Source organism: Pinus tabuliformis, chromosome 7 (genome assembly GCF_031772625.1).
Source record: "Pinus tabuliformis cultivar Carrire ecotype Pingquan chromosome 7, CPIR1, whole genome shotgun sequence".
NCBI lineage: Eukaryota > Viridiplantae > Streptophyta > Pinopsida > Pinales > Pinaceae > Pinus > Pinus tabuliformis.
In genome coordinates, this window is record NC_142293.1 from 271,626,522 (window position 1) to 271,698,610 (window position 72,089).

Sequence of the window (72,089 nt, forward strand, 5' to 3'; positions counted from 1 at the left end):
CTAAGTGGCCATCTCGATTACAAAAGTTACAATGTCTATCAGTCTTCTTCCATTTGTTTTTATTGGTCTTATCATTTTGCTGAAATGATCTTTCATTTTGAGGCTGAGTTGGTTTAGGACCATTCTTTTGAGGATATGACTTCTTAGGATTCTTTGAATTTGGTTGCTGCTGGGCGGCTAACGCTTTCGTGGAAGAGTTTCCAAGATTAAGAAGACCAATGTGTAAGAGTTTTTCTTGTTCTCTTATTAAGGAATCACAAAAGGAGTCAAAGGAAGGGGCCTTGTAGTCTTTTCCTTGACAAATGAAAGCTTCCCTTGTAGAATGGAAAGTGGAAACAAATACGGAGTAGGTTGGTCCCAACTTAGTAAGGATGGAATAAATAAGGTTACCATCTTCTTTCTTAACTTTAACACCTTCCAAGAGATATCTAAGGGTCTTGAATTTGGACAAGAAATCTTCAATGCAAGAAAAATTATTAGGATCCAAAGTAAGCAACTCATTTTCAAGTTGATGGGCTCTAATTTCATTTTTAATCCCAAAAACTTTAGCGAGTTTTTCTAATGCTTCATGAGGAGTCTCAAGTTCTGCAATGTGGAATCTAAGATCAGGAGAAATAGACATCCCTATCAAACCACGTGCTTGATCTTGTCTATTTTCCCATTTTGCAGCCTTGTCTTCATCTTCTGGTTTCTTCTCTTGGTCTGTGGCTATTTTGAAGAGACCTTTACTTCTAAGTAAATCTTCCATGTAGGCTACCCATTGGAAGTAGTTAGTGCTGTCAAGAATGACTTGGCATGGACTTTCCATTTTTTTTAAAAACTGAAGCTGAAGATGCTGAAAGTAAGTGTTCCAATGGATAGATCTCGAAAAAATAGGCGGTTTTAAAAAAAACGGCTCTGAAAAAGGCTTCCGGATGAAGAAGTTATGGCTTTTTGAAAAAAAATTGTTGACGTTGCCGGCTAAGTGCGCGAATGTGCGGGAATGAAAAGATCCGCCCCCACAAAATGGAGACTTGAACCCAAGACCTCTACTCTCTTAAAATAGCTTTGAACCAATTGATCTATACAAAAAATTTGAGAGAGAGAGAGAGAGAGAGAGAGAGGGGGGGGGGCCTTGGTTTGCGTGCTTGCCTTGAGAAAGCTCTTTTTCCCTACAAAACACAAAACCCAACACGAATATGCAAAGAAAAATATTCAAAGAAAAACGAACCTTGCGGCTCGAAGTTAGCTTTAGCCAAAAAACTAAAAAAAAATCTCAAAGTTAGCTTTAGCCAAAAAACTAAATATTTTTCTCAATGTTTCTGATTTTCCGAGATCACACTAAGGTGCAGGGAAAAGAGCATACGCATGAGAAAAATCCTTCCTTTCTGTTTCTAATTTGCCCAGATCGCACAGAGTCGCAGGGCAAAGAGCATACGCAGAAATGAAAGGTATAGATCCGGTTAAAAAAAAAGGGCTAAATAAACCGAAACCGAAATAAGCAGAGAGAAAATAACAGTAAACTGCAAAAAACACTGTATACCTCCCGATCTGAAAAATGACGCAGCTAAGGCTACCGGAAACCTTTTCGCGTGAAACGAAAGGGGTTCCTCATTGGAACAGATGCTCCGAATGCAACAGAGCAGTCCTCTCGGCCTGAAAGCAGTCAGAAACAGCAGATCTAGGAAACGACAGCCGCATGCAGTTCTACCGGCTTCAGATTTGGATCACCAACGGACGCGGCCCTCAAATAGCTCCGATACCATGTAAAAATTTACAGGGTAAGTTCCTCAGAAAGAATACCAAAAGGGCACCGCTCACAACCAGATCACAGATCAATACACCAGTATTTTTGACGTGGTTAAAACCCTCAAAGAGGGAAACAGTCCACGGCCTGTCCCAACGTGGGTACTACAGGCAATTTATTAATCAAAGAATGAAAATTTACATAAGCTTCTCTCATGCACGGATTACCCGAACAATGACCCTCCATGCGCTTTAAATAGAACTCATGGACCAATCGGGTGTCAAGCCACGGATCAAGTGTCGGTAATACCGAGGAGAGAATGAACCGTCGGATCACTACATATCGTGACCGTCGGATTGTAAGTTACAAAATGTACAACGGTAAAGAAACACACTTTACCTAACTCTATACCTAACTCTATACTAGACCAAGTTGAACTTAACTATTTCCTATGTGTCGGAATATCCTAACACAATGGAAAAGGTATTGATGTGCGGTTCTTATTGCTTCCAGGACAAAAGCACTATCCCCAGGTGGAGCCAGATGTTGTAGCTTATATTGTGATTTAAGCCTTATTTATAAATTTTATCACAATGTGTGGCCTAAAATCATTAAGGGGGGTTCAACCTCAATGAAGCCCTTTATATTTTCTATTTCGCAAACTCTAAAAGTAATGAGGTATTTATTCGTTATAATATATCAAAATCGCAAAAGGAACAAGTATAAAAGAATTGGCCCATGTGATAAAGTTAAATCGCAACATAAATGGATCCATAACCGAGATATATATATATATATATATATATATATATATATATATATATATATATATATATATATATATATATATATGAAATAAAGAAATATATTAGATTTACAAAGGAAACAAGTGTTAAAGAGTTAACACCAGACCCGAAATACTATAAGTTGTGTTTTACAAAGTTTGGCAGGTCTACAGTTATATATATGTATATAGATCCACTGATTGTGATTTATTATGGTGGAACCGAAAGGTATATACATCGTGGTTTTAAGTCCCGTCGGATCCGCCATATCAAAAAGTCCTTCATATACATTATGATTACGCATTTTTATATATTTCTATTATAAAGGGATTATAATAGAAATAAGCGCTGATTGCAATATGGGTAAGCCAGACCCGATATAATATATATTGCGTTTTATAATTCCGTCGGGTCCACAAAGCCTTTATGCACATAGAGGTTGGTTCTGTCGATTGCGATTGCAATGGTTGGACCTAAAAGCATATATATTATGTTTTATAATTGTAGCGAGTCCGTCATATCAGTAACATATATATATATATATATATATATATATATATATATCTATATATATATATGGAAAGCATCGATTGTGATATGCGATGATATTCTGAATCCGATGGAGTTATTAAATCAGGTTAATTCCTTTTTAGTTCTGGTGCTTTGAGTTAACTAAAGAAAAGGCAGATTTTAAGCTAAAAGGTAGAATTTCGGGCGGAGCAAAAGCGGTAGATGGTTTTTATTAGAGCTCACACATTTCCACTCAGCATTCAACACGTAGCAGTTAAGTGGAGAGAGGAAACCGCCCATTTCGGGCAGGTATTCTCTAAGCTTATGTCTCTCCCGAAACCTTTACAGACCGTCTAATCTGAAAAGCAAAGATCTACGGTGGGGATGAATCAGCAGGAAAGTATACCTCGGAAATTGTGCAGAGCTTGTATTGGAAGCAGAAAAAACATGTTTTATCATATATTTTCATTATAAAAGGTTTACGATAGAAAAGCACAAATATAAAAGATTTACGCATAATTCCAAATTTTCATAGTTATGCGGCCTAAGGGTGCATAAGTTAAGTTTTACAGGGGTTATTGGGCCGATTTCGATTGTGATGAAATTCAACGGAGCATTGTACTGGCGAATTTTACAGGTTTATAAAGTAGAATTAACTCTTTTGAGTTCCGAATTAATCAGAAGTTCGCGTTAATCTCGTTGTGTAAAGCGGAAAATCAGTATTAGAGCTAAAGCTAAAGAGGAAGACAATCCGATATGTTTCTTTGTATTTTCTCCAATCAGAGTGCTCATGTAAGCCCAGGATTATACAAACTAAATGCGCTTCATTACGGCTAAAATGAATTAAGCATCATTAGGGCATTTACAGAGGAATTTGGTAGCAGATCAATAAAGCAAGCCAGCAGTTATCATCCCATTTTGAATCCAGTTATGTTCTTGTTATTTCATGTTCTTTTAGGTGTCTTTTACCCTCTGTAAAATTATGTAATAGTTTTTACTTCGTATATTTAGAAAAGAAGTTAGATAATTTGGGCAGTTTCAGAAATCAACAACTATTCCACAATGTATAAAAAGAGGAAATTTTACTAAGGGTGGGAATTTTGGAGAACCCAGAGACTAGGCCACTGTATTCCTGATATCATCATTGATTAATGAAAGAATTAGAGGTTTCCATGAGTTGTTGCATATAATTTTGTAAGCTTCTCTGTCATGCGTCATGCTATTTTTTCTTCTTTTCAAGTGTAGTAATGAAGTTGTAGGTCTTTATTGCTTATGTAGATAAAGTTAAAATTCCTTAAAAGAGCACTCCTATACTTGAAGTCCTCATTTCCTTTTTAAGTTATAGATAATAGTTTTTGTGAAAGACCAGCATATTGTCTATGATTCAATTCTCATTATCATAGTTCCTCTAAGTTATAGATAGTAGTTTCTGTGAAAGATCAACATATTATCTTTAAGTTCTCCTTTAAACTTTCTTCATTCATCATTTATATCTAGCAACAAATGGCATTCTAAGATGTTCTGGTCATACATGTATTAAGAGTTAAAGACAAAGTTTTCCAGGTGCTTCATTTGAGAACACAACAAACAATAAGTGACAGTAAATAATATTTATTAATGTCTTAACCACAATTTCCCCACAACCAGGAAATTGGTTTCTTAAGGAACAACAGGACATATGCTTCCCAATCAAGCATTACTTAGTGTGATTTGCATTGCTCTAGGTTTGTTCATAATTCATTAATATCTCATCCCAGCTTCAATCAATGGATGATGATTTTGTCACCATTACCAAGCACACAAGAAAATTATCTTTATTGAAGCTTTGGAGCATGGCATTGATCTTCTGCGCACAGGATGTCATGAATGTACCAGTTCCTAGGTGGTTTAATGTGACCAGGTTTGATTTCTCATGGCTATATGTGTCTTATATGTGAGGATGCATCTGAATTAGTGATGTTCGAGGTTTTGGGATGCCATATATATTGTTTGGATCCAAGACATTGTTACCGGGGTAATGTTTATTCGGCTCTGTATACGGTTAATGTGGTCGGAATTGTTTCACATCCTATTGTTATTTTCCATTTCCATCTTTATCCTATATTGTATATATGTTGCTCACTTTTCACCCATACCTAGGTGCTCACATGCATTCTGGATTTGAATCTTTCATGTGCTATTTTTTGTCTAAATCATTTGAGGGGTATTCTTGTCTGTTTACTTCTTGTTTGCATCTACTTTATCGAAAGTGCTCTAAATTTTTTTATATCTCTCAGCGATGGAAACAATTTGGTTTCGATTTGGGTGATACATGGCTAACATGCATGGGCTGTTACTATCTTTGTTTTTGTGTCAAAGATTAGCTCTTTTTTTCCCTATGTAGATGGTTTGGGCTCTCTGGATATTTTTTCCATTGCAGCCTCTAATACTCGGCTTCGGTACCCCTGTGTTTTACGGCATCAATTTCTGGTATCTTCTCGTTTTTATTGTATTGCTGGGATGGTAAGTGGCCATATATCCTTTCTTAGATCTTGAAGCATGCCATAATTTACATGTTGTGATTCGGATCTGCCTGATCTGGATTTAAACTGGAACGCAACAAATTACAGAGATAACCATATACACAAAGATGCAGCGGAAATAATACTTCATTTCATTAATGGAAAATACTGAAATATGCTTACAACCAGAAATGGAAATAAAACAGCTAGGGCGATGGTAGCTTATCTCTGAGAAGAGATGTGGTGGCTACATGCCTCTGAACTGTTTCGAATTGTGTTTACAATGAGGCTCGAAGGCCTATTTATTATTGAGAAACAATGGAAAACCCTTCACATTCCAAAACCTAACCCTAGAAGATGAAACGCCAAATTGTGGGCCCCGTTTTGGGGTGAGTTGGACAACCAACTTCCCGGGGTCGCGAATTGGTCGTATTATCTCTGTTTGACGCGCATGATAGCCCGTTGGAAAGATCTCTCCGAGGACTACGACGGAAAAGGCGATTTTTATCAGAAAAATCGTCAGCAGTGGATTTCCCAAAAAATGTCGTTTAGGACCTCAAAACAGCTCCGGAAGTTTAGGACCCAAAAAACTGCTAAAAATAGTAAACTGTGCTATAATTAAGGAAACTGAAAAACTGAAAGAGACAGTTGTGGGGGTCCAAATGGGATAGGTGGGTGGCCACCAACATCCACCTGGATCACTGCCTTTCATGTTATGCAAGGATCCTCGACAATCCCCCCATTCTGACTTATCCTTTTATCTGTTTTGGGGAATGCTTTGTTAGCGTCTCCTTAAGTGGCATTATTCCGTGATCATGTCAATTCCTTGAAGCTTGTGTTATATGTCAGCACTGTACTTGGGAGGGTCACCTGTATAATTCCTCTTTATTGTGTTCATCTACTAACTCTCTCTATCTCATGTCATTTGTATTTAATTCCACACATTTGGCAACATGTCGTGGCTTTTTGGGTTGGGGGGGGGGTCATATTTTTCGGGGCTTATTGGGCTGCGCGGTATGGATATCCTGGAATTGGACACGTCGGCCCGGCAGGAATTTATTAAGGCCACCATGGAGATTGAGTCTCACCAATAGAATGGTTATGGGGGTGGGCGCTGATGTGGCACTCAATCACTTGATGACTGGCACAATATTCTTGGGGATGTATTTGTGCCAGATGGTGACCATGCGTCCCGAGATCCATGGGTTGGCACACATGCAAGGCATGAACGACGATCTGGGCATCACATTCGATCTATTAGAACAAGGTCCCCGCCACCGGACCTGTTTTGACATTATGAAGTTAAATGATCGAATTACCAGTCCATAGAAATTTGCACTTGTTGGGCATTGGCATTTCTTAGAAAGGTGTGATTCCAGCATGAGAAAGTGGGTAGCGTAGAAGTGGAAGTTTATCCTAGGGTACATGTCGATGGTTTTGAGGTTGCTTCGGGGCCGGTATAGCTTCCACTTCCTTAGCCAAGAAGACATGCAGAATATTAAGGCTATCCCGTGGATTGATGGGTGCAACTTTCTGGAACTCCACTCTTGGTTTATTGGATTCAGTTCCCTTAAAAACACCCCACTGAATAAGTTAATCTGGGTGAAGTTGCACAGCTTGCCTATTGAGCTATGGAGAAAGCAAGCTTTGGAGGATATTGGCAATGATATTGGAAAATTTGTGTATGTGGATCCCCAGTGCCTGGGGGGGCCTGATAAACATGTTGCATGGATTCTTATTGAGAAATAATATAGAGGAAGCTTCCTAGATCATATTGGGCTTCACTAGGGGAGACTTACCTTTTTTAGAGGTTGGATTATTGGGGAGTTCCATTTCATTGATACCTTTTCCATCACGCTGGGTATGTCTTGTAAAATTGTCCATGGTACATGGGTGGCAGCTCCAATGGATAGAATTGTATGGGGGTGCTGAAAAAGCCACATCAAGGTGCTGCATTTTACCAGGGCAAATGACCTTGATGATATTCAGGTACACATCATGGTTCCCATCCTCCACGTTTTTTTGTTCATGAATCCTCACAAAATGGAACTTCTCCTGTCACCATCCCGTCATCCCCTTTTTCCTTTGAGAAATCAGAATTACCTGGATCTAGTTGTCCCAGTCAGACTTTTTGACCTCCATCCCCAGGATTCGCTCCTCCTTGTCATGACATTCCTAAACTGTTTCAGTCACATGACGTCCTATCTTCATCATATGTTACCTATATTTTGTCTCCTCCGTGTATCCCTAAATCACAAGGTCAATGCATAAGTAGTAGCCCTCCTAACACCCCACTGGTCTCTCCCACCAACTCCGTGGGTAGTGATTTGGACTATCTTCTTTAAAGGAAAACCCTTGACTTGCGGTCCCTTACCATTCATAAGCCGTCGGACATATCTTCTCCTCATATCAGTCCCACCTCTACTAGAAATATCACTCTCAGACGTAAGAACAATCGTGGAAGTTGAAATTTTAGGAGTTGTGCGAGACAGAATATTTCTAGTTCTCCTATAAACAGATTCCTAGTTGACGTGCCTACTGTTGATGTACCTACCTCTCGGTCCCTTGGAGCACAGATGCCCACTCATGGTGAGCCATGAATTCCATTTTATCGCTTAATATTCAAGGATTGGAACCCCCTCTAAGTTCCTGACTCTTAAACATCTTTTTCTCTCTGTACATCCTTGTAGCATTTTACTTCAAGAAACTATGCATTCGGTTTCACACATTATTGACTACTTCCATAAAATGTTCCCGGAATGGTATATTGCAGCCATGGCTGTAGCTGGTCTATCTGGTGGTCTTGTGGTTCTATGGGATCCTCATTGGGTTCAAGAAAAGACTTTCTCATGTTCGGTCGGAATCTTAATTGAAGGTTATTTTCGTGGGCATAGGGACCAAATCCACATCTTGAACTTATATGGTCCGTATAGGAAGAGGATGGTATTCTGGGATGAACTGTTTGCATCTGGAATTATGGATCTTGCTTCACTTATTATCGCGGGGGATTTCAATTGCACTGTTGGTTTGGACAAATTATGGGGGATGTCTAGAAAAATTGACCCAATGGCAGGTTTGATCCGTGAGGCTATTATTGAGCATAATTTTATTGATATATGTCCATCGAAGTTAGTTCCCACTTGGGATAATGGTAGAAAAGGTGCAGCATATATTGCGAAAAGGCTGGATCAGTTTATTCTTCATGAGATATCGCTGGAGCATCTGGGAAATGTACATACGGAAGTTATCAACAAGTATCTCTCTGATCATAGGCCCATTGCACTGCATTGGCAAGTGGAGGTTTAGGCATGAGATGCCTTTTAAATTTAACCGAACATAGCTAGAAGACCTGGATTTTAATTCTTTTGTTCATATGACATGGACTCGGGCACATATATTGGGGACTTCCCCTATGCAACATATTTTGGTAAAGTTGGGCATCCTTCGAAGGGAAGTAAAAGCATGGCAAAAAAATAAGGCTAAGGAATAGCAGAAGGATCTGAGGGATATCCAACAGGAATTGGACTCGTTATTTCCCTGGATGTTTTCGCATGTTCTTCTAGTGGGTATCAGGACCCGTATACATGAATTAGAACATAAGAAAAAGGGAATTTTATCTGCTATGGAAGCCACATGGCGCCTGAAGAGCAGGGAAATATGGATAAAATAAGGCGACAGAAACACAAAATTCTTCCATCGAATGCAAATCATAGGTGCAATATCAATTCCATTTGGGAATTATATGATGTGGATGGTGCGTGCTTCCAGTCTCAAGAGGAGATAAGTGGAGCCATTGTAGCTCACTTCCAAAATGCATATGAATGAAAAGCGGAGGTTGATGTGAATGCTATGTTATGGGATGTTGATTTGTATCCTACTATGTTCGACGCCGGTGATAACGAAAATCTTTTCAAGGCGGTCACTGAAGAAGAGCTACTGGAGGTGTTAAAATATTTGAAGAGAGATAAGAGCCTAGGCCTGGATGGGTGGTCGACTGAAATTTTTACTCACTTTTTCAATATATTTAAAAGTGATCTTTTGTAGATGGTAGAGGAGTCGAGGATCACGGGGAAAATCCATCTGCGCATAAATTCTACATATATAGCTCTCATTCCTAAGCGTCGCCCATCATCGACTTTCAATGACTACAGGCCCATTTCGCTATGTAATCTTATTTATAAGATCATTTCCAAAACCATAGTTGGCCGAATGCAAAACATATTGTCAAAATTTATATCACCTGGGCAATATGGGTTTTTACAAGACTGACAAATTCATGATGTTGTTTCCATTACTCAGGAATGTATGCATTCGATACATACAAAGCACACAAATGTTGTCGTTATGAAGGTGGATCTTCAGAAGGCATATGACTGTTTAGATTGGGACTATCTATGTCTGGTCCTACACAAAATTGGGTTGCAACCCAGATGCGTAAATTGGGTCATGGCATGTGTTTTGAATATAAATTATGCAGTGATTATAAATAGATACCCTACTTGTTTTTTCAGGGCTAGACAGGGACTGCGACAGGGTTGTTGCCTCTCTCCTCTCCTGTTCATCCTGGCTATGGACGGCTTGAGTTTACGGATCAAAAAGCAGTGGAAGATGACCAATTTCTGGCACTGGCAATGGGAACAATATCAAATTTTCACATGATTTTTTTGTTGATGATGTGCTCATCATGGGTATGCTGAATCGTCTCTCATGGCTGAATATTTTTCATATATTTAAAAAAAATGCAAATGCTACTGGCTTGTATATGAATTTGCACAAATCTATTGTATATCATGATTTGGGAGATATGGAAGTCATTGATTATATTAAAAATCTGTTCGGTATTGAGGTGGAATCGATGCAGAATGGTATGCAGTATCTCAGTTATCACATTAAACCAAACTACTATAGAAACATAGATTGGCAATGGTTGGTCGACCAATTTTTCAAATGAGTTTCTGGATGGGAATTCTGTTGCTTGTCTTTGGGTGGACACGTGATTCTCACACAGGTTGTTCTTACCCAACTGGGGGTATATTGGGCACACTTATTTCACATTCCTAAGGCCATCATTAATAGCATAAATCATATTATTGCCAATTTTATATGGGTTGGTTGCAATGGACAGAATAAATTCCACTTGACCAAATTGTCTCATATTGCTTGCCCAAAAAGAATGGGGGGCTGGGGTATTATGAATCTTAAATCATTTGGGGCCTCACTGCTGATGAAATCCTTATGGCAAGCTATCTTTGGGTCTGGTATATGGAGCAAGGTGATCAGACAAAAATATATGAAAGATCAGGATTTCCTATATTAGTTCCGCAAGCACAGTATTCGCATTTCAAGTGGATCAGCCATATGGCGCAGTTTGCAAAAGGTCACAAAATATTTTATTCAACATCTGGTGTGGAATATGGGTTCTGGTCACTCTATCATCATTGGGGTGGATCAGATTCATGGAGCCAGTGGGGATTGTTGTGTATCAATATCCTTACTTGATTTTTTATATAGAAAAGGCATATATTTTTGGAGCCAACTAATTAATTCATGGCGGGAAAGATCCCCCATATGGAAAACACCACAAGAACTGGGGATGGTTGGTAATCTGGTTATGGAATGGATGCAAATTAGCGTTGGCTCAAAAGAACTCGGTATATGCTGGGAGGAACAATGTGATAGACTGGTGTGGTCGGGAAGAATGAAGTCAGGAAATGTTATGGTGGTTGATGTATGTATTAATATGTGTGGTAGAGGTGGCAGTTGTATGGAGGATCTGATTTATATGCTCCCTAGAAAAATCACATTCCTATCAAAATCATCTTGTTCTCATGGTTAGTATACCATAACAAGAACCTCACATGGGAGAACCTGCAAAAGCGACAATGGCATGGGCCAAGTATATGTGTGATTTGCAAACAAGAGGGGGAAAACAATGATCATCTGTTCCTCAAGTGTCATCACGTGATCCAGGTATGGGAGAAATTAGTAATGCATTATAGTTTTCCTTATAATCAGTTTTTTGACATTGTAGATTGTATGGGGTGGTGGAGTAAATAGAAACCTGCTTGGAGGATAATTTCGCTCCTTTTCCTCTGGACTATATGGAAATGGAGAAATAAATTCATATTTGAGAACTTGGCCAAGGATTTCAAACTGATATATGAAAATATCATATCATTATACTCATTGTTTCCTGTACAAGAAATTGTTCCCAAAAAAAATCATCAAAGGAGCAACTGCCCTCTCATGGTGTTCTCGATTGCTTTTTCTGATGGTGCGGCACAAAATAATGTTTGTGGCCGTGGATTCTGGATAGCGATGTCAAATGAACTACAATACAGAGCCCACTGGAATGCTAGTATGGGATAAAATAACAACGCTGAGGCAATGGCTCTATGGGGTATCTTATGGCTCATAAATTTTCTCAATATCCCCGAGATCCATAGATATGGGGATTCAAATATTATCTTGGATCATGTAAATGGTAAGTTATAGATCAAACAATCAGCTCTTCTTGGCTAGTTAAGGAGAATTGAAAGTCTTTGGTCTCAGCTCGGGAGACCTCCAATCAAGCACACCGGCAGAGAACACAACTAGCTTGTGGATGTGCTCTCGAAGAAAGGACTGCAAGGAAATGTGGGAGATGTGCAGATGGATATAATTATGGAGGACAATGTTATGGGCATCATGGAGTTCACGTTTCCAGGATAGTTTTTGCAAATAGTCTATGACCTTTTTTTGTATAACAGTGTTTCTTTTTTGGTATGACAACAGGTAAAAATTGAATCAGAGAGCGATATGTTTCTTTATATGATTCACTATGAATATGGGTTGATGGTTTCATCATTTTTTTTTATATAGAATTAACTGTTTTTACTATTCTCTTATATATTTGCTATATTCCATATGCAACTCTTATTTGGTTTCTCTCATTGTATGTACCTGACTGTATATGGTCATTTTATTGAGGTTGACTGACCAAGCAACTTAGATGCTCTGTTTTTGTATTTTATGATGTACCAACAAAGCAATATTGCTATGATGTACATAATTCATTTGATTAATATAAATATAACTTTTTTTTCATCCCAAAAGGAAAAAAGAAAAAAGAAAAATATTTATGACCCCGTATTTATGATGCAATAGACTTTAAAATATTGGTTGCACATGTCGTTGAGTCCTTACCAAACAATGACGTTATTGGTTCTATGTTGACTTCCACCTCTCGTCCCAACGGTTAGATAGTTCAGTGAAATAGTTGTAGAAATACATATACCTAACTTACACGACATGCAAGTTTAAGTCCCTTACAGGCCAACTTCCAAGTTACTTCGTATGGCCGCCCCGTGGTACAAGCCTACCAATAGTCAATTCGATAACGTAATTCCGGAGAACGCGCATTCGTTGTGGTAAGATTCCTTGCACGCGTATTGACGTTCCTATAAGATCATGCAACTCCTAATGATAGCAGACGAAGCCCAAAGAAGAGAGCGTATCCTTCCAAACATTCTTCATCACCACATTATTTGAGAATCAGAGGCAGATTGCAGGGGCTTTCTCTAACGTTGTGCAACTATGAGCTCAAATTACAGTCAGAAAAACCAGATGACTCCTCCTCCTCCTCAAGGTTTTTGCCATCTCTTATACACCCTTTGTCTCACTGGTTTTATCGATTTCTTGGACTCCACTTATTTGATATCATAGAAATGTTTTGTTTATTTGACATGGATGGAAGTTCAGTCAATAAAATGGCTGTTTTAATTTTGGAAATGTTATGAAATATGTGATATTAGGCCTGGATTTAGATGGGTATCAGATAATTTAATAGATCTATGTGAATTGCTTTCTCGATTCATTAATTTTTCAAAAGTGTTGTGATATGGAGAAGTACTGACAGGGAATTGATTTTGTGTTATTGTCAACAGGGTATCCACCAGAAGGGCATCCTCAGGCATACCCCCCTCCTCCTCCTGGGTATCCTCAACATGTTTGCCCTCCCCCTCAGAATTATGCTGCTGCTCAGACACAGCAGAGAGGAGATGGCTTCTGGGAAGGATGGTGAGTTAACAATTTCTAAATTGAATGAATATGGATGGAATTTTGGACTTGAATTATGTATGGTTTAGAAGGTTTGTATGATTAGAAGAATTCCATATTCATTAAGCCCGGAGCTCATTATATAGTCTAGTATGATGTATAATATCGGTTCATAAAAAAATTACATGTAAAAAAATAGATTTTTTTGAATTCATGATAAAAGACATTAGTATGATGTATAATATCGGCTCATAAAAAAATTACAGGTAAAAAAATAGATTTTTTTGAATTCATGATAAAAGACACCTGGAAAAATTAGATCCCTTAAATCCTTATTTAAAATAAATGTATACTAATATTACATATCTAAAAGCTGGGTACTCTTATTTTTATTTTACAAATTCTGATAAAGGGGCTTTCCTCGTGGTTTTATATTTTGCAGTTGCGCTACCCTCTGCTGCTGCTGTATGTTGGACGCCTGCTTTTGAGATGGTTGAAGATTATTAAGTCTCCCTACCTATTACATTACAGTATCACCATGATTAGATATAAATATTAAAACTGGATGAATGTGACGATGTGCCATATCATTTTATTATTTGATGCTTATAATTTATTGGGTTCACCTGCCTCTCACAAGAATATTCGTTGCAATAATTTGTTGGATTCTATGATTTTTGCCTATGGGCTCAGCTGCATTTACAAATTATAATTATTATTTCTGCATGTTATGCAGACATTTTTAATAGAAACTTTGTTCTGAAAATGGTTGTGGAATTTATGGAGAACCAAGGCTCATGTATTTATGGAAAATTTAGTTAAGTTTCTTCAGTTTCATGTACAGATTCATGAAATTTAGATATATGTAAGATTTATGAACAGCTAATGACATGAGTTATTTTGTCCGAATCATAAACCGTTCTAAACCTCAAAACAAGCATCCGAGACTCAAGTTAATTAGTGGTTAAACCACTCATGCACTAAACTAAACCACAGGAAAATGACTAATTGTATCTCTATTAATTAATAGAAAATTTTAAAGATTTTTGAATATTTTTGAAAAAAATTCTCTAATTTAATTAAAAATTGATTTATTTTTTTACATATATTATAAAATGTTAACCAAAAAATTACTAATTTTAATAATAAATTACATATTTTTATTAAATATTTATGAATTTAAAAAAAAAACAATAAAAATATTAAATCTTTAAAAAATACATACTGTTATAAATAATTTATAACCGATTTTAAATCTACTTGATCAAATAACTAATGAGCAATTTAGATTTTTTACTTATAAAATAAATAATAACTAAATTTAAAATCTGGCATCTTGTAGCATTATTTGCGTCCAAGTGGATGCGTGTAGCATTATTTGCTTTATTCTTGGTTTTTGTATTGCCCGACATATAACGTGCTTAAATTTGTGTTTCTAAAAATCCACTTTCTCGTGACTGATTGGGTTTTAATTATTGGGATTTTAAAAGAAGTGATGGAAGGAGGTAGATATTGGTTAGGAAAACAACATTTTAGTGTTTTTTATTTTTACTTTAAAAGAGGTGATTAGAGGAGGTACATATTGGTGCCAAATCGAATAAGGATTATAGAGTGGAGTAAATCAAAGATGTTTATGGAGGGAAGAAGAAAAGCCCTCTAAACAATTGGTCTATTTTGTTGAAGGATTAGGAATAAGAGAATAGAATCAATGAGGAAGAAAGTCATGTTCAATTAAGATCATTAAGATTAGCAACGAAGACCAAATCCCTACAAGAAGGGGTCTTCAAGGGGCAAACCATTATCAATAAGATCAACTATGGCTTGATTAACATATTTATTATTACAATTAAGATCAAATATGGCTTGATAAACATATTTAATACTTCTTGCTAGGGTACCAACATGGATCTAGGCAAGGAAAGGTACCAATAATTATCAAAGAGAGGAGTTACTCCAAAATGTCAATGTAATTAGCTTGTACAAGACCTAAGCATTTCACTATCTCTCTTTATGCACCAAATAAGAACTAAGATAGAGAAGCTTCAAGAATTGACACCAACATCCACAAAAGGAAACCTTTACACATCCATATGCTCTAAGAAAGATATGTCAACCAAGCTCCAATGAGTGGAACCTCAAAAAATTCCAACCATGAATAAAAATAAAAAATGAATACGCTTTATGTAGAGTCTAGCTCAGGTTGTTTTACAATAAAATAATAATATGTCATGTGAGATCTTAGATATAGCCTATGGATGAAAAAAAAAACCATTTCCTCCAAGTAAGTAAACAAAGTCACCAACTTAAAAAGAACTTTATTGAGTTCTCTTTTTCTTAGATGTCACATTTAGTGTTGATTTTAATGATCATTTTGAAAACAGTTGACACAATTTCTCCCCTTTTTCATTTTAAGGTTAAAATTCCAATTTCATGACTACAAAAACACCTTAAAATCAACACCTAAATCACATAATGGTTCTACCAAGTGCAAGTTTTTTTTTCAAAGTTAAAATTATAACTTATTTAAATTTTAATTTAAAAAACTAATACCATTGCAATCAAATCATAAATATCAACCATCAATTTCAAACATACTACTAGAAGTAAAACCATTTTTCAATAATGTATCAAAATTGTAATATTTTTAATTATAATCTAGAATATCCTTATTAATGTAAACAAAATAATAATAAAACACTATTTTTAAAAAAATTGCAACACAATTCATATTTTTTTAAAATTTATTTAATCAATAAAAAAAAACTAAAATTTAAATTAAAAAAATAACAATTTAAACATTTAAAAAACTTTTAAAATTTTATTTTATATAAAAAAGTTTAAAAGAAAAAAATTAAAATAAGTGAAAACTTAGAAATGAACAAAGGCTACATAATAGCTAGTACATGTAGCTTAGCTTAAATATAGTTTATTAAACTAAAAAACAATAAAGACAAATTTCATCATAAAAATAAAACAACTAATATAATATTGTATTGTTGAATGCCATCACCAAAAATTGTGAAATATGATTAACTAGTATTTTTTGTATTAACATATACACTTTAATATATATATTTATTATTTTTTTTAATTTATGTGTTTTACTTTTTATTAATATATATATATAATTTTTTATAATTAAATTATTAAAATATGTTTTAATAGGATAGTAAGTTATCTTAAATTGAAAATATGAAAAAAAAAAAATTACAATTCATGAAAATGAAAATAATAATAAAGGGAAAAAAATAAAAACACAAAAGTTAAATTAAAATGAAATAAAACTAAAAACAAAAAATAATAACTAATAAAAATAGAAGTTATTAAAGAGAATGTAATAAGACCTCAACCAATCACCTTAAAAATAAATCAATTTAAATAATATTAAAAAATACAAAAATTAAATTCATAATATTAAACCATGAATAAATGGTAGAAAATTTTGATAAAAATAAATTAATAAGCCATTAAAAATAAAACTGAAAACTTAATACTATACTGACGGTAAAGATTAAAAATGAAAAATATATATATAGACAAAATTAAATTTAAAAAAATACAAATAAAACCCAAAAAAATCAAAACTCATACGTGTAAAGGGTAGGGATGCCCCCCGACCAGCACTACGGCGGCAGTGTCGTTCGGCAAGGCGTGGGAGCCTGGGAGGTTGTCAAGTTTTATTTTGGAATTTTTTTGTTCTTTTAATATTTTTTTTTTCTTATTTTTTTGTTTTTAAATAAAAAAACAAAAATTATATGTATAAATGGGGGCGATATATGGAACTACACTGCGGTGGCGTGGCAGTGGCGGTGTCGGATGGAAAATTGGACACTTAGGTATTTTTTTTAAATTTTATTTTTTTTTCCGAAAAAAGTATATGTGTATTTTTCTGGTTGGTTCGAAACGCATCAACAAAAATTTCTCCATGTCATTTTTGCCGAAAAATTCTTCAAAAAATTGATATAGATCACGGAAGTCTCAATTCAATAAAATATATGTGTATTTTTATTTTTATTTTTATTTTTATTTTTATTTTTTATTTTTTAATTTTTAATATATTTTTTTATATATATTTATTATATAATTATTTTCAGTTTTATTTTTTATATTTTTTTAATTTATATGTATAAATATATAGGGGATCTAGAGGATTAAAATTTTTCCTGCATATTTTTATTTAGAAATTCTAAACCAAATAAACAACTATCAAAATCTACACTTTTGTTATTTTTTCATTAAACTTAATTCATTTTAATTTATATTAGTCTTGTTTAATTTTTAAAGTAAATTGCTTTAAAAAATAGTTTTTATATTTTTTTTAAGGTGTTTTCAAAATATTTAATTGGATTTTTTTAAGAAATTGAAATTTTCTAATTTTAATTAAATGTTAAGTTATTTTTTTTTAAATAAAAAATATTTTAATTTATATTAGTCTTGTTTAATTTTTAAAGTAAATTGCTTTAAAAAATAGTTTTTATATTTTTTAGGTGTTTTCAAAATATTTAATTGGATTTTTTTAAGAAATTGAAATTTTCTAATTTTAATTAAATGTTAAGTTATTTATTTTTAAATAATATTTTTTATGATTTGTTTATATTATTAATGTTTGTAATTTCAATTCCCTATTGAATATGGGTCAAGTTGTGTTAGGGAAAGATTTCACATGAGTTCTAATTTTTACACACACATACATATATATAATCATTTTATGTTTATTTTTATTGATTTCTAAGGTTTTCCATAGTCATGATATTAGGAATTCAATGCCATGGTTGAAAAATGAAATTTTAACCTTAAATGAAAAAAATTATGATGTCACATCACCCGTTTTTCATTTTAGGGTATTTTAATGTTTTATATGCAAAAATATGGTTTTTGAGGGCTAGAGTTCTTGTTCTAAAGTCACAGTTCTCATTAAGTTGGTGACTTTATTAGTAGTAAAAATACATGGAAAAATAAAATGGTCAAGCCACATGTACAATACTCCAATTAAAATAGGCCAGGAAAGTGGGATGTCTCCATTAAAGAGGGAAGATGGTGAGTCAAAGGCCCAATGTCTAACCTCCAAAGGTCTCCAAGTTGATAGATACACAACCAACTCCTCAAAATAAGCAATAAAAACATGCTACATCCCCCCAAGGTGGATATGTATTTCTCCAAGCTGGAATGCCCCAACAAATAATGAGTAGAATCCCTCGAGAATTGTTGATCCCCAATAAATACATAAAAACATGAGACATGTGACCTCAAAAGCTACATCACTTTTCATCATGGGGACATATCAACAAAAAAACTCACCGCATAAGGAAAATGCCGAAGAAAAAGATGTGGGGTGTTCCTTTAATTAGTCTAAATTGTGATGAAATTTTTCTCATGGTAGATTTTAAAAGTACCATAACTATGCCAATTTTTTCTTGATTTTGTTTTATGATCATTAGGAAATCCCATGGCCATTTTACATCTAATGGAATTGATTTGACAAAATTCTAGGCACTCTACCAAAAGATAACTAATCTTGAAGTTAGGGAACCCTCAAAATTTGTAATGCAGCCCTAGGTCTAGGGTTTGGAACCTCCTAAATCTCGTCCAAGATGAGACATTCCTTCAACAAACATGATAAACTATGTAAAGTAACCTCCAAAGTGGATGCCAATTTCAAATCAAGGAAGTGGATCCATGATGAAATGCATCAACATGTGGAATGGGAAGAACATTCAACCATCTCCATGAAAAGAAGGGACATCCCCCCTAAAATTACTCCACTAGTCATATGTTAGGAAATGTGTAACCTACCCCTCAAATCATGCTTACCATATCCTTAAGTCAAGAGAAGTCCAGGAAGATTTTGATAAGTACCAATTAAAAACCCTAATGGCTAAGTTATGCATGCTCCATGGTGGATGTCCCATCAAACTATGTTGCACATACCTCCAAATGTGTGAACATGTTAAGTGGTCCATGATTTTTGTTGTGGCAAAGAATGATAGGTCTAGATAATAGCCCCAAAATGCCTAGGACATTTTGACCAATGCCTCAAAAGTTGTGAAACTACCATGATAATTATGAACTACCTTAAGAATTATAAAGATGCTTCAAGAGTCATAAAAATTCCAAATGTCACAGTGAAGCCAATGCAGTGCCAAAAAATGATAAGGTGTTCCACCAAGGGATCTGTGCATCCTTTTGTATAATAATTGAGTAAGGAGTGGAGACTAAAACAATAATCAATACATAATTAGAACTCCTAACACATCATCATCTATTTCATCAACAATCCATGGAACCAAGTGATTCTCCCAATTATCGAAAGCTATTTATCATGAAAATAACATTTGTAGTGAAGAAATTCACTAGTACAAGCTCTCATGCAAAATGAGGGGTAACATGATCTCTGGTAACAACTCCACTAGGGCAATGGATAAGAGGGCGGGGAGGGGCTAGGTTTCTCCCCACCCATCATACATGGAACGTCCTTGCAAATCTCTAAGACTTTTTGTAAGTGGTTCATCTCTATCTCAATTTTTTTAGATTTCCAAGTTATATGCAAGTACCCATTAACACAAAGTACTTTTATATAATGCCATTAGAAAGCATGGGAAATCTCATTGTTATTAAATAAAACATCATTTTTTTCTTTTCAATATGAAAGAAATAAAAATTCAATTCAAAAGGAGCACTTAATGGCCTAAGTAACCTATCCCATAGGAGGGGAACTTTTGAAGAGATAGAAGCTAGGAGGTATCACTAATAGAGAGCCTTAGCCTAAGCGCATGCCAATTTAGCTAAAGTGCATAGGTAGAAGATGTGTTTCATGGTTTTGACACTTCCACAATATGGAAATCATGGGTTTAGTAATCCTAAGTATGCCAATGTTTTTCCAGTTGGTGGTCCTTCCATTATTAGAAATTAGGTAAAACTACTTTCTTTAGTTCTGATGTTGAATTCCAAAGGCTTTTCAATGGAAATAGAAAAGTTTTTTCTTGGATTCAACTCAATAGTGGTTGTCCAATCAACATAATAGCATTAACCTTGGCTAGATCTATCAATATCCAAACTTGGGCTTATATTTATTAAAGGGTGTATCCTTTCCCTATCTCTAGTCCTTGTGACCAAACCCCTAGGCCTTGCAAGTCCAACATAAGAAACAAATCTTCAAGGAAGAAGGCACAAATCCTTGCCACCACTAATTTATTGATGTGGGATAATCAGGCCATTTTGTTTTGAAATTTGGCTAGTTGAACCATGTTTATGTATGAGCATTATAAATCTCATTGGATTACTGGAGGCCTTTCTTTAACAAACTCGATTGAGAATCAATATATCTTTTCACACATTTTCCTATCATGTAGGAGAGGTGGAGATCACTAAATATAATGATCATTCAAGTAGATCATAGATTTAAGTGATTTCCTTCCATGAGCGAAAGGACTAAATTCCCTTCAAGTCCTTCCAAATATTTTCACTCACAAAAAATTCTTTCAAATAATTTTGAAAATGATTCTTCCTCCCTTCTCCTTTCAGAGGCCTTCCTTAAATAGATTAATGGAGGAGGTTAGAGGATGGAAATATATCTCTAGAACTTAGGAAATCCTAATTCTATTACAAGTCCCAAAGCTACTTATGCAAGATAGCCAACTCATCCAACATTAACCTCCTTGTGGATGATCACATCTAGAAGGCTCTAGAGACACTCACGAATTTTCTTTGATGTAGCACATGACCAATTGCGTCTTGCAAATGCTTCAAGGAGTGATTAGTCACACCTTATTGGTGGTACAAAGTGTGACCATCTTCATAAATTGAGAATACAATGAAGCAGTGGGAGAGTCTCAACATGATCTATGTAGTCTGTCCTTAATGAACCTTAGGGTGGAAAATAACACTATATTGTGCCATTCAAGTGATCTGATTTAGAATATTAGTTTGCAGTGCTAAGATCTTTCTCATATTATTAACAAAATGCTTTCATTGTGCTTAAGGATTCATGAATTTTTGCAAGTGAAATGAATAGCTTTTATGTTAATTTTATGAGCAATTTAACATAAATCAGAAACTGAACAACAACATAAACATATACAAAACATCATCAAAAACAAATTACAACAAACACATGATTAAGGAGTTCACCACTCCTGGGCTACGTCTTCTTGTTCCAACTTCCAATGACTTGGGCCTCTCTATTATACTCAAAAGTGTAAAAGAATTGTGTTTACAATGCTCAAATGCTTCTCAAACCTGCTCCAATCAGTTCAGAGTGTCCAAAAATGGCCATCTAGCCTCTTCTTTCATCCAATTTGGTGAAAAAATGAAGAATTTATGACTTCCCCTTGTTTTCCCATTATTCGCTCCACAAATTGCCCCATTTTTGGCATGATCCTACAAATTAGCCCCAAAAACACGCTAACTAGGTGAAAATTTCACCGCGCGGCAGGCCATATTCTGTCGATCGACTGTTCATTGCAAATCACAATCGGCAAGGACCGGCGGCTTAAGGTTTGTGTATGCGGTGGGCGATTGTACGATTGCAATGTGGCAGACATGACGACATCATAAACAGGAACCGATAAATATCTCTCATCTAGGAACTTATCACAAATTGCAATTTGGTGGTGAATCAATAGGTAATCATAATATAGGACTTTGTTTTCCTGCGGTGTACGATTGCGATCTATGATTGCGTTTATCGCATCGCAACCCTGGTATGTCAGGGCCGATTTTCCATAATGCCTTCCATTCGCCGATCTGCGATTATGATCCATTGCATCATGTCTCTAGCCGATTCTTGAATGCCTTCCCGCTTGCCTTATCGCATCGCACCTTGGTTGTTATGGGGCCGATTTTTTAACATCGACCCGCCTGCGATTGTGATTTGTGACATGCGGGGGCCAATGGTGGCTTGCCACTTGGTGCCTCCTCATTCGTTGAAGGAACTTGCCACATCATCCAATCCTGCCATGTCTCCAAGTCAAACTTGAACTTTGACTTGCTCTAACATCTACATATGAGCTCAAATTTGAGTGTTTTTCACACCATTGGAATTAGAATGACGAGCTCTTCGATCTGAATCTAAGTTTATCAAGATTTTGACAATTTGATTTTTGAGCCTAATTTTGAGCACTTGATCACTCCTCCCCACTCGAAGTCTTTTGTACACCAAAAGATCACTTTCAATTGACCAGCAGGTGAGGGTATAGTTCCCTCACCTTTCCAATCTCGATCCACTGATCACTGAATTGGAACTTGTGATCTGCACAATGCTTGTCGTACCTTTTTTGTGTACTTGCATTTGTCCTTTTCAAGCTGTTCTTGCACTGTTTAATGTACTATTTGGAGTCGTTCAATGAACTCTTTGGCCTTGTCCATGTTATTATCAGTAGCAACATCCTTCTTACAAAGATGATACAATACATTATGATGCAAATGGTAAACAAATTCCTCCAATTGATTCCTTTGACTCAAGCTTGAATATACATCTTGAAAGTATGTATTTTTCTGAACATAACTTTCATTGAAAACAAAATGATGCTTGAGGAAAATAGTTATACAAACTATAGGCCTAGAAAGTACATCGACAAACTTGTCGCTTGTACCTATATTATACCTTTTGACCGAGTGGAATAGTAGAAGAAAACCCATCCAATGGAAGTGCCTTTGTCGCTGCAACTTAAACACTTTATCATTGAAAATTCTTGAATGAAAAGAAATGGGCTTACCACATTGCAAAAAGACTACGTCCATGGCATAGTCACACACAACAACCTGAAACTTAAATGATTGTCTCAAGTATGGAGAAGCAAGTACTGGAGTTGTACTGATCTTTTGTTTTAAAGCATCAAATGCCTCTCGTTGTTTTCCTCCCCACTGTAAGACCTTTTGCACAATTTCCAACGAATACAAATGAACTACAATAGAAGAAAAATTAACAAAATTTCTCCTCCAACATTGAGTTGCTCCCAGAACACCTCTAATCTAAATGACTATCTTGAGCCTTCCTGTGAAAATTTCGAGCAGAGAAAAGGGATATGTGGCTTCATAGGGATGTATGATTCTTTAACCTGTGTTTACAGGAATGGAGTCAATACCACCACAAATTGTTACGACATCAATCTTGGAGAGGTCTAACTTCAGCTCACCTTCTCCACATCCCAAAAAGACTACCAAAAAGTCGTTAGGAACGTGAACATGCTTGGAAGAACCAATTTCATAGCTCAAGTACCTCAAAGAAGTTTTATCCAACATATACTTTGACATCTTCAGAAACAAATGTTCTTGACATACGACATCAAGTATTTTTTTCTCACACATGACATGTTCATAATGAAATTTCTAGAAAATGAAAATGTTATCCAAATAGACTATCTTTTCTAGAAATGGCTTCAACACATCTTTCTTCATATGTGTAAAAGTAGTAGGAGCATGGAAAAGACCGAAAAGCATAACAAGCCACTCAAACAAACCTTGCCTGGTTTTGAATGTTGTCTTCCCTATATCTCCTTCAACAACTCTACTTTGATGAAAACCACTTCTTGAATCCCATTCAAGGAAATTCTTACCATTCTTTTCGTGCGCCAAAACAAGAGGTGCACCACATAGTAAAGGAAGTAGGCTGAATGATCCTTTTATTCAAAAATCCTAGGATTTGCATCTTAATTTGTGTGCTTTCCATCACTGACACCCTGTACATGCCAATGTTAGGAAGAAGGCACTTTTGCTGCAACTGTAACTCATGTTGGATTCCCCTATTGGGAAGTAATCCCTTTGATTCTTGAAACATTTCATTAGATTGGTTAACAACGTCAACCAAATCAGTTTTCGAATTCGAATTACAACCATAAAACACTTCATAATCAATATCATTCTCGAGTTTGATCATGAGAAGCACAAGATTCTTGCTCAAATTCACCAGTATTTTCATCTGCCCTGCATTAATGATCTAAAGATTTATTTTTTTGCTGTGAGCTCTCACAATATATTTTACTCCATTTTTGAAAATGTGATATTTTTTTTCATGTCGATGGAAAATAGCTTTTCTGCCATAAAGGTATGGGCTGCCCAAAATGATGCCACAGATATCTAGCGGCACAACGTCACGCTCCACTTCATCTATGAATTTTGCAGTGATTACGAATATCAGTTTACACTTTCTCGTAACCTACAATTGTGCATTGTCACATACCCATCCAAGTGGATACGGTTTATGACGTGGAAGAGTTTCCATATTTAAACTCTTAACAATGTTTTTTAAGATAATATTGGCTTGAGAGCCTCTATCAAACAGCGTATCAATCTTGTTATGTTTCGATATCACCCTTATGTGAAACATTTCTATTCTTCTCTTTTCATTTGGAGTTTCATTTTGCGAGCTTGAAGAACTATTGCTAGCAATGGATTCCTTTCCTTGAAACCTAATGGTTGTGGCTTTTGTTTCATCACCCGATTTGGATCCCAAATCCTCTTCTTGAGTGATTGCAACTGTCTTTTCTTTTCCTTTGTTGTTGAATTTCTTTGGTTTCATTTTGGGATGGTGAGCGTCATCGAGACCCTCTCTGGAATAATGTTTACAGATTGTTTTCTCTCCTTCCTTTTAATGGATGCATTTTTCTTTCCCTTAAACCCTTTTCTTTCTTTTTACCGTTAAACGACTTTTTACTACCTTCTTCTGGGGTGTTTTTCCCTCTTGCCTCAAGATGAGTGGCTTGCACACACATCATCTAGATTACTGGGATTAAACATTAAGATAGTATGCCTAAGGTAACTGTGTAAACTCCCTATGTTCTTCAGCAATGTGTCATGTGATTGCAAATCTACGCCTAACATCAAAGACTTTTTTTCTGAATTCTTGGGTGTAATCTTGCACATTTTGACCTTTAAGCTGTCTAAAGTTTTGCCAATTCATGATGGATTTTTGCGTATAAGCTAGAGGGTAGAACTGTCTTTTGATTGTAGCAAAGAAATCATTCCAAGAAATGGAGATCTTACCATGTTTTCTAATCTCCTCTTGAGTCTTTGATTCCCACCATATTAGTGTTGCACCCTCCATTCTCAAGGAAGCTAACTAAATATTTATGTCATCCTCTTGAAGGTTTTGAATCCTGCAATAGACCTCCAACCGACGAATCCAATTATCAAGCTTCTCTACATTCACTTCACCATTATACATGGGAAACTCGAATTTAACATGAAGTTTTAAAAAAGGTGATTTACTAGTTCCTTTTGAAGAATGTTGATGCGTACGAGTAAGGGTTATATTAGTGGAAGAGTGTGAAGATTCTTGTGAAGAAGAATATGAAGAAGATGGTGGAGAGGGTAGAGGTTTGTCTCCATTTCCATTACCTCTGTTTCCATTACTTCCTCCTGAAGAGCCTTCTCCTTTGGGAGGTTTGGAACTTTCTCCTTGCAACCTGCTATTCCTCTCTTCATAGAGGAACTTCACCATCTCTATCATATCAAAGAAAGCCTTTCTAAAGGTCTTCTCATCTTCTGTCATGTTTGTAGGTTCTCTTTCATGAGACATGCTCTATGGAGTCTCAACTGAAACTTGAGGCTGAACTGATGTTGGAGATTGTGGCAACCTTTCTCTTCCTCCCCTTGACCCAACTTTAGGGCTTCCAACCAGCTTTCCTTCACCTCTTTTGAGTTTTAACCTTACAAGCATGACATAAACTTGCAAACAGTTAAATCCTTCTTTCACCAAACAAACCTAGTGCTCTAATACCAAATTGATCTGATTTAGAATATTAGTTTGCAGTGCTAAGATATTCCTTAGATTATTAATAAAATGCTTTCATTGTGCTTAAGGATTCATGAATTTTTGCAAGTAAAATGAAGAGTTTTAATGTTAATTTTATGAGCAATTTAACATAAATAAAAAACTCAACAACAACATAAACATATATAGAACATTATCAAAAACACATTACAACAAGCAAATGATAAAAGAGTTCACCCCTCCTAGGCTACGTCTCCTTGGTCCAGCTTCCAATGGCTTGGGCCTCTCTATTATGCTCAAAAGTGTAAAAAATTGTGTTTACAATGCTCAAATGCTTCTTAAACCTGCTCCAATCAGTTCAAAGTGTCCAAAAATGGCCATCTAGCCTCTTCTTTCATCCAATTTGGTGAAAAAATGAAGAAGTTATGACTTCCCCTCATTTTCCCATTATTCGTTCCACAAATTGCCCCATTTCCGATATGATCCTACAAATTAGCCCCAAAAATACGCTAACTGGGTGAAAATTTCACCACGTGGAGGGCCATACTCTGTTGGGCGACTGTTCATCGCAAATTGCAATCGGCAAGGACTGACGAGCTTAATGTTTGTGTATGCAGCGGGTGATTATGTGATTGCGATGTGGCGGACCCAACAACACTATAAACTAGAACCAATAAACATCTCGCATCTGGGAACTTATGGCAAATTGTAGTTCAACGGTGAATCAACGGGTAATCATAATGTGTGACTCTGTATTCCTGCGTTTTGCGATTGTGATCTTCGATTGCATTTATCGCATTGCAACCCGAGTACACTGGAGCCAATTTTTAGTAATGCCTTCCCTTCACCAATCTGCGATTGCGATCCATCGCATCGTGTCTCCAGCTGATTCCCACCATATCAGTGCTGCACCACATTACCTCCTTTGCACATTCCATTTACCTCTCAATCAAGTTCCACATCTGTTGGTAATCAAAGTTCAGTAAACATGGCAGCACCTGCATTCTTAGTGAATAGGTATGCACCTCTTCAACTACCATAACCTTTAATCAAATGCCATAGGATTACCTTAAAACTATTCCACGTTTTTCAGGAGAAGATGAATAGACAACAGAAAATCATGTAGTAGTATTTTGTGATTTTGCAGAAAACCTAAATGTTGAATATTTAGATGTTGTTCTAAGACTTTTTGTTCAATCCCTGGATGGAGAAGCAAGGAAATGGTTCAAAGGACTTCCCAATAATACCATTCCTTCTTGGGAAGAGATGAAACATGTGTTTATTTAGAGATGGGAAGAAAAAAGAGACCATGGATATTCATTAACAGAGTTTAACGCCATAAAGAAGAAGTCTGATGAAACTGTGGCCGAATTTGTTAGAAGATTTAACAAATTGTACAATAGTCTCCCAGCAGAGATTAAGCCTCCTCCTGTTGGTGCAAAAATAACTTTTGCAGGGGCTTTTGAATCAAATTTTGGATTCACATTAAGGGAAAGAAGAGCTCCAACCATTGATCAAATCCAAACAAATTCTTTAGAGATAGAAGCGAATCTGGTGGCTGCAGGAAAAGCACTAGAAACACAGCCTACCCAAGACAAGGGAAAGGCAAAGATAGAATACTCTCAAATTCAATCATTGTAGGATGTGTGTAATGTAATTAAAACTATGTCAGATAAGTTAAATAGGTTAGAGTTAGAGAATAAGAACTCTCAGAGACAAACATAGTATAATAAGAACTTTAATCCCCAATTCAGAAGACAACCTTTGCAAATCTTGCAAAAGGAAAGAAAAGATCAAGATCAAATTCAAGCACCATTATATATAGAGGCAGGTCCTGTTGAAAAACAAGAGCATCCTGAAGATCAAATTTTTACATTATATGCAGTGGATGAAGATGAACTTGATATCAAAGAAGAGAAGTATGAATATGATGAAACATATGCCAGTCATGATAAAATTGATGAATATTGCAAGCAATTCTCTGATTTTATGCAAGCTTAACTACATAAGAAATATGATTTAAGATCGAGGAAGAGATCAAGAAATAAAGAAAATGAAAGTGAGCAGCAAGTTTCAACTTCCTCACCAAAGGCGACTCCACAATAATCTCATTCTGCAAAACAAGTGAATAAAGGAAAGCAGCAACAGAATGAAAATGACAAGACATAAATACTTCAAGGTGAGTCTTCTCAAGATCAAACTGAAAAAATTCCTTTGGAGAAACTTGTTTCAATTCCTCAAGTAATTCCAGCCATGAAGAAAGGTGAAGATGAGAACGAAAGGACTGATAAACAGGGTCACTTGTTTTGTCTTACTAAGGAGTTGGAAAAGGAAGACAAACCAGTAGTGGTTTTTGGTCCACATGCAGAGGAAGTAGATTCTTCAATACCTCCTTTTTATATTTCCCTATTGGTTCATGATTTCCTCCTACATAATTGTATGTTTGATTTGGGAACTTCACATAATCTTTTGCCTTTGTCAGTAATGAAGCAACTAGATCTATAAGTTACCAAACCCTATAGGGAATTGTATTCTTTTGATTCGAGCAAAGTCAGGTGTCTGGGGGTTATTAAGGATCTGGTAGTGTCATTAGCCCAAATTCCAGCTAGAAGCTTGGTCATGGATGTAGTAGTAGCAGATATCCCTGCTAGATTTGGAATGCTTCTATCTAGGTCCTGGGGGGCTAAATTGGGTGGTATTTTGAAATTGGATTTTACATATGCTGTTATATTGATTTTTGGTGGGGAGGAGAGGAGATTGTACAGAGAAACTAGGTTTGTAAAAACAATTACAAAAAATGGAGCAAGCAATTCACCTGTATATAGTCAGGAGAAGGATGATTTCGCTTGTTTCACATTGTATGATAATGCAGAGCTGGCTGAAGATAATTAGAAGCAGCTTGCTTCATCCAATGTCATTATAGAGCTGCAAACTGAAAGAGTGTGGAAATGCTTCTTTGATGGAACTTATTCCAAGGAAGGAACAGGTGTTGGTTTTCTTCTAATTGTGCCTAAAGGTAATATGTTCCCTTTTTCTTTCAAATTAGGGTTCGAGACAACAAACAATGTGACAAAATATGAGTCCTTGATTATTGCTCTACAAACAACTAAACAAATGGGAGTTAAGTCAATTTCTACTTTTGGAGATTCAAAGCTGATTATCAAGCAAATAAAAAATCATTTCCAAACAAAGAACCCTAGGCTTAGGGTATACAAATATGAGGTATGGACTGAGAAACTTTTGAAAATTTTAAGATTCAATTTATTCCAAGAAATGAGAATAGATTAGCAGATTCATTGGTTGTGTCTACTAGTATTTTCAAGCCTCCTATTAATCCAAGGCTAAGATATGAGGTAGGGATGAGACAAGGACCCTCCGTTCCTGATAATGTTAAAAATTGGCAAGCTTTTGAAGATGATCAACAGATTAAAGAATTTTTTACTATAGTTGAGGAGTTTTAGGGCACAGAAATTGATGAGGATAAAGAAGAAACAACAGAAGTTGCAGAAATCAGTGATTTAAAAGATTCAATAGCTAATCCGAAGATTTTTCAATTGAAGGATAATATTTTGCTAAAGGGACTTGTTCCTCTTGAAAGGTTTTCTAACCCCAATGATGTGGCTGTTGACTCAGGGAAGGTTTCACAAGATGAACACATTTAGGATCACAACATTGGGACTCAGGAGAAACTCAGAATGAATTGTTGTTTCAAGATTCACTGGTAGAATGGTTCAAGATTATGCACTCAAATGCTAATCTGGTATCATTGGAAGATTGACTTCACCTGATGGAGATCAATCATGTACATATGTAGGAACTTGTACATAAATAAGCTCAGGTGTTGAGCATTTGGTTTCCAGTTGCAGTTCTTCAGTTTAATCATTAGTTGATGAATAAGGGTGACTTTCCCAGTTGGAAACTGGTTTGCATAGGTTTTAGCCTTCAAGAATGTCATGTTTCAGTTCGTCAAATTTCAGGGTTTTCACAGTTTAGGACTCCATGCCCAACTAAGGCTACTGATCTATGATTCCCAATATTTTGCTATCAAAGTGCAAGCATCTTATAACTGCAGTTATCAGCGTGGGTTCACTGTATAGATTTTCACATAGTTAAGACTTGCCGAAGCAATATATGACTCCATGCCCAATGGAAAAGGCACTGATCTGCGGTTCTCAGTGCTTCCGGGACAAAAGCACTATCCCCAGGTGGAGCCAGATGCTGTAGCTTATATTGTGATTTAAGCCTTATTTAGAAATTTTATCACAATGTGTGGCCTAAAATCATTAAGGGGGGCTCAACCTCAATGAAGCCCTTTATATTTTCTACTCCGCAAAGTCTAAAAGTAATGAGGTATTTATTCGTTATAATATATCAAAATCGCAAAAGGAACAAGTATAAAGGAATTGGCCCATGTGATAAAGTTAAATCACAACATAAATGGAGCCATAACCGATATAGATATATGTGTGTGTGTGTGTGTGTGTGTGTGTGCATATTTAAATAAAGAATTATATCGAATTTACAAAGGAAACAAGTGTTAAAGAGTTAACACCAGACCCGAAATAGCGTTTTACAAAGTTCGGTGGGTCCGCAGTTATATATATGTATATAGATCCGCCGATTGCGATTTATGATGGTGGACCCGAAAGGTATATACATCATGGTTTTAAGTCCCGTCGGATCCACCATATCAAAAAGTCCTTCATATACATTATGATTACGCATTTTTCTATATTTCTATTATAAAGGGATTATAATATAAATAAGAACCGATTGCGATATGGGTAAGTCGGACCTGATATAATATATATTACGTTTCATAATTCCGTCAGGTCTGCAAAGCCATTATGCACATAGAGGTTGGTTCCGCCAATTGTGATTGCGATGGCCAGACCCAAAAGCATATATATTACGTTTTATAATTGCGGTGGGTCCGTCATATCAGTAACATGTTATATTTATATATGGAAAGCATCGATTGCGACATGCGAAGAGATTTCGGATCTGATGGAGTTATTAAATCAAGTTAATTCCTTTTCAGTTCCGGTGCGTTGCGTTAACCGAAGAAAAGGCGGATTTTAAGCTAAAAGGCAGAATTTCAGGCGGAGCAAAAGCGGTAGATGGCTTTTATTGGAACTCACCTGATTCCACTCAACATTCAACACGTAGCAGTCAGGTGGAGAGAGGAAACTGCCCATTTCGGGTAGGTATTCTCTGGGCTTATGTCTCACCCGAAACCTTTACAGACCGTCTGATCTTAAAAGCACAGATCTATGGTGGGGATGAATTGGCGGGAAAGTATACCTCGGAAATTGTGCGGACCCTGTATTGGAAGTGGAAAAAGCATGTTTTATCATATATTTTCATTATAAAAGGTTTACGATAGAAAAGCACATATATAAAAGAATTACGTATAATTCCAACATTTTCATAGTTATGCGGCCTAAGGGTGCATAAGTTAAGTTTTACAGGGGTTATCGGGCCAATTTTGATTTGCGATGAAAGTCAACGGAGCATTGTATGGGCGGATTTGACAGGTTTATAAAGAAGAATTAACTCTTTTGAGTTATGGATTAATCAGAAATTCGCGTTAATTTCGCTGTGTAAAGCGGAAAACTAGGGTTAGAGCTAAAGTTGAAGAGGAAGACAATCCAGTATGTTTCTTTGTATTTTTACCAATCAGAGTGCCCATGTAAGCCCAGGATTATACAAACTAAATGCGTTTCATTACGGCTAAAATGAATTAAGCATCAATAGGGCATTTATAGAGGAATTTGGTAGTAGATCAATAGAGCAAGCCAGCAGTTATCATCCCCTTTTGAATCCAGTTATGCTCTTGTTATTTCATGTTCTTTGAGGTGTCTTTTACCCTCTATAAAATTATGTAATAGTTTTTACTTCATATAGTTAGAAAAGAAGTTAGATAATTTGGGCAGTTTCAGAAATCAACAACTATTCCACAATGTATAAAAAGAGGAAATTTTACTAAGAAAGGGTGGGAATTTTGGAGAACCCGGAGACTAGGCCACTGTATTCCTGATATCATTGTTGATTAATGAAAGAATTAGAGGTTTCCATGAGTTGTTGCATATAATTTTGTAAGCTTCTCTGTCATGTTCCATGCTATGTTTTCTTCTTTTCAATTATAGTAATGAAGTTGCAGGTCTTTATTTGCTTATGTAGATAAAGTTAAAATTCCTTAAAAGAGCACTCCTATACTTGAAGTCCTCATTTCCTTTCTAAGTTATAGATAATAGTTTATGTGAAAGACCATCATATTGTCTATGATTCAGTTCTCATTATCATAGTTCCTCTAAGTTACAGATAGTAGTTTCTGTGAAAGATCAACATATTATCTTTAACTTCTCCTTTAAACTTTCTTCATTCATCCTTTATATCTAGCAACAAATGGCATCCTGAGATGTTCTAGTCATGTTGGTACTATTTTATTGCCATTCTTTTCTTCTAAAAATCCATCATTTATCTATCATTTTCCTCCATAAACCCCTCATAGTCCATTGAAATTGATTAATGAAGCATTATAATTGTTATTTTACATTAAATTTAATTTATGGATTTTTATGTTAAAAATTGGAAATTTTCAACATAATTACAGGATGTCATGACTTCCTGTAACTGGTTTATGTTGTGACATGTGGCATGACAGGAAAATCAGAACAGAGGATAAGGATGTGATCTGGGATGTACATACAAGGTGGAAAATCTATTTAGCACCGAATCTAGAGCTCTCGAATACATGGTCAATGCTGGTCAAATCCAACTTTTTTGATTGTAAAAGCAGCAAAAATCTGAAGTTACCTAAACTGATTTCGTTTTGTTTTAGAAATCAGTTAGGATTAGAAAAAAAGAACCTAGCCTTTTTATTGTAAAATAAAAAACATCTGAAGCAATAATGCATGTACGTTTGGATGAAAATTGTAATAACTAGGAGGAATGCTAGTGAAGAAGAGGTTAGACAAGAGCAGACTTAAGACTGCATATTCCAGAACTCTATTTTGCATGTAATTGATTCTCAGAACTTAATCACAGGCAGCGTTTCATCAATTATAGTGTTTATGTGTTAACATTTTTTTATCATCTGAAGTTTTCTAAGTGTGCCATCAATGCGTGGACGGGCCCTACGTGAAGATTGGTATACTTTCATTTCTGTTTCCTAGTCTTCAGATTTGAATAGTGTTTTATTTCATTTCATCGCTTGTGAGTTTATCAATTCAACTAGAAGTTCTTACGATTGTTATTGAATGATTCATAGTGGTAGCTTTCAAATTCAATTGTGAAATTATTGAATCAGACTTTGTAAAAGGTCTAATTGAACGTTGAATTTCAAGATATTTCTATGGACTCTGTTTTCATGAATTTGATTTTTAATATGCTTAGTGTGTTATCTAGGACAAAGTTTTTGTGAATGATATCCTTATAAGAGGATTGAAAACTCAGACTAGTAACACTTTGTTTTCTTAGAATAGTTGATTAAATTAGGTGATATAAGTGTTTGAATTGTGAAAAGAAACATATCTCAATCTCTTGTAAAAGAGTGTTGTAGCTTGTCACAATAAACACTTATTTAGATAGATGAGATCCTTTTAGGTCTATAAACTTTAGACACGTGCCTCTAAGTTTACCTACCTTGGTTGACATTAAACTTAGTCTAATATAGCACCCTAGATTGGTCACTACATTTTGGTGCCGTTGCCAGGGAGGCGCAACTAGAGGATTTCTAAAAAAAAAAAAAACCATAAACAAAACAAACAAAAACATAGATTTAATTTTGATTCATCATTTTAGAAGTCATGTTTACTTATGTCTAGATCTAGAGATGATAAAGGTAGATTCATAAAAACCCCCCATCCAAAAACTAATTCACCACTAGGAGCAGACCCTTTGGGAAAAATTGAACACGCAACACCAGCTAGGAAAGTCACCATACAAAAATTAGAGGATGAACAGAAATCAGGGCAAAGACTCACACTCATTGAGAGACAAATTCTATTGGCACACGAATCACAGAAGAAACATCTCCCTGAATCCTCTATAACAAGAGAAAGTAGCAAAATAACTCAACAATCTCTCCTTGAACCTACTGATTTTGAAAAATCTCAAGGAGAAAAATCATTAGAACAACTTCTCTTTGAAACAAGTGACACTAAACAAAAAATTAAATCAAAAGAGGAACCTATCAAAATGGCTGAGGAAGGAGATGGATTAGCAAGAGGACCACAAAATCAAGGTCGAAGAGAGGAGGAAGAGTAAACCTTTAAATTTCCTATTCAAGAACCAGGAGAAGATGAGGAAATAAAAATGAAAAACATACCTCCATCTGTGTTACCAAACTTTTATGGCATGGCTTCAAAAGATCCAGATTCATTCTTGTTTGAATTTGACATAGTATGTCGAACATATGGTTACATAGATGATGCCCATAGGCTTAGACTCTTCCCAGCAACATTAAAAGCATCAGCATTAAGATGGTTCATGGGACTTGGTGAACATGCAATAACTGATTGGGATCACATGAGAAGAATATTCCTAAAGAAATACCAACCTTATTGTAGATCGAAAGATTCTAAAGATGATATCTTTAGAATGAATCAACAAGAGGATGAAAGTTTAGAGTATTTGGAACGATTAGTTTACAATTTACAAAAATCAAAACATAGAACCATGTCTCTTGATCTGATTCGAACAATATTTTTGAAGAGCATTCAAGAGGAATACTTAGATGATCTTAATTTGATGGGCAAAGGTGATATTTCCACTTTACCTTTCAAAGAAATTGCTAATTTATGTGAAAAGAATTCAAGGAGCAAAGCCAGATATGGAAAAAGAGCTCTATCATCTAAAGCCACAAAATCTGCTTCAGCAAGTGTCACAAGGGTTGAAATAGGAAACCTGTTAGAAGAATTCAAAACAGATTTATTAAGTACCTTAGGAACTCAAATTGACACTTTGAAAGCAAAGAAAAGACAAGAAGAGGAATATCAATTAATGGCTATCTTTTGTCCAAAATGCCTGAAGAAACATGCCTTGAAAGACTGCCCATTAGAAAACATTCAAGTTTGCGCCTTTTGTACTGAAAATCATGATATATTTCATTGCTCTAAAGTCAATATTTTGCAGAATTGTAATGTGGAAGCTAACACAGATATGGAGAATGTGTATTTCATGAGCACTAAGAGACCATGGCAACTTAGACGTCCACCTCCAGGTATGTTTCCAAACCAAAATTTGCAATTTCCTGCACAAGATCATATGTATGCTCAGAATTATTGGAATGTACCCATGCCATGGCAACACCAAAATTACCCACAACAACAATGGAAACCATTCCAACAATACTCTCAACAATATCAACCATACCAACCATATTCTCAGCCATATCAATAGTATCATCAGCCATATTCGCAATATCCTCAAACATATAAACAATATCCTCAGCAGCAAGTTGTTCATCAACCTCAAAACACTCAACAAGCACTGCCTGCTCCTCCACCAATAAATCCACCTCAATTACAACTTCCATCTAACCAACCTCCTAGACCCACCCAGATTCCTGCTCAACCTATACCAAATCCAAATAACAGAGCAGAGAGACCAGCTTACAATGTACATGAGGGACCATCATATCCCACATTACCTTTACAAAATACCGCGCTGAGGTCTGGTAAGATACTTCAAAAAGAACCTCCAATAGCTGAAAAACAAGAAGAAGACGAAGAAAATGAAAATGAAACTCCAACTCAAAGGACACAAAATGATGACATAAAAAATAAACAAATGTAACCGTTGCATCCACCACCTTTTCCAAAAAGATTGGTCCAAGCAAAACTTCCCATGTCTATACCACAGTTTGATGTTTTAGATGAGCTAAAGAATGTCTATATAAAAATTCCACTATTGCAAGCCATAAAAGACATTCCCATATATACTAAAGCAATCAAAGAACTATGCCTCAAGAAGCCTACCAGAAAAAGAGTTGATCCACAAACTATTCATGTTATTGGGCATTTAGCTGGCCTTATGACAAACACCATTTCAATGGAAAAGTATGTTGATCCTGGTATTCCTAGAGTCACTACAATCATTAACAACATACATATTCCAAACACCTTAATTGACCTTGGGGCCACAATAAATGTGATGACTCTTGAAACAATGAAAACACTGCAGCTCATAAACTTGCAGCATACAACAATTGTTCTAGAACTAGCTGATAGGTCTAAAGTGATTCCTGAAGGGATTTTGGAGGACATAATTGTTTCACTGGACTCCTGGGAGTATCCAATGGACTTTTTAGTTCTTCAGCCAAAATCTAATTTAGGAGGACACCCTATCATCCTTGGTAGACCATGGTTAGCAACTGCTGATGCATTCATAGGATGTAGATCGGGTAATATGATTATTTCACGAGGAACTGAAAGAAAACAACTCACTCTTTACCCATCAGCACAATCACCAGCAGTAGCACACAATTTATGGCTTGATGATAAATACAACGAAAAGGAAGAAGTTCAATCTGTTTTCAGCATCAATCAAATCTATGATTTTCAAGAACATAATAATGATGATTTGGTAAATTGTTCCTTTCTCAACCTGATATTTTCGAAGAATTAAGAAATGAACAATACCATGCTGCAGATGAACTTTTGGCACAGAATTTTCAGGAAACATGTACCATTCATTCTTTGCAAACAACATTTCAAAACATTTTTCCCATTCAATCTATCATAAACACACAGAGCAAGACCATAGAGATTAGTCCAGGAAAAACTTTGAATATTAGCACTCACCTAGACTCATCTCAGGAGGAAAAATTGATTCAATTGTTGAGAAAATATCAGAAAGAATTTGCTTGGGACTACACCGATATGCACAAAATTCACCCTGAAACATGCACTCACCATATTTATACGGATAGTAATATCAAACCAGTGAGGCAACCGCATAGAAGAATGAATCCCATGCTTTAGGATATTGTTAGAGATGAATTACAAAAACTATTGAAAGTCAATTTTATTTATCCTATCTCTGACAGTCAGTGGGTATCCCCATTGGTAGTAATGCCCAAGAAAAATGGCAAGTGGAGGATTTGTGTTGATTACAGACAATTGAACAAAGCAACCCTCAAAGATTATTTCCCACTACCATTTATTGACCAATTGCTAGACACATTAGCTGGGAAATCATCATTCTCTTTTCTTGATGGTTTTAGTGGCTATAACCAGATCAGGATAGCCTTAGAGGACCAGGACAAAACCACTTTTACTTGTCCCTGGGGCACTTATGCCTATAATGTTTTACCATTTTGACTTTGCAATGCTCGAGCTACATTTTAGAGAGTTGTATTAGCTATTTTTGCTAATTTAGTTCATGAATGTGTTGAAGTTTATATGGACGATTTTTCAGTGTATGGTAATTCATTTGAGCATTCATTAGAAAATCTTGAAAAAGTTTTGAAGAGATGTATTGAAGCTAATCTGTCCCTGAGCAATGAAAAGTGTTTTATGATGTTAAATGAAGGGATAGTATTAGGTCACTATATTTCTTCTCAAGGCATTAAAGTTGATCCATCAAGAATCCAGATCATTGTCAATTTGCTAATTCCGAAGACTCAAAAAGAGGTAAGAAGTTTTCTTGGGTATGCAAGCTATTACAGAAGGTTTATTGAACATTTTAGTAAAATAACTTCACCTATGTTTAAGCTTCTAGCAAAAGGTACACCTTTCAACTGGAATGAGAATTGTCAGCAAGCTTTTGAAACACTCAAAGAAAAGTTATCAACCACACCAGTCTTAAAAGGACCTAACTGGACCCTACCATTTCACATCTTTACAGATGCATCTGATACTACATTAGGTGCCTTATTAGGCCAAAAAGAAGAGTCTTTCAATTATGCCATCTATTTCATTAGTAAAAATCTAACACCTGCAGAATTAAACTACACAGTCACTGAAAAAGAAATGCTTGCAATCATACATGTTGTGAATAAATTCCGACATTATATAACTGGTTATGAGGTTTTTGTACATACTGACCACTCTGCCATTAAGTATTTAATGAATAAACCAATCACTAATGGCAGAGTTACCAGATGGCTGTTATTATTACAGGAATTTAATATTACAGTGTTAGACAGACCAGGTAAGGAGAATCAGGTGGTAGATTTTCTTTCTAGACTGCAAAATTCAGGTGAGGTTGTTCCGGTTGAAGATCCTTTTCCAGATGAAAATTTATTTGCAATTTCAATAGTGAATCCCTTGTATGCTGACTTAGCTAATTATTTGTCCACAGGAAAAACACCTCCATATTTTACTCCAAAGGAAAAGAAGAGGTTGATCAAACAAAGTGCTAGATATTCATGGGTTAATGGAGATTTATTTTACACCGGTTATGATATGATTATTAGACGATGTGTAAGAAATGATGAAATAATTGATATTTTAAAATCTTGCCATGATGAACCGTGTGGTGGGCATTTTGCAGCCAAAAGAACAACATTCAAGATTCTCAGTCTTGGATACTATTTGCCATCTATTTTTAAGGATTCCAAGAAGTATGTGAAAATTTGTGATAGCTGTCAAAGAATGGGCAGACCAACAGCTACAGATGAAATGCCACTTCAACCTCAAGTACATTTAGAGCCATTTGAAAAATGGGCTCTAGATTTTATAGGACCCATCAATCCAACTTCCAAAGGCAAAAAGTACATCCTAGTATGTATTGATTACGTGACAAAATAGGCTGAAGCAAAAGCACTAGTTCGGGCAACTGAACAAATAGTGGTAAACTTCCTTTTTGAAGAAATTTTTGTGAGGTATGGAGTGCCAAGGGAGATAGTGACAGATCAAGGTACTCAGTTTACTTCAAAGCTGGTCAAAGACATCACAGAAAAATATAAAATCAAGCACAGGAAAAGTACACCTTACCATCCACAGGCCAATGGTCAGGTGGAATCTACAAATAAAACATTGGAAGGAATTATCACTAAGACAATAGCAATGAACATAAAGAATTGGGAAGAGAAGCTCAAAGATGCACTCTGGGCTTATAGAATCACGTGGAAAAATACTACAGGATTTACACCATATCAGTTGGTGTATGGAAAAGAGGTAATGCTTCCTATTGAATTTCAAATACATATTTATAAGATGGCTGCAAATTTAGGAATTGATCTCAATGAAGCACAAACAGAGCGAATTATGCAATTGAACCAGTTAGATGAAATGAGGCAACAAGCAAAGGAGACAACAATCCTAATGCAGAAACAAAGGAAGCAGTGGCATGATGCACACATAAAAAAGAAACAGTTCAAAGAAGGAGACTGGGCTTTACTCTTTGACTCTAAATTTAGAGATCATAAAGCCAAATTTACAACACATTGGCTGGGCCCATATGAAATAGTTCAAGTATATGAAAATGGATCATCAAGCTTACTACAATTGATGGAGAAGGCAACACCTTTATTGTCAATGGACATAGGTTGAAACTTTATCATAAGCCCATCAGCAAGGAAGATTTTCTTCAAAGTATATCTCAGCAAAGGGAGGTTGAGATATTGCAGCCTTCAGCTGTGATATCTCTACCTTAGTACATTCAATTTCATTTTTGCTTTAACAATAAATACATCAAAAAAAATAAAAAATAAAACTGTATATATATATATATATATATATATATATATATATATATATATATATATATATATATATATATATATATATATATATATAGATATATAAAATGAAAAAAAAATACAAAATAACAAAATAAAATAAAATAAAATAATAATGGTTTAGATGTGAAAACCAGACTCTGGCACACTCTAAACCCGAATTCTTACTAGAAAACCATTCAATTCGCTGGTAAGAATTCCTTGTTCTACTTGTTTACTGTTTTTCATCAATTCAATAATGACTTGAGGACAAGTCAAAGACTTAGTGGGGGAGAAGAAACAGTGGTTTTTCCCTATCTCATCTCCTCATTTTTAAATCTTCAAGGAATTTGTTTCAGTAATTCAGTATTTCAATAAAAGAGTTGTTTTTGTTCTAATCAGAGGGACCTGTTAAAGACTGCATTCAAGATACATCAAGCTACTTCAACAAAGTTTTCAAAGGTTGCTTATCATCAGAATTATAATCAAGACTACATCAACACCAAGGATAAAAGAAGCTTCACAAACATGGTTCTTCAGAGTTCTTCAGATTTTAAAGGGACCTGTTATATGAAATTTCATTTCAAAGGGACCTGTTTTAGACAATGAAGATCAGTCATACCTATACAAATAGATCAGTCATACCTATGCACGCCAAATCAACATTTTGTCAACCAACGAGTGTAATGTATAGTTGAAATTTTTATTTTTAACATTTAAAATTCTTAAATTATTTTAGTGTTAAAAATGATGATTATTATTGCTTGTTATCAATTTCAAAAATCCTTATCCCCATAACCTTCGTCATATTCCTAAATCCTCACCTCATTATCACTCTGCTTATCATCCCCTATCACACCTTTACTACGCTCTTCAAACCTTTTCATAACATAAACCCATCATTTTTAAATCCGACCTCTATCAATAAAGTACCAACAAGCAATGGGCACCAATGCAAAAGGCCGGTCAATGGAAAGACACTTGTCACACCGTTCCTCAAATGATTTCATTCCTTTCGACTGCTGGAGTTATAAAAACAAGCTTCTGACCAAATTCTGCTTATGAAATATATCCGTTATCATCACACGATTTTCATAGTGAGTTATCATGATTATACCTCTGCAAATCAGTACTGCTCCTCTGTATTCATGATGTGAATGCGCCTTCCAACTCTGCATTATCATCATAGCAATTGGATGAAGGTCGATTGTTGAGTTTTCATTTTATAAAACTCTGAGTTCATAAAGTGTGTTACCATGTTAGTGTTCAGACTTTGAGTTTCTCAAAGAGGGCCGAGATAGTAGGTGCTACAAAGGGAGAGAATAGCAGACAGGCTTACCCCGAGTTTTTTTTACTTCCGCCCATAATTTGAGGACGTTAACCAGGTCAGCTCAAGCAATTGAAGAAGGAAACCCTGCGAATCGAGGACGTTACCAGGTCAGCTCAGTGGAACGCAGGAAAAGAGGTAACAAATTGAAAACCCTGATTGAATTTTTGAGCATAAAAAAAAGGGGTTAGAACAGAGATTTTCAACAAAATGACCAATAGAGCAGAGCCCAAAAAATTTGATAGCTCACAATATCATGAAGACTGTGTCACGATTTTAAGGGAAAAACACTGGTTGTCTTTTCTAGAGAAATTCAATGGAAACAATGAAGAAGTTACAAAGCAATTTGCATTTTCCTTCAATGGAGAAAAAGCTTTAATAGGAAACTTCTCTTTTAGAATTTCAGAGGACACCATAGCACAAACATTGGAATCAGTCTAGAAGGGGAAAAGTATTTCAAAACCAAACAATTTAAGGAAAAATCATGGACTCAGTTTATGTCTAGGTCAAGGGTTTCCCCTGTCAATTGGAAAAAGGGTGTTCCCAGAAGTTGGCTAATTCACCCATGGGACGAAATGGTATACATTATTCAAAAATTTGTTACATGTGAAGGACGTTATAGTATAGTATACCTATATCACATAAAACTTCTGTTGCACTTAAAAGGTCAATGCACTATCAGTTTGCCCTACTTCCTCTTACAGAGTTTGAATAAAATGTCGAAGACCATTCAGAAACAAAAAGGTAATGAAGATAGGAGTTTGTATCATTTTGGGTTGATCAAAATTCTAATTGAATTTGAGTTGCAGAGGAGAGGAAAAACATGGAAAGAATTTTTGATTGACAATCAAATTAAAATTAGAGAAGATGAACAGGAACAACAAGAACGCACAGAGTTTATGATTGATATTGATGAGGAAATCCCTGAGCGTAAGTCAAGAAATGTTCCTCAACCCAGCAGTGGTGTAAGGACAAGAAGGATGAGGCAAGAAACTGCCAAGAAAATTGAAAAAGATAAAATATTCACTACTTATAAGAGAAGATCAAGGAGAATAAAAAGGAATCAAACACAAGATGATCAACCAGAGCCGAATGCAAATGCACCAATGGAAATTGAAAGCAGTACTAATTCACAGCCAGAACAGGAAGCATAAATGGAAATTGAGAGTAACAAGGGAGAAAGGAAAGAGCCATCACCTACAAACAAGAAACAGAGAAGGTTAGAGAAGCAGATTGAAGAGCTAAAAGAGGAACTGATGGAAGAAAACATGTTAGAGAAGGTTATAAGGAAGGAAAATGAAATGTTAAGAGCTCAGAGCAAGAAGATTCAGCAGAAAAATGAGAAACTGAAGCAGAAAATCAAAGAACTTAGGACTGATCAAACTAAAACGTGCAAATGGGTGACAAAATGGTACTCTCTGAAAAAAGTTCTCAAAGAAAAATATAAGAATATGAAACATGAGTTCCAAGTTCAGAAGAATGCCCAAGTTCAGAAGAATATAGATGTATTGCTACAAGCGGCAGAGGCACAAGCAGGAACAGAATATAAAGGGAGCACATTAGGATTAGCATGAGGACATGCTAAATCATTGAGTTTGGGGGAGATGTTGGTACTATTTTATTGCCATTCTTTTCTTCTAAAAATCCATCATTTATCTATCATTTTTCTCCATAAACCCCTCATAGTCCATTGAAATTGATTAATGAAGCATTATATTGTTATTTTACATTAAATTTAATTTATGAATTTTTATGTTAAAAATTGGAAATTTTCAACAAAATTACGGGATGTCATGACTTCTTGTAATTGGTTTATGTTGTGACACATGGCATGGAAGGAAAATCGGAACAGAGGATAAGGACGTGATCTAGGATGTACATACATGTTGGAAAATATATTTAGCATCGAATCTGGAGCTCCCGAATACATGGTCAATGCTGGTCAAATCCAGCCTTTTTGGTTGTAAAAGCAGCAAAAATCTGAAGTTACCTAAACTGATTTCATTTTGTTTTAGAAATCAGTTAGGATTAGAAAAAAACGAACCTAGCCTTTTTTATTGTAAAAGCAGAAACATCTGAAGCGATAATGCATGTACGTTTGGATGAAAATTGTAATAACTAGGAGGAATGCTAGTGAAGAAGAGGTTAGACAAGAGCAGACTTAAGACTGCGTATTCCAGAACTTTGTTTTGCATGTAATCAATTCTCAGAACTTAATCACAGGCAACGTTTCATCAATTATGGTGTTTATGTGTTAACGTTTTTTTATCATCTGAAGTTTTTCTAAGTGTGCCATCAACGCGTGGACGGGCCCTACGTGAAGATTGGTATACTTTCATTTCTATTTCATAGAATCTAGTCTTCAGATCTGAATAGTGTTTTATTTCATTTCATCGCTTGTGAGTTTATCAATTCAACTAGAAGTTCTTACGATTGTTATTGAATGATTCATAGTGGTAGCTTGCAAATTCAATTGTGAAATTATTGAATCAGACTTTGTAAAAGGTTTAATTGAACGTTGAATTTCAAGATATTTCTATGGACTCTATTTTCATGAATTTGATTTTTAATATGCTTAGTGTGTTATCTGGGACAGAGTTTTTGTGAATGATATCCTTGTAAGAGGATTGAAAACTCAGACTAGTAACACTTTGTTTTCTTAGAACAGTTGATTAAATTAGGTGATATAAGTGTTTGAATTGTGAAAAGAAACATATCTCAATCTCTTGTAAAAGAGTGTTGTAGCTTGTCACAATAGACACTTATTTAGATAGATGAGATCCTTTTAGGTCTATAAACTTTAGACACGTGCCTCTAAGTTTACCTACCTTGGTTGACATTAAATTTAGTCTAATCTAGCACCCTGGATTGATCACTATAGGTCATACATGTATTAAGAGTTAAAGACCAAGTTTTCCAGGTCCTTCATTTGAGAACACAACAAACAATAAGTGACAATAAATAATATTTATTAATGTCTTAAGCACAATTTTCCCACAGCGAGGAAATTGGATTCTTAAGGAACAACAGGGAATATGCTTCCCAATCAAGCATTACTTAGTGTGATTTGCGTTGCTCCAGGTTTGTTCATAATTCATCAAGATCTCATCCCAGCTTCAATCAATGGATGATGATTTTATCACCATTACCAAGCACACAAGAAAATTACCTTTATTGAAGCTTTGGAGCATGGCATTGATCTTCTGCGCACAGGATGTCATGAATGTAGCAGTTCCTCGGTAGTTTAATGTGACCAGGTTTGATTTCTCATGGCTATATGTGTCTTATATGTGAGGATGCATATGAATTAGTGATGTTTGAGGTTTTGGGATGCCATATATATTGTTTGGATCCAAGACATTGTTACAGAGGTAATGTTTATTCGGCTATATATGGGTAATGTGGTTGGAATTGTTTCACGTCCTGTTGTTACTTTCCATATCCATCTTTATCCTATATTGTATATACGTTGCTCACTTTTCACCCACACCTAGGTGCTCACATGCATTCTGGATTTGAATATTTCATGTGCTATTGTTTGTCTTATCATTTGAGGGGTATTCTTGTCTGTTTACTTCTTGTTTGCATCTACTCTGTCAAAAGTTCTCTAAATTTTTTTTATATCTCTCAGCCATGCAAACAATTTGGTTTCCATTTGGGTGATACATCGCTGACATGTATGAGTTGTTACTATCTTTGTTTTTGTGTCAGAGATTAGCTCTTTTTTTCCCTATGTAGATGGTTTGGGCTATTTGGATATTTCTTCCATTGCAGCCTCTCATACTCGGCTTCGGTACCCCTGTGTTTTCCAGCATCAATTTCCGGTATCTTCTCGTTTTTTTCGAATTGCTGGGATGGTAGGTGGCCACATATCCTTTCTTAGATCTTGATGCATGCCATAATTTACATGTTGTGATTCGGATCTGCCTTTCATGTTATGCAAGGATCCTTGACAATCCCCCCATTCTGATATATCCTTTTTTACTCTATTTTGGGGAATGCTTTGTCGGCATCTCCTTAAGTGGCATTATTCCATGATCGTGTCAATTCCTTGAAGCTTGTGTTATATGTCAGCATTGTACTTGGGAGGGTCACCTGTATAATTCCTCTTTATTGCGTTCATCTACTAACTCTCTCTATCTCATGTCATCTGTATTTAATTCCACACATTTGGCAACCTGTCGTGGTTTTTTGTGTTGGGGGGAGTCATATTTGTCGGGGCTTATTGGGTTGGGTGGTATGGATATCCTAGAATTGGACACGTCGACCCAGCAGGAATTTATTAAGGCCACCATGGAGGTTGAGTCTCACAGACATAATGGTTATGGGGGTGGGCGCCGATGTGGCACTCAATCACTTGATGACTGGCACAATATTCTTGGGGATGTATTTGTGCCAGATGGTGACCATGCGTCCCTAGATCCACAGGTTGGCACACATGCAAGGCATGAAAAACGATCCAGGCATCGCGTTCAATCTATTAGAACAGCGTCCCCACCACCCGACTTGGTTTTTGACATTGTGAAGTTAAATGACCGAATTACCAGTCTGTAGAAATGTGCATTTGTTGGGCGTTGGCATTTCTCAGAAAGGTGTGATTCCGACATGAGAAAATTCGTAGAATAGAAGTGGAAGTCTATCCTAGGGTACATGTTGACAGTTGTGAGGTTGCTTCGGGGCTGGTATAGCTTCCACTTCCTTAGCCAAGAAGACATGCAGAAGATTAAGGCTATCCCATGGATTGATGGGTGCAACTTTCTGGAACTCCACTCTTGGTTTATTGGATTCAATTCCCTTAACAACACCCTATAGAATAAGTTAATTTGGGTGAAGTTGCATGGCCTGCCTATTGAGCTATGGACAAAGTAGGCTTTGGAGGATATTGGCAACGCTATTGGAAAATTTGTGTATGTGGATCCCCGGTGCTTGGGGGCCCCTGATAAATGTGTTGCATGGATTCGTATTGAGAAATAATATAGAGGAGGCTTCCATAATCATATTGGGCTTCACTGGGGGGAGACTTACGTTTTTCAGAGGTTGGATTATTGGGGAGATCCATTTCGTTGATCCCTTTGCCATCACACTAGGCATGTCTTGGCAAATTGTCCGCGGTGCATGGGTGGCAGCTCCAATGGATGGAATTGTATGGGGGCGCTGAAAAAGCCACATCAGGGTGCTGCATTTTACTAGGGCAAAGGACCTTGATGATATTCAGGTACACATCATGGTTCCCATCCTCCACGTTTTCCTGTTCATGAATCATCGCAAAATGGAACTTCTCCTGTCACCATCCCGTCATCCCCTTTTTCCTCTGAGAAATCAGACTTACCTGGTTCTAGCTGTCCCGGTCAGACTTTTCGACCTCCATCCCTGGGATTCACTCCTCCTTGTCATGACATTCCTAAACTGTTTCAGTCACATGACGTCCCATCTTCATCATATGTTACCTATATTCTGTCTCGTCCGTGTATCCCTAAATCGCAGGGTCAACGCATAAGTAGTAGCCCTCTTAACACCCTGCTGGCCTCTCCCACCAACTTCGTGGGCAGTGATTCAGACTATCTTCCTCAAAGGAAAACCCTTGACTTGCGGTCCCTTACCATTCATAAGCCGTCGGGCATATCTTCTCCTCATATCAGTCCCACCTCTGCTGGAAATATCACTGTTAGACATAAGAACAATCGTGGAAATTGAAATTTTGGGAGTCATGCCAGACATAATATTTCTAATTCTCTTATAGACGGAGTCCTAGTTGACGTGCCTATTGTCGATGTACCTACCTCTTAGGCCTTTGGAGCACAGATGCCTGCTCACGATGAGCCATGAATTCCATTTTATCGCTTAATATTCGGGGATTGGGAACCCCCTCTAAGTTCCTAACTCTTAAACATCTTTTTCTCTCTGTACATACTTGTAGCATTTTACTTCAAGAAACTATGCATTAAGTTTCACACGTTATTGACTACTTCCAGAAAATGTTCCCGGAATGGTATATTGCAGCCATGGCTGCAGCTGGTCTATTTGGTGGTCTTGTGGTTCTATGGGATCCTCATTGGGTTAAGGAAAAAGCTTTCTCATGTTCGGCCAGAATCTTAATTGAAGGTTATTTTCGTGGGCATAGGGACCATATCCACATATTGAACTTATATGGTCCATATAGGAAGAGGATGGTATTCTGGGATCAACTGTTTACATCTGGCATTATGGATCTTACTTGACTTATTATCGCAGGGGATTTCAATTGCACTTTTGGTCTAGACAAAGTATGGGGGATGTCTAGAAAAATTGACCCAATGGCAGGTTTGATCCGTGAGGCTATTATTGAGCACAATTTTATTGATATATGTCCATCGAAGTTAGTTCCCACTTGGGATAATGGTAGAAAAGGTGCAGCATATATTGCGAAAAGGCTGGATCGGTTTATTCTTCATGAGAGATTGATGGAGCATCTGGGCAATGTACATACGGAAGTTATCAACAATTATCTCTCTGATCATATGCCCATTACACTGCATTGGCGAGTGGAGGTTTATAGGCACGGGATGCCTTTTAAATTTAACCGAACATAGCTAGAAGACCAAGATTTTAATTCTTTTGTTCATATGATATGGACTCTGGCACATATATTGGGGACTTCCCCTATGCAACATATTTTGGTAAAGTTGGGCATCCTCCGAAGGGAAGTAAAAACATGGCAAAAAAATAAGGCTAAGGAATAGCAGAAGGATCTGAGGGATATCCAATAGGAACTGGACTCATTACTTCCGTGGATGCTTTCACATGTTCTTCTAGTGGGTATCAAGTCCCGTATACATGAATTAGAACATAAGAAAAAGGGAATTTTATCTGCTATGGAAGCCACATGGCGCCTGAAGAGAAGGGAAATATGGATAAAAGAAGGCGACAGAAACACAAAGTTCTTCCATAGAATGCAAATCATAGATGCAATATCAATTCCATTTGGGAAATATATGATGCGAATGGTGCATGCTTCCACTCTCAAGACGAGATAAGTGGAGCCATTGTAGCTCACTTCCAAAATGCATATGAACGAAAGGCGGAGGTTGATGTGAATGATATGTTATGGGATGTTGATTTGTATCCTACTATGTTCGACGCCGGTGATAATGAAAATCTTTTCAAGGTGGTCACTGAAGAAGAGCTACTGGAGGTGTTAAAATATTTCAAGAGAGATAAGAGCCTGGGCCTGGATGGGTGGTCGACTGAAATTTTTACTCACTTTTTTAATATATTTAAAAGTGATCTTCTGCAGATGGTGGAGGAGTCAAGGATCACGGGGAAAATCCATCCGCACATAAATTCTACATATATCGCCCTCATTCCTAAGCGTCGCCCATCATCGACTTTCAATGACTACAGGCCCATTTCGCTATGTAATCTTATTTATAAGATCATTTCCAAAACCATAGTCGACCGAATGCAGAACATATTGTCAAAATAGTTATCACCTGGGCAATATGGGTTTTTACAGGACCGACAAATTCATGATGTCGTTGCCATTGCTCAGGAATGTATGCATTCGATACATACGAAGCACACAAATGTTGTCGTTATGAAGGTGGATCTTCAAAAGGCATATGACTGTATAGATTGGGGCTATTTGTGTCTGGTCCTACAGAAAATTGGGTTGCAACCCAGATGCGTGAATTGGGTCATGGCATGTGTTTTGAATATAAATTATGCAGTGATTATAAATGGATACCATACTCATTTTTTCAGGGCTAGACGGGGATTGTGATAGGGTTGTTGCTGCTCTCCTCTCCTGTTCATCCTGGCTATGGACGACTTGAGTTTGCGGATCAAAAAAGCAGTGGAAGATGACCAATTTCTGGCACTAGTAATGGGAAACAAATATCATTTTTTCACATGATTTTTTTGTTGATGATGCGCTCATCATGGGTATGCTAAATCGTCTCTCATGGCTTAATATTTTTCATATGAAAAAAAATTGCAAATGCTACTGACTTGTATATGAATTTGCACAAATCTATTGTATATCATGATTTAGGAGATATGGAAGTCATTGATTATATTAAAAATCTGTTCGGTATTAAGGCAGAATCGACGCAGAATGGTATGCAGTATCTCGGTTATCACATTAAACCAAACTGCTATATAAACATAGATTTTCAATGGTTGGTTGACGGGTTTTTCAAACGAGTTTCTGGATGGGAACTCCGCTGCTTGTCTCTGGGTGGACGCGTGATTCTCACATAGGCTGTTCTTACCCAATTGGGGGTATATTGGGCTCATTTATTTCACATTCATATGGCCATCATTAATAGCATAAATCGTATTATTGCCAATTTTATATGGGTTGGTTGCAATGGATAGAATAAATTCCACCTGACCAAATTGTCTCATATTGCTTGCCCAAAAAGAATGGGGGGTTGGGGTATTATGAATCTTAAATCGTTTGGGGCCTCACTGCTAACGAAATCCTTATGGTGAGCTATCTTTGTGTATGGTATATGGAGCAAGGTGATCAGACAAAAATATATGAAAGACCAGGATTTCCTATATTGGTTCCACAAGCACAGTATAGGCATTTCAAGTGGATCAGCCATATGGCGCAGTTTGCAAAAGGTCACAAAATATTTTATTCAACATCTGGTGTGGAATGTGGGCTTTGGTCACTCTATCATCATTGGGGTGGATCAGATTCATGGAGCCAGTGGGGATTGTTGTGTATCTATATCCTTACTTGCTTTTTTATATAGAAAAGGCATATATTTCTAGAACCAACTAATTAATTCATGGCAGGAAAGATCCTCCATATGGAAAACACCACAAGAACTGGGGATGGTTAGTAATCTGGTTATGAAATGGATGCAAATTAGCGTTGGCTTAAAAGAACTAGGTATATGCCCGGAGGAACAATGTGATAGACTGGTGTGGTCAGGAAGAATGAAGTCAAGAAATGTTATGGTGGCTGACGTATATATTAATTTGTGTGGTAGAGGTGGCAGGTGTATGGAGGATCTGATTTATATGCTCCTTGGAAAAATCACATTCCTATCAAAATCATCTTGTTCTCATGGTTAGTATACCATAACAAGAACCTCACATGGGAGAACCTGCAAAAGTGACAATGGCATGGGCCAAGTATATCTGTGATTTGCAAACAGGAGGGGGAAAACAATGATCATCTGTTCCTCAAGTGTCATCATGTGATCCAGGTATGGGAAAAATTAGCAATGCATTATGGTTTTCCTTATAATCATTTTTTTGACATTGCAGATTGTATGGGGTGGTGGAGTAAACAGAATCAGAGGGCGATATGTTTCTTTATATGATTCACCATGAATATGGGTCGATGATTTCATAAGAAAATTTTCTTGATAGAATTAACTATTTTTACTATTCTCTTATATATCTGCTATATTCCATATGCAGCGCTTATTTGGTTTCTCTCCTTATATATATGTACATGACTGTATATTGGGGTTGGTTGACCATATTGGAGTTGGTTGACCAAATAGCGATCCTCTGTTTTTTATTTGATGAACCAAGCAAAGCAATATTGCTATAATGTACATGATACATATAAATATAACTTTTTCCCATACTGCAAAAAAAAAAATACTTCCCCGCATATTTATGACCCCGTATTTATGACACAATAGACTTTAAAATATTGGTTGAATAGGTCGTTGAGTCCTTACCAAACAATGACGTTATTGGTTCTATGTTGACTTCCACCTCTCGTCCCAATGGTTAGATAGTTCAGTGAAATAGTTCTAGAAATAGATATACCTAACTTACACGACATGCCTTTGAGTCCCTTAAAGGCCAACTTCCAAGTTACTTCGTATGGCCGCCCCGTGGTACACGCCTACCAATAGTCAATTCGATAACGTAATTCCGGCGAACGCGCATTCGTTGTAGTAAATATTTGTTGCACGCGTATTGACGTTCCTATAAGATCATGGAACTCCTAATGAAAGAAGAGGAAGCCCAAAGAAGAGAGCGTATCCTTCCAAACATTCTTCCCGCGGGTTTAAATATTTTATGTTGAGGAACCTTCCCTGGTTGACTTTGCTGTTGTCCATTGATTCTGGTTGCAGTAGTTACTCTATAGTTACGATTATGGTTTTGTCATTTGATTTCATTTTAATATTCAAAACATACAATAATATAAAAGGTGTAAAATTAAATTTAAAAGTTAAAAAATAAAATATTAGATTTGAAATTTTTGTGATTTATATGGTAAATAAATGTTTTTCAAAATAATTATATTATTAAAATTTAATCAAGATTTGAAATCAATTAATCTGATAAAATATATTAAAAATTTAAAATTAAATTTAAAAAATAAATAGTCAATTTAAGTATTCACAGTTGCAAACCATAACAACTGGCTCCTCCAAATATGGCTCTTCAAATCCCGGTGTCTAGGGACTTGGTTCCTCATATACGTTTAATGACAAATTTTGAAGTTCTTTGCTGCATATATTAGTGGCAGGGGCAATGTATTCTTAAATAAATTACTTGCTTATGTTACCTCCCAATTTATAATAAAAATGAAAAATGAATACACTTTATGTAGAGTCTAGTCAGCTTATTTTACAATAAAATGATAATATTTTATGTGAGATCTTAGATATATAGCATATGGATGAACAAAAAATTATTTCTTCCAAGTAAGTAAACAAAGTTACCAACATAAAAAGAACTTTATCGAGTTCTCTTTTTCTCAGATGTCACATTTAGTGTTGATTTTTATGATCATTTTGAAAACAGTTGACACAATATCTCCCCTTTTTCATTTTAAGGTTAAAATTCCAATTTCATGACTACAAAAACACCTTAAAATCAACACCTAAATCACATAATGGTTCTACCAAGTGCAATTTTTTTTTTCAAAGTTAAAATTATAACTTATTTGAAATTTTAATTCAAAAAACCAATACCATTGCAATCAAATCATAAATATCAACCATCAATTTCAAACATACTACTAGGAGTAAAGCCATTTTTCAATAATGTATCAAAATTGTAATATTTTTAATTATAATCTAGAATATCCTTATTAATGTAAACAAAATAATAATAAAACACTATTTTTAAAAAAATTGCAACACAATTCATATTTTTTTAAAATTTATTTAATCGATAAAAAAAACTAAAATTTAAATTAAAAAATAACAATTTAAACATTTAAAAAACTTTTAAAATTTTATTTTATATAAAAAATTTAAAAGAAAAAAAATTAAAACAAGTGAAAACTTAGAAATGAACAAAGGCTACATAATAGCTAGTACATGTAGCTTAGCTTAAATATAGTTTATTAAACTAAAAAACAATAAAGACAAATTTCATCATAAAAATAAAATAGCTAATATAATATTGTATTGTTGAATGCCATCACCAAAAATTGTGAAATATGATTAACTAGTATTTTTTTATTAACATATACACTTTAATATATATATTTATTATTTTTTTTTAATTTATGTGTTTTACTTTTTATTAATATATATATATATATATATATATATATATATATTTTTTATAATTAAATTATTAAAATATGTTTTAATAGGATAGTAAGTTATCTTAAATTGAAAATATGAAAAAAAAAAATTATAATTCATGAAAATGAAAATAATAGTAAAGGGAAAAAAAATAAAAACACAAAAGTTAAATTAAAATGAAATAAAACTAAAAACAAAAAATAATAACTAATAAAAACAGAAGTTATTAAAAAGAATGTAATAAGACCTCAACCAATCACCTTAAAAATAAATCAATTTAAATAATATTAAAAAATACAAAAATTAAATTCATAATGTTAAACCAGGAATAAATGATAGAAAATTTTGATAGAAAAAATTAATAAGCCATTAAAAATAAAACTGAAAACTTAATACTATACTGACCGTAGAGATTAAAAATGAAAAATATATATAGACAAAATTAAATTTAAAAAAATACAAATAAAACCCAAAAAAATCAAAACTCATACGTGTAAAGGGTAGGGATGCCCCCGACCAGCACTACGGCGGCAGTGTCGTTCGGCAAGGCGTGGGAGCCTGGGAGGTTGTCAAGTTTTATTTTGGAATTTTTTTGTTCTTTTAATATTTTTTTTCTTATTTTTTCGTTTTTAAATAAAAAAAACAAAAATTATATGTATAAATGGGGTGATATATGGAACGACACTGCAGTGGCGGTGGCGATGGTGGTGTCTGACGCGTCGATAAAAATTTCTCCATGTGATTTTCGCGGAAAAATTAATTCAATAAAATATATATGTATTTTTATTTTTATCTTTATTTTTATTTTTTTTTTTTTAATATATTTTTTTATATATATTTATTATATAATTATTTTCAGTTTTATTTTTATATTTTTTTAATTTATATGTATAAATATGTAAGGGACCTAGAGGATTAAAATTTTTCCTACATATTTTTATTTAGAAATTCTAAACAAAATAAACAACTATCAAAATCTACACTTTTCTTATTTTTTCATTAAACTTAATTCATCTTAATTTATATTAGTCTTGTTTAATTTTTAAAGTAAATTGCTTTAAAAAATAGTTTTTATATTTTTTTAAGGTGTTTTCAAAATATTTAATTGGATTTTTTTAAGAAATTGAAATTTTCTAATTTTAATTAAATGTTAAGTTATTTATTTTTAAATAATATTTTTATGATTTGTTTATATTATTAATGTTTTTGTAAATTATAGTTTAAAATGTTGTAATTTCAATTCCCTATTGAATATGGATCAAGTTGTGTTAGGGAAAGATTTCAAATGAGTTCTAATTTTTACACACACATACATATATATAATCATTTTATGTTTATTTTTATTAATTTCTAAGGTTTTCCATAGTCATGATATTAGGACTTCAATGTCATGGTTGAAAAATGGAATTTTAACCTTAAATGAAAAAAATTATGATGTTACATCACCCGTTTTTCATTTTAGGGTATTTTAATGTTTTATATGCAAAAATATGGTTTTTGAGGGCTAGAGTTCTTGTTCTAAAGTCACAGTTCCCATTAAGTTGGTGACTTTATTAGTAGTAAAAATACATGGAAAAATAAAGTGGTCAAGCCACATGTACAATACTCCAATTAAAATAGGCCCATGAAAGTGGGATGTCTCCATTAAAGAGGGAAGATGGTGAGTCAAAGGCCCAATGTCTAACCTCCAAAGGTCTCCAAGTTGATAGATACACAACCAACTCCTCAAAGTAAGCAATAAAAACATGCTACATCCCCCCAAGGTGGATATGTATTTCTCCAAGCTGGAATGCCCCAACAAATAATGAGTAGAATCCCTCGAGAATTGTTGATCCCCAATAAATACATAAAAACATGAGACATGTGACCTCAAAAGCTACATCACTTTTCATCATGGGGACATATCAACAAAAAAACTCACCGCATAAGGAAAATGCCGAAGAAAAAGATGTGGGGTGTTCCTTTAATTAGTCTAAATTGTGATGAAATTTTTCTCATGGTAGATTTTAAAAGTACCATAACTATGCCAATTTTTTCTTGATTTTGTTTTATGATCATTAGGAAATCCCATGGCCATTTTACATCTAATGGAATTGATTTGACAAAATTCTAGGCACTCTACCAAAAGATAACTAATCGTGAAGTTAGGGAACCCTCAAAATTTGTAATGCAGCCCTAGGTCTAGGGTTTGGAACCTCCTAAATCTCGTCCAAGATGAGACGTTCCTTCAACAAACATAATAAACTATGTAAAGTAACCTCCAAAGTGGATGCCAATTTCAAATCAAGGAAGTGGATCCATGATGAAATGCATCAACATGTGGAATGGGAAGAACATTCAACCATCTCCATGAAAAGAAGGGCCATCCCCCCTAAAATTACTCCACTAGTCATATGTTAGGAAATGTGTAACCTACCCCTCAAATCATGCTAACCATATCCTTAAGTCAAGAGAAGTCCAGGAAGATTTTGATAAGTACCAATTAAAAACCCTAATGGCTAAGTTATGCATGCTCCATGGTGGATGTCCCATCAAACTATGTTGCACATACCTCCAAATGTGTGAACATGTTAAGTGGTCCATGATTTTTGTTGTGGCAAAGAATGATAGGTCTAGATAATAGCCCCAAAATGCCTAGGACATTTTGACCAATGCCTCAAAAGTTGTGAAACTACCATGATAATTATGAACTACCTTAAGAATTATAAAGATGCTTCAAGAGTCATAAAAATTCCAAATGTCACAGTGAAGCCAATGCAGTGCCAAAAAATGATAAGGTGTTCCACCAAGGGATCTGTGCATCCTTTTGTATAATAATTGAGTAAGGAGTGGAGACTAAAACAATAATCAATACATAATTAGAACTCCTAACACATCATCATCTATTTCATCAACAATCCATGGAACCAAGTGATTCTCCCAACTATCGAAAGCTATTTATCACGAAAATAACATGTGTAGTGAAGAAATTCACTAGTACAAGCTCTCATGCAAAATGAGGGGTAACATGATCTCTGGTAACAACTCCACTAGGGCTATGGATAAGAGGGCGGGGAGGGGCTAGGTTTCTCCCCACCCATCATACATGGAACGTCCTTGCAAATCTCTAATACTTTTTGTAAGTGGTTCATATCTATCTCAATTTTTTTAGATTTCCAAGTTATATGCAAGTACCCATTAACACAAAGTACTTTTATATAATGCCATTAGAAAGCATGGTAAATCTCATTGTTATTAAATAAAACATCATTTTTTTCTTTTCAATATGAAAGAAATAAAAATTCAATTCAAAAGGAGCACTTAATGGCCTAAGTAACCTATCCCATAGGAGGGGAACTTTTGAAGAGATAGAAGCTAGGAGGTATCACTAATAGAGAGCCTTAGCCTAAGCGCATGCCAATTTAGCTAAAGTGCATAGGTAGAAGATGTGTTTCATGGTTTTGACACTTCCACAATATGGAAATCATGGGTTTAGTAATCCTAAGTATGCCAATGTTTTTCCAGTTGGTGGTCATTCCATTATTAGAAATTAGGTAAAACTACTTTCTTTAGTTTTGATGTTGAATTCCAAAGGCTTTTCAATGGAAATAGAAAAGTTTTTTCTTGGATTCAACTCAATAGTGGTTGTCCAATCAACATAATAGCATTAACCTTGGGTAGATCTATCAATATCCAAACTTGGGCTTATATTTATTAAAGGGTGTATCCTTTCCCTATCTCTAGTCCTTGTGACCAAACCCCTAGGCCTTGCAAGTCCAACATAAGAAACAAATCTTCAAGGAAGAAGGCACAAATCCTTTCCACCACTAATTTATTGATGTGGGATAATCAGGCCATTTTGTTTTGAAATTTGGCTAGTTGAACCATGTTGATGTATGAGCATTATAAATCTCATTGGATTACTGGAGGCCTTTCTTTAACAAACTCGATTGAGAATCAATATATCTTTTCACACATTTTCCTATCATGTAGGAGAGGTGGAGATCACTAAATATAATTATCATTCAAGGAGATCATAGATTTAAGTGATTTCCTTCCATGAGCGAAAGGACTAAATTCCCTCCAAGTCCTTCCAAATATTTTCACTCACAAAAAATTCTTCCAAATAATTTTGCAAATGATTCTTCCTCCCTTCTCCTTTCAGAGGCCTTCCTTAAATAGATTAATGGAGGAGGTTAGAGGATGGAAATATATCTCTAGAACTTAGGAAATCCTAATTCTATTACAAGTCCCAAAGCTACTTATGCAAGATAGCCAACTCATCCAACATTAACCTCCTTGTGGATGATCACATCTAGAAGGCTCTAGAGACACTCACGAATTTTCTTTGATGTAGCACATGACCAATTGCGTCTTGCAAATGCTTCAAGGAGTGATTAGTCACAACTTGTTGGTGGTACAAAGTGTGATCATCTTCATAAATTGAGAATACAATGAAGCAGTGGGAGAGTCTCAACATGATCTATGTAGTCTGTCCTTAATGAACCTTAGGGTGGAAAATAACACTATATTGTGCCATTCAAGTGATCTGATTTAGAATATTAGTTTGCAGTGATAAGATCTTTCTCATATTATTAACAAAATGCTTTCGTTGTGCTTAAGGATTCATGAATTTTTGCAAGTGAAATGAAGAGCTTTTATGTTAATTTTATGAGCAATTTAACATAAATTAGAAATTGAACAACAACATAAACATATACAGAACATCATCAAAAACAAATTACAACAAACACATGATTAAGGAGTTCACCCCTCTTGGGCTACGTCTTCTTGTTCCAACTTCCAATGGCTTGGGCCTCTCTATTATACTCAAAAGTGTAAAAGAATTGTGTTTACAATGCTCAAATGCTTCTCAAACCTGCTCCAATCAGTTCAGAGTGTCCAAAAATGGCCATCTAGCCTCTTCTTTCATCCAATTTGGTGAAAAAATGAAGAATTTATGACTTCCCCTTGTTTTCCCATTACTCGCTCCACAAATTGCCCCATTTTTGGCATGATCCTACAAATTAGCCCCAAAAACACGCTAACTAGGTGAAAATTTCACCGCGCGGCAGGCCATATTCTGTCGATCGACTGTTCATTGCAAATCGCAATCGGCAAGGACCGGCGGCTTAAGGTTTGTGTATGCGGTGGGCGATTGTACGATTGCAATGTGGCAGACCTGACGACAACATAAACAGGAACCGATAAATATCTCTCATCTAGGAACTTATCACAAATTGCAATTTGGCGGTGAATCAATAGGTAATCATAATATAGGACTTTGTTTTCTTGCGGTGTGCGATTGCGATCTGCGATTGCGTTTATCGCATCGCAACCCTGGTATGTCAGGGCGATTTTCCATAATGCCTTCCATTCGCCGATCTGGGATTATGATCCATTGCATCATGTCTCTAGCCGATTCTTGAATGCCTTCCCGCTTGCCTTATCGCATCGCACCTTGGTTGTTATGGGGCCGATTTTTTAACACCGACCCGCCTGCGATTGCGATTTATGACATGCGGGGGCCAATGGTGGCTTGCCACTTGGTGCCTCCTCATTCGTTGAAGGACCTTGCCACATCATCCAATCCTGCCATGTCTCCAAGTCAAACTTGAACTTTGACTTGCTCTAACATCTGCATATGAGCTCAAATTTGAGTGTTTTTCACACCATTGGAATTAGAATGACGAGCTCTTCGATCTGAATCTAAGTTTATCAAGATTTTGACAATTTGATTTTTGAGCCTAATTTTGAGCACTTGATCACTCCTCCCCACTCGAAGTCTTTTGTACACCAAAAGATCACTTTCAATTGACCAGCAGGTGAGGGTATAGTTCCCTCACCTTTCCAATCTCGATCCACTGATCACTGAATTGGAACTTGTGATCTGCACAATGCTTGTCATGCCTTTTTTGTGTACTTGCATTTGCCCTTTTCAAGCTGTTCTTGCACTGTTTAATGTACTATTTGGAGTCGTTCAATGAACTCTTTGGCCTTGTCCATGTTATTATCAGTAGCAACATCCTTCTTACAAAGATGATACAATACATTATGATGCAAATGGTAAACAAATTCCTCCAATTGATTCCTTTGACTCAAGCTTGAATATACATCTTGAAAGTATGTATTTTTCTGAACATAACTTTCATTGAAAACAAAATGATGCTTGAGGAAAATAGTTATACAAACTATAAGCCTAGAAAGTACATCGACAAACTTGTCGCTTGTACCTTTATTATACCTTTTGACCGAGTGGAATAGTAGAAGAAAACCCATCCAATGGAAGTGCCTTTGTCGCTGCAACTTAAACACTTTATCATTGAAAATTCTTGAATGAAAAGAAATGGGCTTACCACATTGCAAAAAGACTACGTCCATGGCATAGTCACACACAAAAACCTAAAACTTAAATGATTGTCTCAAGTCTGGAAAAGCAAGTACTGGAGTTGTACTGATATTTTGTTTTAAAGCATCAAATGCCTCTCGTTGTTTTCCTCCCCACTGTAAGACCTTTTGCACAATTTCCAACGAATACAAATGAACTACAATAGAAGAAAAATTAACAAAATTTCTCCTCCAACATTGAGTTGCTCCCAAAAAACCTCTAATCTAAATGACTATCTTGAGCCTTCCTGTGAAAATTTCGAGCAGAGAAAAGGGATATGTGGCTTCATAGGGATGTATGATTCTTTCACTTGTGTCTACAGGAATGGAGTCAATACCACCACAAATTGTTACGACATCAATCTTGGAGAGGTCTAACTTCAGCTCACCTTCTCCACATCCCAAGAAGACTACCAAAAAGTCATTAGGAATGTGAACATGCTTGGAAGAACCAATTTCATAGCTCAAGTACCTCAAAGAAGTTTTATCCAACATATACTTTGACATCTTCAGAAACAAATGTTCTTGACATACGACATCAAGTATTTTTTTCTCACACATGACATGTTCATAATGAAATTTCTAGAAAATGAAAATGTTATCCAAATAGACTATCTTTTCTAGAAATGGCTTCAACACATCTTTCTTCATATGTGTAAAAGTAGTAGGAGCATGGAAAAGACCGAAAAGCATAACAAGCCACTCAAACAAACCTTGCCTGGTTTTGAATGTTGTCTTCCCTATATCTCCTTCAACAACTCTACTTTGATGAAAACCACTTCTTGAATCCCATTCAAGGAAATTCTTACCATTCTTTTCGTGCGCCAAAACAAGAGGTGCACCACACAGTAAAGGAAGTAGGCTGAATGATCCTTTTATTAAAAAATCCTAGGATTTGCATCTTAATTTATGCGCTTTCCATCACTGACATCCTGTACATGCCAATGTTAGGAAGAAGGCACTTTTGCTGCAACTGTAACTCATGTTGGATTCCCCTATTGGGAAGTAATCCCTTTGATCCTTGAAACATTTCATTAGATTGGTTAACAACGTCAACCAAATCAGTTTTTAAATTCGAATTACAACCATAAAACACTTCATAATCAATATCATTCTCGAGTTTGATCATGAGAAGCACAAGATTCTTGCTCAAATTCACCGGTATTTTCATCTGCCCTGCATTAATGATCGAAAGATTTATTTTTTTGCTGTGAGCTCTCACAATATATTTTACTCCATTTTTGAAAATGTGATATTTTTTTTCATGTCGATGGGAAATAGCTTTTCTGTCATAAAGGTATGGGCTGCCCAAAACGATGCCACAGATATCTAGCAGCACAGCGTCACGCTCCACTTCATCTATGAATTTTGCAGTGATTACGAATTTCAGTTTACACTTTCTCGTAACCTACAATTGTGCATTGTCACATACCCATCCAAGTGGATACGGTTTATGACGTGGAAGAGTTTCCATATTTAAAATCTTAACAATGTTTTTTAAGATAATATTGGCTTGAGAGACTCTATCAAATAGCGTATCAATCTTGTTATGTTTCAATATCACCCTTATGTGAAACATTTCTATTCTTCTCTTTTCATTTGGAGTTTCATTTTGCGAGCTTGAAGAACTATTGCTAGCAATGGATTCCTTTCCTTGAAACCTGATGGTTGTGGTTTTTGTTTCATCACCCGATTCGGATCCCAAATCCTCTTCTTGAGTGATTGCAACTGTCTTTTCTTTTCCTTCGTTGTTGAATTTCTTTGGTTTCATTTTGGGATGGTGAGCATCATCGAGACCCTCTCTGGAACAATGTTTACAGATTGTTTTCTTTCCTTCCTTTTAATGGATGCATTTTTCTTTCCTTAAACCCTTTTCTTTCTTTTTACCCTTAAACGACTTTTTACTACCTTCTTCTGGGGTGTTTTTCCCTCTTGCCTCAAGATGAGTGGCTTGCACACACATCATCTAGATTACTGGGATTAAACATTAAGATAGTATGCCTAAGGTAACTGTGTAAACTCCCTATGTTCTTCAGCAATGTGTCATGTGATTGCAAATCTACGCCTAACATCAAAGACTTTTTTTCTGAATTCTTGGGTGTAATCTTGCACATTTTGACCTTTAAGCTGTCTAAAGTTTTGCCAATTCATGATGGATTTTTGCGTATAAGCTAGAGGGTAGAACTGTCTTTTGATTGTAGCAATGAAATCATTCCAATAAATGGAGATCTTACCATGTTTTCTAATCTCCTCTTGAGTCTTTGATTCCCACCATATCAATGTTACACCCTCCATTCTCAAGGAAGCTAACTAAATATTTATGTCATCCTCTTGAAGGTTTTGAATCCTGCAATAGACCTCCAACCGACGAATCCAATTATCAAGCTTCTCTACATTCACTTCACCATTATACATGGGCAACTCGAATTTAACATGAAGTTTTAAAAAAGGTGATTTACCAGTTCCTTTTGAAGAATGTTGATGCGTACGAGTAAGGGTTATATTAGTGGAAGAGTGTGAAGATGCTTGTGAAGAAGAATATGAAGAAGATGGTGGAGAGGGTAGAGGTTTGTCTCCATTTCCATTACCTCCTTTTCCATTAATTCCTCCTGAAGAGCCTTCTCCTTTGGGAGGTTTGGAACTTTCTCCTTGCAACCTGCTATTCCTCTCTTCATAGAGGAACTTCACCATCTCTATCATATCAAAGAAAGCCTTTCTGAAGGTCTTCTCATCTTCTGTCATGTTTGTAGGTTCTCTTTCATGAGACATGATCTATGGAATCTCAACTGAAACTTGAGGCTGAACTGATGTTGGAGATTGTGGCAACCTTTCTCTTCCTCCCCTTGACCCAACTTCAGGGCTTCCAACCAGCTTTCCTTCACCTCTTTTGAGTTTTAACCTTACAAGCATGACATAAACTTGCAAACAGTTAAATCCTTCTTTCACCAAACAAACCTAGTGCTCTAATACCAAATTGATCTGATTTAGAATATTAGTTTGCAGTGCTAAGATCTTCCTTAGATTATTAATAAAATGCTTTCATTGTGCTTAAGGATTCATGAATTTTTGCAAGTAAAATGAAGAGTTTTAATGTTAATTTTATGAGCAATTTAACATAAATAAAAAACTCAACAACAACATAAACATATATAGAACATTATCAAAAACACATTACAAAATGATAAAAGAGTTCACCCCTCCTGGGCTACCTCTCCTTGGTCCAGCTTCCAATGGCTTGGGCCTCTCTATTATGCTCAAAAGTGTAAAAAATTGTGTTTACAATGCTCAAATGCTTCTTAAACCTGCTCCAATCAGTTCAAAGTGTCCAAAAATGGCCATCTAGCCTCTTCTTTCATCCAATTTGGTGAAAATTTGAAGAAGTTATGACTTCCCCTCATTTTCCCATTATTCGTTCCACAAATTGCCCCATTTCCGGTATGATCCTACAAATTAGCCCCAAAAATACGCTAATTGGGCGAAAATTTCACCACGTGGAGGGCCATACTCTGTTGGGCGACTATTCATCGCAAATTGCAATCGGCAAGGACTGACGAGCTTAATGTTTGTGTATGCAGCGGGTGATTATGTGATTGCGATGTGGCGGACCCAACAACACTATAAACTAGAACCAATAAACATCTCGCATCTGGGAACTTATGGCAAATTGCAGTTCAATGGTGAATCAACGGGTAATCATAATGTGTGACTCTGTATTCCTGCGTTTTGCGATTGTGATCTTCGATTGCATTTATCGCATCGCAACCCGAGTACACTGGGGCCAATTTTTAGTAATGCCTTCCCTTCACCGATCTGCGATTGCGATCCATCGCATCGTGTCTCCAGCTGATTCCCACCATATCAGTGCTGCACCACATTACCTCCTTTGCACATTCCATTTACCTCTGAATCAAGTTCCACATCTGTTGGTAATCAAAGTTCAGTAAACATGGCAGCACCTGCATTCTTAGTGAATAGGTATGCACCTCTTCAACTACCATAACCTTTAATCAAATGCCATAGGATTACCTTAAAACTATTCCACGTTTTTCAGGAGAAGATGAATAGACAACAGAAAATCATGTAGTAGTATTTTGTAATTTTGCAGAAAACCTAAATGTTGAATATTTAGATGTTGTTCTAAGACTTTTTGTTCAATCCCTGGATGGAGAAGCAAGGAAATGGTTCAAAGGACTTCCCAATAATACCATTCCTTCTTGGGAAGAGATGGAACATGTGTTTATTTAGAGATGGGAAGAAAAAAGAGACCATGGATATTCATTAACAGAGTTTAACGCCATAAAGAAGAAGTCTGATGAAACTGTGGCCGAAATTTGTTAGAAGATTTAACAAATTGTACAATAGTCTCCCAGCAGAGATTAAGCCTCCTCCTGTTGGTGCAAAAATAACTTTTGCAGGGGCTTTTGAATCAAATTTTGGATTCACATTAAGGGAAAGAAGAGCTCCAACCCTTGATCAAATCCAAACAAATTCTTTAGAGATAGAAGCGAATCTGGTGGCTGCAGGAAAAGCACTAGAAACACAGCCTACCCAAGACAAGGGAAAGGCAAAGATAGAATCCTCTCAAAGTCAATAATTGTAGGATGTGTGTAATGTAATTAAAACTATGTTAGATAAGTGAAATAGGTTAGAGTTAGAATAAGAACTCTCAGAGACAAACATAGTATAATAAGAACTTTAATCCCCAATTCAAAAGACAACCTTTGCAAATCTTGCAAAAGGAAAGAAAAGATCAAGATCAAATTCAAGCACCATTATATATAGAGGCAGGTCCTGTTGAAAAACAAGAGCATCCTGAAGATCAAATTTTTACATTATATGCAGTGGATGAAGATGAACTTGATATCAAAGAAGATAAGTATGAATATGATGAAACATATGCCATTCATGATAAAATTGATGAATATTGCAAGCAATTCTTTGATTTTATGCAAGCCTAACTACATAAGAAATATGATTTAAGATCGAGGAAGAGATCAGGAAATAAAGAAAATGAAAGTGAGCAGCAAGTTTCCACTTCCTCACCAAAGGCGACTCCACAATAATCTCATTCTGCAAAACAAGTGAATGAAGGAAAGCAGCAACAGAATGCAAATGACAAGACATAAATACTTCAAGGTGAGTCTTCTCAAGATCAAACTGAAAAAATTCCTTTGGAGAAACTTGTTTCAATTCCTCAAGTAATTCCAGCCATGAAGAAAGGTGAAGATGAGAACGAAAGGACTGATAAACAGGGTCACTTGTTTTGTCTTACTAAGGAGTTGGAAAAGGAAGACAAACCAGTAGTGGTTTTTGGTCCACATGTAGAGGAAGTAGATTCTTCAATACCTCCTTTTTATATTTCCCTATTGGTTCATGATTTCCTCCTACATAATTGTATGTTTGATTTGGGAACTTCACATAATCTTTTGCCTTTGTCAGTAATGAAGCAACTAGATCTATAAGTTACCAAACCCTATAGGGAATTGTATTCTTTTGATTCAAGCAAAGTCAGGTGTCTGGGGGTTATTAAGGATCTGGTAGTGTCATTAGCCCAAATTCCAGCTAGAAGCTTGGTCATGGATGTAGTAGTAGCAGATATCCCTGCTAGATTTGGAATGCTTCTATCTAGGTCCTGGGGGGCTAAATTGGGTGGTGTTTTGAAATTGGATTTTACATATGCTGTTATATTGATTTTTGGTGGGGAGGAGAGGAGATTGTATAGAGAAACTAGGTTTGTAAAAACAATTACAAAAAATGGAGCAAGCAATTCACCTGTATATAGTCAGGAGAAGGATGATTTCGCTTGTTTCACACTGTATGATAATGCAGAGCTGGCTGAAGATAATTAGAAGCAGCTTGCTTCATCCAATGTCATTATAGAGCTGCAAACTAAAAGAGTGTGGAAATGCTTCTTTGATGGAACTTATTCCAAGGAAGGAACAGGTGTTGGTTTTTTTCTAATTGTGCCTAAAGGTAATATGTTCCCTTTTTCTTTCAAATTAGGGTTCGAGACAACAAACAATGTGACAAAATATGAGTCCTTGATTATTGCTCTATAAACATCTAAACAAATGGGAGTTAAGTCAATTTCTGCTTTTGGAGATTCAAAGCTGATTATCAAGCAAATAAAAAATCATTTCCAAACAAAGAACCCTAGGCTTAGGGTATACAAATATGAGGTATGGATTGAGAAACTTTTGAAAATTTTAAGATTCAATTTATTCCAAGAAATGAGAATAGATTAGCAGATTCATTGGTTGTGTCTTCTAGTATTTTCAAGCCTCCTATTAATCCAAGGCTAAGATATGAGGTAGGGATGAGACAAGGACCCTCTGTTCCTGATAATGTTAAAAATTGGCAAGCTTTTGAAGATGATCAACAGATTAAAGAATTTTTTACTATAGTTGAGGAGTTTCAGGGCATAGAAATTGATGAGGATAAAGAAGAAACAATAGAAGTTGCAGAAATCCGTGATTTAAAAGATTCAATAGCTAATCCGAAGATTTTTCAATTGAAGGATAATATTTTGGTAAAGGGACTTGTTCCTCTTGAAAGGTTTTCTAACCCCAATGATGTGGCTGTTGACTCAGGGAAGGTTTCACAAGATGAACACATTTAGGGTCACAACATTGGGACTCAGGAGAAACTCAGAATGAATTGTTGTTTCAAGATTCACTGGTAGAATGGTTCAAGATTATGCACTCAAATGCTAATCTCGTATCATTGGAATACTGACTTCACCTGATGAAGATCAATCATGTACATATGTAGGAACTTGTACATAAATAAGCTCAGGTGTGGAGCATTTGGTTTCCAGTTGTGGTTCTTCAGTTTAATCATTAGTTGATGAATAAGGATGACTTTCCCAGTTGGAAACTAGTTTGCATAGGTTTTAGCCTTCAAGAATGTCATGTTTCAGTTCGTCAAATTTCAGGGTTTTCACAGTTTAGGACTCCATGCCCAACTAAGGCTACTGATCTATGATTCCCAATATTTTGCTATCAAAGTGAAAGCATCTTATAACTACAGGTATCGGCGTGGGTTCACTGTATAGATTTTCACACAGTTAAGACTTGGCGAAGCAATATATGACTCCATGCCCAATGGAAAAGGCACTGATCTGCGGTTCTCAGTGCTTCCGGGACAAAAGCACTATCCCCAGGTGGAGCCAGATGCTGTAGCTTATATTGTGATTTAAGCCTTATTTATAAATTTTATCACAATGTGTGGCCTAAAATCATTAAGGGGGGCTCAAACTCAATGAAGCCCTTTATATTTTCTACTCCTCAATGTCTAAAAGTAATGAGGTATTTATTCGTTATAATATATCAAAATCGCAAAAGGAACAAGTATAAAGGAATTGGCCCATGTGATAAAGTTAAATCACAACATAAATGGAGCCATAACCGATATAGATATATGTGTGTGTGTGTGTGTGTGTGTGTGTGCATATTTAAATAAAGAATTATATCGAATTTACAAAGGAAACAAGTGTTAAAGAGTTAACACCGGAACCGAAATAGTGTTTTATAAAGTTCGGTGGGTCCGCAGTTATATATATGTATATAGATCTGCCAATTCCGATTTATGATGGTGGACCCGAAAGGTATATACATCGTGGTTTTAAGTCCCGTCAGATCCACCATATAAAAAAGTCCTTCATATACATTATGATTACGCATTTTTCTATATTTCTATTATAAAGGGATTATAATATAAATAAGCACCGATTGCGATATGGGTAAGCCGGACCTGATATAATATATATTAATTTTCATAATTCTGTCAGGTCTGCAAAGCCATTATGCACATAGAGGTTGGTTCCGCCAATTGTGATTGCGATGGCCAGACCCAAAAGCATATATATTACGTTTTATAATTGCGGTGGGTCCCTCATATCAGTAACATATTATATTTATATATGGAAAGCATCGATTGCGACATGCAAAGAGATTTTGGATCTGATGGAGTTATTAAATCAAGTTAATTCCTTTTCAGTTCTGGTGCGTTGCGTTAACCGAAGAAAAGGCGGATTTTAAGCTAAAAGGCAGAATTTCAGGCAGAGCAAAAGCGGTAGATGACTTTTATTGGAACTCACCTGATTCCACTCAGCATTCAACACGTAGCAGTCAGGTGGAGAGAGGAAACTGCCCATTTCGGGCAGGTATTCTCTGGGCTTATGTCTCACCCGAAACCTTTACAGACCGTCTGATCTTAAAAGCACAGATCTATGGTGGGAATGAATTGGCGGGAAAGTATACCTCGGAAATTGTGCAGACCCTGTATTGGAAGCAGAAAAAGCATGTTTTATCATATATTTTCATTATAAAAGGTTTACGATAGAAAAGCACATATATAAAAGGTTTACGTATAATTCCAACATTTTCATAGTTATGTGGCCTAAGGGTGCATGAGTTAAGTTTTACAGGGGTTATCGGGCCAATTTTGATTTGCGATGAAAGTCAACGGAGCATTGTATGGGCGGATTTGACAGGTTTATAAAGCAGAATTAACTCTTTTGAGTTATGGATTAATCAGAAGTTCGCGTTAATTTCGCCGTGTAAAGCGGAAAATTAGGGTTAGAGCTAAAGTTGAAGAGGAAGACAATCCAGTATGTTTCTTTGTATTTTTTCCAATCAGAGTGCCCATGTAAGCCCAAGATTATACAAACTAAATGCGTTTCATTATGGCTAAAATGAATTAAGCATCAATAGGGCATTTACAGAGGAATTTGGTAGCAGATCAATAGAGCAAGCCAGCAGTTATCATCCCCTTTTGATTCCAGTTATGCTCTTGTTATTTCATGTTCTTTGAGGTGTCTTTTACCCTCTGTAAAATTATGTTATATTTTTTACTTCATATAGTTAGAAAAGAAGTTAGATAATTTGGGTAGTTTCAGAAATCAACAACTATTCCACAATGTATAAAAAGAGGAAATTTTACTAAGAAAGGGTGGGAATTTTGGAGAACCTGGAGACTAGGCCACTGTATTCCTGATATTGTCGTTGATTAATGAAAGAATTAGAGGTTTCCATGAGTTGTTGCATATAATTTTGTAAGCTTCTCTGTCATGTTTCATGCTATGTTTTCTTCTTTTCAATTATAGTAATGAAGTTGCAGGTCTTTATTTGCTTATGTAGATAAAGTTAAAATTCCTTAAAAGAGCACTCTTATACTTGAAGTCCTCATTTCCTTTCTAAGTTATAGATAATAGTTTATGTGAAAGACCAGCATATTGTCTATGATTCAGTTCTCATTATCATAGTTCCTCTAAGTTACAGATATTAGTTTCTGTGAAAGATCAACATATTATCTTTAACTTCTCCTTTAAACTTTCTTCATTCATCCTTTATATCTAGCAACAAATGGCATCCTGAGATGTTCTAGTCATGTTGGTACTATTTTATTGCCATTCTTTTCTTCTAAAAATCCATCATTTATCTATCATTTTCCTCCATAAACCCCTCATAGTCCATTGAAATTGATTAATGAAGCATTATAATTGTTATTTTACATTAAATTTAATTTATGGATTTTTATGTTAAAAATTGGAAATTTTCAACAAAATTACGGGATGTCATGACTTCCTGTAACTGGTTTATGTTGTGACATGTGGCATGGCAGGAAAATCGGAACAGAGGATAAGGATGTGATCTGGGATGTACATACATGGTGGAAAATATATTTAGCATCGAATCTAGAGCTCCCGAATACATGGTCAATGCTGGTCAAATCCAGCTTTTTTGATTGTAAAAGCAGCAAAAATATGAAGTTACCTAAACTGATTTCGTTTTGTTTTAGAAATCAGTTAGGATTAGAAAAAAAGAACCTAGCCTTTTTTTATTGTAAAAGCAAAAACATCTGAAGCGATAATGCATGTACGTTTGGATGAAAATTGTAATAACTAGGAGGAATGCTAGTGAAGAAGAGGTTAGACAATAGCAGACTTAAGACTGTGTATTCCAGAACTCTGTTTTGCATGTAATCAATTCTCAGAACTTAATCACAGGCAGCGTTTCATCAATTATGGTGTTTATGTGTTAACGTTTTTTTATCATCTGAAGTTTTCTAAGTGTGCCATCAATGCGTGGACGGGCCCTACGTGAAGATTGGTATACTTTCATTTTTGTTTCCTAGTCTTCAGATTTGAATAGTGTTTTATTTCATTTCATCGCTTGTGAGTTTATCAATTCAACTAGAAGTTCTTACGATTGTTATTGAATGATTCATAGTGGTAGCTTTCAAATTCAATTGTGAAATTATTGAATCAGACTTTGTAAAAGGTTTAATTGAACGTTGAATTTCAAGATATTTCTATGGACTCTGTTTTCATGAATTTGATTTTTAATATGCTTAGTGTGTTATCTAGGACAAAGTTTTTGTGAATGATATCCTTGTAAGAGGATTGAAAACTCAGACTAGTAACACTTTGTTTTCTTAGAATAGTTGATTAAATTAGGTGATATAAGTGTTTGAATTGTGAAAAGAAACATATCTCAATCTCTTGTAAAAGAGTGTTATAGCTTGTCACAATAAACACTTATTTAGATAGATGAGATCCTTTTAGGTCTATAAACTTTAGACACGTGCCTCTAAGTTTACCTACCTTGGTTGACATTAAACTTAGTCTAATATAGCACCCTAGATTGGTCACTACATTTTGGTGCCGTTGCCAGGGAGGCGCAACTAGAGGATTTCTAAAAAAAAAAAAAACATAAACAAAAACAAACAAAAACATAGATTTAATTTTGATTCATCATTTTAGAAGTCATGTTTACTTATGTCTAGATCTAGAGATGATAAAGGTAGATTCATAAAAACCCCCCATCCAAAAACTAATTCACCACTAGGAGCAGACCCTTTGGGAAAAATTGAACATGCAACACCAGCTGGGAAAGTCACCATACAAAAATTAGAGGATAAACAGAAATCAGGGCAAAGACTCACACTCATTGAGAGACAAATTCTATTGGCACACGAATCACAGAAGAAACATCTACCTGAATCCTCTATAACAAGAGAAAGTAGCAAAATAACTCAACAATCTCTCCTTGAACCTACTGATTTTGAAAAATCTCAAGAAGGAGAAAAATCATTAGAACAACTTCTCTTTGAAACAAGTGACACTGAACAAAAAATTAAATCAAAAGAGGAACCTATCAAAATGGCTGAGGAAGGAGATGGATTAGCAAGAGGACCACAAAATCAAGGTCGAAGAGAGGAGGAAGAGTCAACCTTTAAATTTCCTATTCAAGAACCAGGAGAAGATGAGGAAATAAAAATGAAAAACATACCTCCATCTGTGTTACCAAACTTTTATGGCATGGCTTCAAAAGATCCAGATTCATTCTTGTTTGAATTTGACATAGTATGTCGAACATATGGTTACATAGATGATGCCCATAGGCTTAGACTCTTCCCAGCAACATTAAAAGCATCAGCATTAAGATGGTTCATGGGACTTGGTGAACATGCAATAACTGATTGGGATCACATGAGAAGAATATTCCTAAAGAAATACCAACCTTATTGTAGATCGAAAGATTCTAAAGATGATATCTTTAGAATGAATCAACAAGAGGATGAAAGTTTAGAGTATTTGGAACGATTTGTTTACAATTTACAAAAATCAAAACATAGAACCATGTCTCTTGATCTGATTCGAACAATATTTTTGAAGAGCATTCAAGAGGAATACTTAGATGATCTTAATTTGATGGGCAAAGGTGATATTTCCACTTTACCTTTCAAAGAAATTTCTTATTTATGTGAAAAGTATTCAAGGAGCAAAGCCAGATATGGAAAAAGAGCTCTATCATCTAAAGCCACAAAATCTGCTTCAGCAAGTGTCACAAGGGCTGAAATAGGAAACCTGTTAGAAGAATTCAAAATAGATTTATTAAGTACCTTAGGAACTCAAATTGACACTTTCAAAGCAAAGAAAAGACAAGAAGAGGAATATCAATTAATGGTTATCTTTTGTCCAAAATGCTAGAAGAAACATGCCTTGAAAGACTGCCCATTAGAAAACATTCAAGTTTGTGCCTTTTGTACTGAAAATCATGATATATTTCATTGCTCTAAAGTCAATATTTTGCAGAATTGTAATGTGGAAGCTAACACAGATATGGAGAATGTGTATTTCATGAGCGCTAAGAGACCATGGCAACCTAGACGTCCACCTCCAGGTATGTTTCCAAACCAAAATTTGCAATTTCCTGCACAAGATCATATGTATGCTTAGAATTCTTGGAATGTACCCATGCCATGGCAACACCAAAATTACCCACAACAACAATGGAAACCATTCCAGCAATACTCTCAACAATATCAACCATACCAACCATATTCTCAGCCATATCAATAGTATCATCAGCCATATTCGCAATATCCTCAAACATATAAACAATATCCTCAGCAGCAAGTTGTTCATCAACCTCAAAACACTCAACAAGCACTGCCTGCTCCTCCACCAATAAATCCACCTCAATTACAACTTCCACCTAACCAACCTCCTAGACCCACCCAGATTCCTGCTCAAGTTGTACCAAATCCAAATAACAAAGCAGAGAGACCAGCTTATAATGTACATGAGGGACCATCATATCCCACATTACCTTTACAAAATATCGCGCTGAGGTCTGGTAAGGTACTTCAAAAAGAACCTCCAATAGCTGAAAAACAAGAAGAAGACGAAGAAAATGAAAATGAAACTCCAACTCAAAGGACACAAAATGATGACATAAAAAATAAACAAATGTAACCGTTGCATCCACCATCTTTTCCAGAAAGATTGGTCCAAGCAAAACTTCCCATGTCTATACCACAGTTTGATGTTTTAGATGAGCTAAAGAATGTCTATATAAAAATTCCACTATTGCAAGCCATAAAAGACATTCCCATATATACTAAAGCAATCAAAGAACTATGCCTCAAGAAGCCTACCAGAAAAAGAGTTGAT

General features: G+C 35.6%; 1 protein-coding gene across 1 annotated transcript; it reads left to right on the plus strand.

Moving 5' to 3' along the window:
• Positions 1 to 12,966: 12,966 nt before the first annotated feature.
• LOC149246924 (protein CYSTEINE-RICH TRANSMEMBRANE MODULE 9-like) lies at positions 12,967 to 14,336 on the plus strand. Its single transcript, XM_089455789.1, has 3 exons — positions 12,967 to 13,149; positions 13,448 to 13,580; positions 14,002 to 14,336. Exons 1-3 carry the CDS (start codon positions 13,098 to 13,100, stop codon positions 14,045 to 14,047), a joined length of 231 nt encoding a protein of 76 aa, XP_089311915.1. The 5' UTR covers positions 12,967 to 13,097; the 3' UTR covers positions 14,048 to 14,336.
• The last annotated feature ends 57,753 nt before the right edge of the window (positions 14,337 to 72,089 follow it).

Bases quoted from the DNA above. Each gene is read 5' to 3' on its own strand.
- LOC149246924 (XM_089455789.1), top strand. From the start codon at position 13,098: ATGAGCTCAAATTACAGTCAGAAAAACCAGATGACTCCTCCTCCTCCT. The intron at 13,150-13,447 runs GTTTTTGCCATC...TATTGTCAACAG, and splicing joins GACTCCTCCTCCTCCTCAAG to GGTATCCACCAGAAGGGCAT. The intron at 13,581-14,001 runs GTGAGTTAACAA...TATATTTTGCAG, and splicing joins GATGGCTTCTGGGAAGGATG to TTGCGCTACCCTCTGCTGCT.